General features: G+C 44.7%; 6 protein-coding genes across 14 annotated transcripts in view; 3 read left to right on the forward strand and 3 right to left on the reverse strand.

Annotated features, from left to right (window-relative positions):
* Positions 1–22,078: 22,078 nt before the first annotated feature.
* Positions 22,079–24,702, forward strand: LOC127311976 (cytochrome P450 84A1-like). Its single transcript, XM_051342452.1, has 2 exons — positions 22,079–23,038; positions 23,989–24,702. The coding sequence occupies exons 1-2, from the start codon at positions 22,115–22,117 to the stop codon at positions 24,619–24,621; spliced, it is 1,557 nt and encodes a 518-aa protein (XP_051198412.1). The 5' UTR covers positions 22,079–22,114; the 3' UTR covers positions 24,622–24,702.
* A 3,612-nt stretch (positions 24,703–28,314) lies between these two features.
* On the reverse strand, positions 28,315–31,296 carry LOC127313496 (cytochrome P450 84A1-like). Its single transcript, XM_051343989.2, has 2 exons — positions 29,528–31,296; positions 28,315–28,977 (listed from the first exon to the last, which is right to left on the reverse strand). Exons 1-2 carry the CDS (start codon positions 30,440–30,442, stop codon positions 28,345–28,347), a joined length of 1,548 nt encoding a protein of 515 aa, XP_051199949.1. The 5' UTR covers positions 30,443–31,296; the 3' UTR covers positions 28,315–28,344.
* Positions 31,297–31,493: 197 nt separating this feature from the next.
* On the reverse strand, positions 31,494–37,253 carry LOC127313497 (uncharacterized). Of its 4 annotated transcripts, XR_011747933.1 has the most exons (4): positions 36,791–37,253; positions 31,922–32,063; positions 31,780–31,810; positions 31,494–31,743 (listed from the first exon to the last, which is right to left on the reverse strand). XR_011747933.1 is itself a non-coding variant. In XM_051343990.2 (2 exons), the coding sequence occupies exons 1-2, from the start codon at positions 37,032–37,034 to the stop codon at positions 33,857–33,859; spliced, it is 249 nt and encodes an 82-aa protein (XP_051199950.1). In that variant the 5' UTR covers positions 37,035–37,239; the 3' UTR covers positions 33,614–33,856. The 4 variants fall into 4 exon arrangements, 1 of the variants encoding a protein (XP_051199950.1); XR_011747932.1 differs by having other exon boundaries at positions 31,496–31,810; positions 36,791–37,252; XR_011747934.1 differs by having other exon boundaries at positions 31,499–31,810; positions 31,922–32,057; positions 36,791–37,249.
* Positions 37,254–55,614: 18,361 nt separating this feature from the next.
* LOC127313498 (protein OVEREXPRESSOR OF CATIONIC PEROXIDASE 3) lies at positions 55,615–57,509 on the forward strand. The gene is made up of 4 exons (XM_051343991.1): positions 55,615–55,818; positions 56,153–56,530; positions 56,662–56,973; positions 57,095–57,509. Exons 1-4 carry the CDS (start codon positions 55,657–55,659, stop codon positions 57,239–57,241), a joined length of 999 nt encoding a protein of 332 aa, XP_051199951.1. The 5' UTR covers positions 55,615–55,656; the 3' UTR covers positions 57,242–57,509.
* Positions 57,510–58,680: 1,171 nt separating this feature from the next.
* LOC127313499 (uncharacterized protein At1g15400-like) lies at positions 58,681–60,081 on the forward strand. The gene has a single exon (XM_051343992.2). It carries the CDS (start codon positions 59,261–59,263, stop codon positions 59,669–59,671), a length of 411 nt encoding a protein of 136 aa, XP_051199952.1. The 5' UTR covers positions 58,681–59,260; the 3' UTR covers positions 59,672–60,081.
* A 10,621-nt stretch (positions 60,082–70,702) lies between these two features.
* LOC127313500 (uncharacterized) overlaps positions 70,703–71,533 on the reverse strand; it is a 4,381-nt gene continuing 3,550 nt past the window's right edge. For all 6 annotated transcript variants that reach the window (XR_011749041.1, XR_011749040.1, XR_007859031.2 and 3 more), the window contains one exon: positions 70,703–71,533. This exon is cut by the window's right edge. The gene's annotated coding sequence lies outside the window, so the exon portion shown is untranslated.

Below are 71,533 nucleotides of genomic sequence, written 5' to 3' on the forward strand. Positions count from 1 at the left end.
GCATCACTCCGAGCCACCGAACTCACCCGGCGGTGCCTCTCTGTTTCAAAGCCAGACAAAATCCCCTGCTCCTCTTCTTCCACATCTCCTCTTCCCTCCCCCAGTTTGTCTTCCTCGCTCGGGATGGAGGCGGCGACCATGGCTTTGACGGCGGGGTCTACTGCGCTGGGCCTGGTGTATTGGTTTGTGTAGGTGATGGGCGCGGCGGAGGTGAAGGGCAAGCGCGGAGTGGGTCTCAAGATGGGATCCATCACGGACGAGTACACGCAGTAAAAAAACACCGCACACCGCGGCAGACCACCGCCGCCCACTTCCCCGACCGCCTCCGGTCTGCTGCTGCTGCTGCCGCCCACGCGAGCTCCGACCACTGACCCTCAGCCTCGCTGCGCGCGGGAGCCCCGCCAAACCGAGCAGCGTCGTCGCTGTCCTCTCCTCCGCTGGTGAGATCTCGCGGCTCCCCGCCCCGCCTCCCTCCGAATTACGCCTCTCTCGCGGCCCTCACTGACGCCCTCGTGTGCCGCGCCGCTAGATCTGCGGAGCTCGGGATGGGTCTTCCTTCACCTCGCTTGCTCTTCCGCGTGCCCAAGGAGACGGCCTCTACCGTCGCCGACCGGGAGAAGGTGCCTGCCTTCATCGACACCTTCTACAACCGCAATGCCAGCCTCAACGCCCCGCAGCCCGGCTCCTCCCATGCCCCCGTACCTCCTCACCCGCAGCGCAAGGACGAGAGTGCTCGTCTTGCCGGTGGCGGCGTGATTCGACACAAGGGAGACAAAGAATACTTGAAAGACTTAACAGCGGAGTTGTCAATTCAGCTGCACCTGGAAACAGACTTGCTCGCAAGAGTTTATCAGTAGTAACAGTTTTATAGCAGAAGCAGTAGTGAAATATCAGCAGCAATGTAACAAAGACAGCAGTAGTGATTATAGTAAACAGTAGGATTAAAATGCTGTAGGCACAGGGATGGATAACGGGCATTGCATGGATGAGAGAAACTCATGTAATAATCAAAGTAGGGCATTTGCAGATAGTAATAAAACGGTATCCAAGTACTAAGCAATCCATAGGCATGTGTTCCATATTTAGTCGTACGTGCTCGCAATGAGAAACTTGCACAACCTCTTTTGTCCTACCAGCCGGTGGCAGCCGGGCCTCTAGGGAATCTACTGGAAATTAAGGTACTCCTTTTAATAGAGCACGGGAGCAAAGCATTAACACTCCGTGAACACATGTGATCCTCACATCACCGCCTTCCCCTTCGGTTGTCCCAATTTCTGTCACTTTGGGGCCTCGGGTTCCGGACAGCGACATGTGTATACAACTTGCAGGTAAGATCATAAAACAATGAATATCATCATGAAACAATAACATGTTCAGATCTGAGATCATGACACTCGGGCCCTAGTGACAAGCATTAAGCATAACAAGTTGCAACAATATCATCAAAGTACCAATTACGGACACTAGGCACTATGCCCTAACAATCTTATGCTATTACATGACCAATCTCATCCAATCCCTACCATCCCCTTCAGCCTACAGCGGGGGAATTACTCACACATGGATGGGGGAAACATGGCTGGTCGATGGAGAGGCGTCGGTGGTGATGATGGCGATGATCTCCTCCAATTCCCCGTCCCGGCGGAGTGCCAGAACGGAGTTTCTGGTCCCGAGACGGAGTTTTGCGATGGTGGCGGCGTTCTGGATGGTTTCTGGCGACTTCGACTTCTCGTCTCGCGTTTTTAGATCGAAACCCTTAAATAGTCCAGAAGGGGCGTCAGAGGCTGGCCGAGGCGGCCACACAGTAGGGCGGCGCGCCCCCCTCTAGGCCGCGCCGGCCTAGTGTGTGGAGGCCCTGGGCCTCCCCCAGGCCTGCCCTTCTGGCTTCGTGAATCTTCTGGAAAAATAAGCCCTTCGACATAAATTCCGGGGATTTTCCTGAAAGTTGAATTTCTGCACAAAAACGAGACACCGGAGCAATTCTGCTGAAAACAGCGTTAGTCCGTGTTAGTTGTATCCAAAATACACAAATTAGAGGCAAAACCATAGCAAAAGTGTTCGGGAAAGTAGATACGTTTTGGACGTATCAACTCCCCCCAAGCTTAGCTTATTGCTTGTCCTCAAGCAATTTAGTTAACAACTGAGTGCGATAAAAGAACTTTCACGAACACATTTGTTCATATGATGTAAATATTCTCATGATATGGACAAGTACTTAGGCAATTCATAATAAGATACATGCAAATAAGATCATCTAATAGCTATGTAAATCATGGAAAGGTACCAACAAATTAATAATAAGCATCATGAATCATGTCTATCAGCAGGATTGCAATGTTCATAAAAGGATATGATAAAGTGGTATCTCGCTTGCCCGTATTTGTACAGCAAAACATAAATGCTCGGGCACCTCTGAAGTTCATGGAAAGACTAGAAGTAGAGATTGTCAAAGATAAAAGCATCAAAGTTATACCACAGTCAATCGCATTTTGGGACAAGCATATTATACTAAGAATAACAGTTGTGCTCTCAAGAAAGTGCTCAAAGAAAGGATGGTGACTCAACATAAAAGTAAAAGATTGACCCTTCGTAGAGGGAAGCAGGGATTAACATGCGCTAGAGCTTTTCATTTTTAAAACAGGAGTAAAATTATTTTGAGAGGTGTTTGTTGTTGTCAACGAATGGTAATGGGTACTCCAACTACCTCGCCAACCAGACTTTCAAGAGCGGCTCCCATGAAGGACGTTATTTCTACCAGCAAGGTAGATCATCCCCCTTCTCTTTTGTTTACACATGTATTTTAGTTTTATTATGGGTGACACTCCCCCAACCTTTGCTTACACAAGCCATGGATAACCGAATCCTCGGGTGCCTTGCATCAATCTCATACCATGGAGTAGTGTCTATTTGCAAAATTAAGTTGCTTACTAATGAATCAGGGCAAAACATGTGAAGAGAATTAAGTTTGATTAATTGGGGCTGGGAACCCCGTTGCCAGCTCTTATTATGAAAATCTGTCAAAAGTAAATGACAAGGTTGAAAGATAAACACCACATACTTCCTCATGAGCTATAAAACATTGACACAAATTGAGAAGCATTTTGAAGGTTTAAAGGTAGCGCATGAGAATTTACTTGGAATGGTTTGAAATGCCATGCATAGGTATTTATGGTGGACACTTTGGAATAACTTGGTTTTTAGGGGTTTGGAAGCACGAGCAGCGTTCCCGCTCAGTAAAAGTGAAGGCTAGCAATAGACTGGGGAGCGACAATTAAGAGAGCAGTCACTGTCATAATCATGCTTGCGGCAAAATAAATTAACGGAGGCGTAAAAGTGATACAAGAACTCTGAGGCAAAGTAAATCATCGAGGCTTAATTGACTTTTATTCAGTCATATGCATGCGTGAGCATGTGCCAAGTCGATTCAAATGAATTGTTCAGAGGAGGATACCACAATGTCATACCTATTTATGAATAAAACAATGCAAGCAAACATCCATGGCATGCTACTCATATTAATAAACTGGAGCTAAACATGAGAGATCATGAACTACTAGACTTTCTTAAATGACATATACCTCACATGAACCAACTAAGCATGCTCACATGGATGAGTATATGTACAAAAATGAAAACAAATAGAGTTCATACCAGCCTCTCACCACAGTCGAATTGTCGTAGATCGTCATTATTGCCTTTCACTTGTGTAGCTTGAATAATATGAAATGAAAACCACGCTCCAGCCACCGAAGACCATTGAACTCCAAAATGAAATTTTCAAAACCAAATAAGAACAGCAAATATTTTTGGTGTTTTCGAATTGGAAACAAGAACAAAAGGAAACAAGCAAACAAAGCAAAATCGTTTTGGATTTTCTTATAGCAAACCAACGATAGCAAACAAAGCAAAATAAAAGCAAGAAACCAAAATAAGAAAATGGTGAAGAGAAACAACAGAAATATTTTTGGTCTTTTTGTGTTTTAGGAAAGAAACAAACCAAAAAACAAGAAAATGAAAACTAGAAGAGTCACATAAACACAAAGCAGCAGGAATTCATCAAACTTGACAGCAGTACAGTAATTGATTTTTAAGAAATTATTCTGCCGCTCAGCTCGAAAAGTGTTCAACTAATGAAAGTTAGATAACAACCTGGGGAACATGCACAAAAATTGGCTTCGCAAAATAACGTTCTGGCTGTTTTTGACAATTTGTTTGGTATCAGTCCAGAATCTGTTTTCAGGCAGCACTTCCCCAAATATCATCTCCCTCTTATTAGAAAACCACTTTAAGAAACTAAACAAATATATAAAAGTATCCAGCAACTATAATATGCAGAGAATGAGTGATGCCGGTATACCTCCCCCCAAGCTTAGGCTTTTGGCCTAAGTGGAGATCAATCCCATGGCGCCCATGAAGTAGCACCTCCGTAGTACGACGAAGATGGATCCTGTTCCGGGTATGTGCTGGAAGAAGCACCAGGATACGTGATGGTGTAGTCGTAGGAGGGCTCGGCATCCTCGGAGTCATGCTGCTGGTGGAAGCCATGTATCTTCAGTTGCTCATCCACCTCCTCCTTAGAGCGCGACCACGGTTTCTTCTGAATACTGAACAAATCTGGCTGCGGCAAAGGGATTTCCCTCTCATCCCCGTCAGTAAACAACATTCTATAGACCATATTATCTAAACTAGAGTCAGTTGTAACAAATTGATGACTCTTCATAGCAGCAATATCAAGCCTTATAGGAGTTAGTTTCACATCAGTAGGGTCAAGAGGAAGATCTAGATATGCTAAAATGTGTGATGCAATAATTCCTCCAAAAATAGGCCCCTTGTTAGACAAACGGCGAGCAACAAGAGCACCAAGATGATAAGGTATTTCTCCAATAAGTGCAGCAATTAAGAAAGCAAGATGATAACTAGAAATATTGCTAGTGTTCTCCCTACCAAGAATGCTAGTAGCAAGATAATAAGCAAAATATCTAATGGCAGGGAGTTGAATGTTTCTTATCTTGCCGCGCTGAATGGTGCGGCTATCATCATTGGTGATATCTCAATAGAGCACCAGCAAAGCCTTGGGATTGTCCTCGATCTTCTTCGCTGTACCTACAGGAGCAATATCCAATGCAGTACAAAAATCCTTCAACTTCATAGTAATAGGATTACCATTGATCCTGAATGCAACTGACGATTGATAGTGCTTGTTGTTGAATTGAAAGCTCTCAACAAAGATTTTAGTTAGCATGTGGTATTGATCCCTCTCATCTCCCATATAGGTGGTTAAGCCCACATTACCGACGAGGACCAAGAAATCATCCAGCAACCCTGCATTACTCAAAAAGTTATAACATGGAAAATATGAAGCGTTAGGGACTCCATTGTCCTCTTCGGCTTCGAAGCTCGGTGCGATGACGTCCTCATTATAGGATCGCCTGAATCGAGTGGCGGTCCTAGAGGGCCTTCCCGTGCTTGTCGTCTCCCTTTCAAACACTTCTCCAAAGTTATAATTATCCATCTTCCTTTTCTGAAATTTTTCAACAAACATTATAAAATTTGATTTGGTGACATATAGTTGAGGGAAACTACTATAGGAACTTGCTAGAGTGCTAAACATGCATCAAAACTAGTTTCTACAACTTAGAACAAGCATGCAAGCTCACTAAACATGTTACCTACAGCAACAAAATATTCAAGATATACTCAACCAAACAAAATTCTACTTGGATAATCGGAGGAGTCACATACCGGAGAGCAAATGTGCCAAATTTCAGACAGAAATCTAGGCTGAGCAAAGAGATCGAGAAATCTTGAGCTCTTGAGCAGAAACGCGAGTGAGAGAAAGCTGGTGCGAGTTTTTTCGGGAGAGAGAATGAGATGGGAGAAAAATATGAAGTAGTGGGGCAAGGAGGGGCCCACACCACAGGGTGGCGCGCCCCCTCCTTGGCCGCGCCGGTTGGTGGGGTGCCACCCTGGGGTGCCCCACTGGTCATCCCCAGGTGCTCCCAGGTGCCTCTTCGAAAAATAAGACCAATGGTATAATTTTTGTGAATTTTTGAAAACTTTGAAAAATGCACATTTCTGGGTATTAAATTTATTATTACTGGGCAGAAAAAGATTTTGAAATCTCTAATCGACTAAAGAACTTTGCAAAACAAAAAGTGCTACAGCAAGTAGAACAAGTGGAGGAAGAAAGAAATGTTGTTTAGCTCCTCTATGCATATAAAATGTATTTGTTAACAAGGTTGATCAAGTCTTGCCACCAAATAAATTTTACATAGCATAAGAAGAAATAAACCTCAAATCAATCATGTTACCTTGAATTGTATTGATATGGATCCAATCATAATATTTTGATATCCTTCTTTAGGTTCATATATAGGATAATCAATAGCTCCCACTTTGATAGTTCTCACATTAGAAATTGTATTAACTCCACATACTTTATCAATCCTCTTGGGAAAATAAATGGTATGCTCCTTGTCATCAACATTGAAAGTAACTTTTCCTTTATTGCAATCAATAACAGCCCCTGCGGTGTTAAGAAAAGGTCTCCCAAGAATAATAGACATATTATCATCTTCAGGCATTTCCAACACAACAAAATCAGTTAATATCAAGCAGTTATTAGCAACTTGAATAGGAACATCCTCACATATACCAACAGGAATAGCAGTAGATTTATCAGCCATTTGCAAAGATATATCAGTCGGTATCAACTTATCTAAATAAAGTCTCTTATAAAGAGAAAAAGGCATAACACTAACACCTGCTCCCAAATCACATAGAGCAGTTCTAACATAATTATTCTTTGATAGAACAGGGAATGGTTGGTATACCTGGGTCGCCCAACTTCTTTGGAACTTTGCCATTGAAAGAGTAATTAGCAAGCATAGTGAAAATTTCCTCATTAGGAATTTTCCTTTTTGTTAGAGACAATATCTTTCATATACTTTGAATAAGGAGGCAATTTAATAGCATCAGTCAAAGGGATTTGCAAGAATAAAGGTTTCATCCAATCCCAAAATTTATTATAGTGTTCTTCTTCCTTTGATTTTAGTTTCTTAGCAGGAAAAGGCATTTGCTTTTGTACCCAAGGTTCTCTTTAATTGCCATGTTTCTTAGCAATAAAGTCTTCTTTAGTATACTTTTTATTTTTAGCATGCTTCTTAGGTTCATCTTCAACTTCTTCTTTATCAGAAGCATCATTCTTATTATTATCTTTATCATGTTCATTACCACTTTCAGTTTCAGCATCAGAAACAGAAATACTATTAGGATCGTTAACAGGTTCAGAGGATTCTACAACATTTTTATGTTTCTTTTTCTTTTTCTTAGAAGGAGCACTAGGTTCAATTCGTTGAGAATCTTTTTCAACTCTTTTGGGATGCCCCTCAGGATATAGAGGATCCTGAGTGAAAACACCGCCTCTAGTTGTTACTTCATAAGCATGTTTCTCTTTAGAACTATTTTTTAACAAGTCATTTTGCACTTTAGTGAGTTGATCAATTTGAGTTTGAACCATATGAAAATGTTTAACAAGCATCTTAACATCATTGGAGGTTCTCTCCACAATATCATGCAAATTACTAATAGCTTGAGAATTTTCCACTAAATGATTCTCTACTCTCATATTAAAATTTTCTTGCTTAACAATATAATTATCAAACTCATCTAAGCATTGAGCAGGAGGTTTTGAATACGGAATATCTTCCCTAGTAAAGCGTTGAAGAGAGTTTACCTCAATCATGGATGAAGGGGGAATTATCTTACATAAATCTTCTATGGGAGGTAAATTCTTCACATCTTCAGATTTAATACCTTTCTCCTTAAGAGATTTCTTGGCTTCCCTCATATCTTCATCATTTAATTTAATTAAACCCCTCTTCTTCAATATTGGCGTCGGAGTTGGTTCAGGTGTAGTCCAATCATCATGATTCCGGCCTATTTTAGCCAATAATTCTTCAGCTTCGTCTGGAGTTCTTTTCCTGAAAACACAACCAGCACAACTATCCAAATATTCTCTAGATTCAACGGTTAGTCCACTATAAAATATATCAAGTAAATCATGCTTTTCCAAATCATGTCCATGTCGAGCTCTGATAAGAGAGCAAAATCTTGCCCATGCTTCAGGCAATTTCTCTCCATCTTCCTGGTCAAAACTATAAATTTTCTGCAAAGCAATATGTTGAGAACTAGCAGGAAAGTATTTCCGAAAGAAAACATCAAGCAAATCACTTGGACTATCAATAGAACCAGGAGGCAAACTATTATACCAAGTTTTAGCATCATCCTTTAATGAGAAAGGAAAAATTTTAGCAACAAAATAAGTACGCAACTTGACATCATCAGAAAACAAGCTACTCAAAGTACAAAGTTCATTCATGTGTTCTACAGCACTTTCTTTTTCAGTACCACAAAAGGGTGTTTTCTCAACAATAGCTATATGAGATAGATCAAGAGAAAAATCATAATCCTTATCCTTAATGTTTATAGGAGATGTGGCAAATTTAGGATCAGGAGATAGCTTATATCTAACAGTATGTTGTGCAAGGAACTTTTTATTTTTTCTTGCATCAGTAGTAGCATTGCATCTATCAATAAAATCATCATCAAGTTCCACATAATCTTCATCAGGATCATCACTAGAGTATTCAACAGACTCAGGTGAATAAACAGGTGTAGCAGTATTTTCATTAGGAGTTTTAGTATTTTCAATTTGTCTAGACCTAGAAATTGTAGCATCTAGAAAAGATCCCAATGAACCACTATCATCAAGCACAGCAGAAGCATCATCAAAATTATAAGAGTTTTCAGATTCAGCAGAAGTACCAGCAAGTGAAGCTTGTGGTGGTGAAACAAGTTGACTTATCACAGATGGTGAATCAAGAGCAGCAGAGGTACTCAGAGTTGTACCTTTTCTTGTAGTGGATGGTAATATGGCGACTTTAGGATCGCGAGATTTACCCATGATGGAGAATTTGCAGCGAACAATATCAATCCAAGTGAACTTCCAAATAAAGCTATGCTCCCTGGCAACGGCGCCAGAAAATAGTCTTGATGACCCACAAGTACAGGGGATCGCAACAGTCTTCGCGGGAAGTAAAACCCAATCTATTGATTCGACACAAGGGGAGACAAAGAATACTTGAAAGCCTTAACAGCGGAGTTGTCAATTCAGCTGCACCTGGAAATAGACTTGCTCGCAAGAGTTTATCAGTAGTAACAGTTTTATAGCAGAAGCAGTAGTGAAATATCAGCAGCAGTGTAACAAAGACAGCAGTAATGATTATAGTAAACAGCAGGATTAAAATACTGTAGGCACAGGGATGGATAACGGGCGTTGCATGGATGAGAGGAACTCATGTAATAATCAAAGTAGGGCATTTGCAGATAGTAATAAAACGGTATCCAAGTACTAAGCAATCCATAGGCATGTGTTCCATATTTAGTCGTACATGCTCGCGATGAGAAACTTGCACAACATCTTTTGTCCTACCAGCCGGTGGCAGCCGGGCCTCTAGGGAATCTACTGGAAATTAAGGTACTCCTTTTAATAGAGCACCGGAGCAAAGCATTAACACTCCGTGAACACATGTGATCCTCACATCACCGCCTTCCCCTTCGGTTGTCCCAATTTCTGTCACTTTGGGGCCTCGGGTTCCGGACAGCTACATGTGTATACAACTTGCAGGTAAGATCATAAAACAATGAATATCATCATGAAACAATAACATGTTCAGATCTAAGATCATGGCACTCGGGCCCTAGTGACAAGCATTAAGCATAACAAGTTGCAACAATATCATCAAAGTACCAATTACGGACACTAGGCACTATGCCCTAACAATCTTATACTATTACATGACAAATCTCATCCAATCCCTACCATCCCCTTCAGCCTACAGCGGGGGAATTACTCACACATGGATGGGGGAAACATGGCTGGTCGATGGAGAGGCATCGGTGGTGATGATGGCGATGATCTCCTCCAATTCCCCGTCCCGGCGGAGTGCCAGAACGGAGTTTCTGGTCCCGAGACGGAGTTTCGCGATGGTGGCGGCGTTCTGGATGGTTTCTGGCGACTTCGACTTCTCGTCTTGCGTTTTTAGATCGAAACCCTTAAATAGTCCAGAGGGGGCATCAGAGGCTAGCCGAGGCGGCCACACAGTAGGGCGGCGCGCCCCCCTCCAGGCCGCGCCGGCCTAATGTGTGGGGGCCCTGGGCCTCCCCCAGGCCTGCCCTTCTGGCTCCGTGAATCTTCTGGAAAAATAAGCCCTTCGACATAAATTCCGGGGATTTTCATGAAAGTTGAATTTCTGCACAAAAATGAGACACCAGAGCAATTCTGCTGAAAACAGCGTTAGTCCGTGTTAGTTGTATCCAAAATACACAAATTAGAGGCAAAACAATAGCAAAAGTGTTCGGGAAAGTAGATACGTTTTGGACGTATCACGGCGCCGCCGTGGAGCTGGACCGGGAACACATGTGCGACCGTGAGGAGGAAGAGGAGGTCCGTGGCCTGCGCCTAGCGGCCGGGCAGCACCGCGAGGAGCACGTCGACGAAGCAGGCAGTGGCAGGGACGAGCGTCACGGCCGGGCGGTGACGCGGTTCCCTTGGGACTTGATTGCTTTTTCAATTTTTTTAGGGTGTTTTCTGTAAATATTTGTTGTAAATTTGTTTAACTGCTCTGTAAATAAATTAAGGGATTGGTGTAATTTTATTACCAGGACGATCTGACCTGCATTTTTTTTGTTTCCAGCCATGGTTAACACTGGCGCACCGGAATGCTAGTGGTGGCGCACTTGCCTCTTTTTTTGTTTCCATACTACTGTTAGTTGTGGCGCACTGCTAAAAGCAATAGTGGCGCATGTGTACTATTAGCAGTGGCGCACTACCTAGTGCGCCACTAGTATTTGGACTACCAATGGCGCACCAGTAGTGCGCCACTACTAACAAGTTAGCGGTGGCGTGATAATAGTGGCGCACTAGTAGTGCGCCACTGATAGCCAAAACCAGTGCGCCACTAATAAGCTGTTTTCTAGTAGTGATTGAAATCAGGAAGTGCAAGCAACGGTGCAGAAGTTAACAATCTCTTCAGTTCATCAAAAGCATTATCTTGGGCTGCGCCCCACTCAAATATTACACCCTTTTTAGTTAAGTCATTCAAAGATGCAGCAATAGTACTAAAGTTAGGCACAAATCTTCTATAAAACCCAGCTAGACCATGAAAACTTCTAACTTGACTCACATTCATAGGAGTAGGCCAATTTTGAATAGCTTCAATTTTAGACAAATCTACTTCTACTCCATGCTGAGAGACAACATAACCCAGAAATATGACCGTATCTTTGCAAAATGTGCACTTCTCAAGATTACCATAGAGTTTATTATCACGCAACACTTGCAAAACATGTCGAATATGTATAGTACGATCAGATTCATTGCGGCTGTAGATTAATATGTCATCAAAGTACACAACCACAAACTTGCCAATAAAATCTCGCAAAACATGGTTCATCAGTCTCATGAAAGTGCTAGGTGCATTAGTTAAACCAAAAGGCATTACTAACCACTCATATAAACCAAATTTTGTTTTGAAGGTTGTTTTCCTTTCATCCCCTTCTTTCATCCTAATTTGATGATAACCACTACGCAAATCAATTTTAAAGAACATAGCAGCACCACTCAATTCATCTAGCATATCCTCTAAACGGGGAATAGGATGACGATATCGAATAGTAATGTTATTTATAGCTCTACAATCTACGCACATACGCCATGTACCATCTTTCTTAGGAACAAGAATAACAGGAACAACACAAGGACTAAGGCTTATGCGGATATAACCTTTGTCGAGTAGAGCTTTTACTTGCTTCTGTATCTCCTTTGTTTCTTCGGGGTTCGTTCTATATGGTGCCCGATTGGGTAGCGAAGCTCCGGGAATCAAGTCGATTTGATGCTCAATACCTCGCAATGGTGGTAGTCCTGCGGGTACCTCATCCGGAAACACATCGCCAAATTCCTGCAAAACATTAGAAACACCAAGAAGAAGAGGAGTCATGTCGTTAGAAACCAAAACTGTACCCATGTACAAGAGCACAAGAGGCATGGCTGTAGGATCCTCACTAAATTCTCTCATGTCTTCTTTGGTGGCTAATGAGACTAAGGAATTCACTCTCTCACTTTTCGTTATATCACTCACAACATTACAATTCTCTCGCCTATCTAAAGAAGCATCCTCCAAGTTTACTTCAACTTTCTGACGAGATTCATTGACAATTTGCTGTGGTGTCATAGGATGTAAGTTGATTTTCTTGCCCTTGAACTCCAAGTGATATGTATTGGCACGGCCATTGTGTTGCACAGAACGATCATATAGCCAAGGCCGACCCAATAGTAGGTGACACACCGTCATAGGAACCACATCAAAATCAATGCAATCCTTATACGGTCCAATAGCAAATTCAACACGCACCATGTGGTTTACCTTCATCTCACCATTGTCACTTAACCACTGAATATAGTATGGATGCGGGTGCGGTAGATACTTCAACTTCAGCTTAGTACACAATTCCTTGCTTGCTAAATTGCGGCAACTTCCGCCATCAATAATGACCTTGCAAGCCTTGTCAGGACCAACTAAAGCCTTTATTTGGAACGAATTGCAGCGCTGAGTAGATGCACTAGGCAACACATTAAGAGCATGCTGCGAAACAACAATGGTGCGAGCATCAGACGGATATGCATCTTCACCATCAGTGTCATAGTCATCATCTTCTGGAGCATTAGGATCAACATCATCTCCAGTCTCGTACTCATTGTCCTCATTGATAATCATGACTTTGCGGTTAGGACAATCTCTCTTGAAGTGACCTTTTCCACCACATGTGTGACAAGCCATATCACGGTTACGCGCAGTAGACATGTTAGAGCCACTCGTACTTGCAGCAGATTCGGACTTCTTTGTGTTAGACACATTGGAGACTGTCTTGCTAGGCAGAGTAGAGTAAGGTGCGGAGCGCGTCGATGGCGCCGGCGCCGTAGGTGGGGCCGCGCGGGGTGTGAAGCGCCCAGCTCCTGAAGCTCGACCTTTAATCTTTGCTTCGTCAGCCAACTATGATTCAGCTTCTCTTGCATGATGTAGCAACTCATTCGTAGTGGTGTAACTGTAATGACGAACAAATCCTTTGATGTCATACTTCAAACCATTGAGAAAATGAGTCATTGTCATCTCAAGGGATTGTTTTACACGGCCACGCTGCATGAGCATCTCCATCTCCATGTAGTATTCATCAACAGTCTTCACACCTTGTCTCAATAGGGTCAACTTATCAAATATACTGCGCAAATAATTTGTGGGCACAAAACGCTCAGTCATTGCCGCCTTCATAGCACGCCATGTGATAATAGGTTGTTCACCATCTTCTTCACGAGCACGAACAAATCGATCCCACCAACGCAAAGCATAACCATCAAATTCGGAAGAAGCAAGCTTTATCTTCCTATCTTCAGTATAATGTGGATGTAAACTCCATAACTTCTCAATCTTGAGCTCCCAAGTGAGGTATTCTTCAACATCAGCTCCTCCTTCAAACTTGGGTATAGAAAACTTGGGCTTACCCAATCCATCTTCCTCGTCATGTCCACGACCATTGCGACCAAGTGGAGCCCAACCTCGAGGACGATCACCACGACCAGGGGCTTCATCAGCATCTTCATTTTGTTGTCGCTGTTGATTTGTAAGATTCTCAACAGACATTGTCAAAGTTCGAAGACTGCGTTGGATATCCGTTACTTGATCAGCCATTGCGGTGACGGTCTCATTAGTAGCATCCAGCTTTTGGTTGATCTCTTGGACCTCTCTCCTAAACACATCATCCTGAGTGCGGAATTCAGGTCGCATCTCATTACGAAGAGCCGCAAACTCCCTCCATGTAATCAAATCCGTGGAGTTCTTGTTCTCCTGGTTAACAATTTTCTCATCACTAGCAGACATGATTAGTAGGTTAGTGCACTAAATCAAAAATATATGGTGGTACTCTCACAACTCACTCAAAACTGATAAGAAAAGGAAATCTTACCGCTCCAAAGTGAATTAGTATTGCTTACCACTTGTAGTTACAACTAGTGCACGGATGTAGCGAAGCGAATATCAAGGATATAAGAACAAATCACACGGCAAAGCAGGATATATGTGGGGCTGTAGGTGGGCTACCTATTTGCACCAGTAACAAGCTCTAGCGCTGATCGTAGACAACCAATGATACTCACACAAGGTGATAAAGGTGGCAATGCAACTATATGGAAGAAAGGTTGCAATGCACTAGAGAGACGCTAGCAAAGCTCAACGAGACAGGCACAAGATTGCTCAACTACGGGTGCAGTAAAGTAAACTTAGGCCTTCACTTGATTCTTCTAGCACTTCACTTTTCTTTTGGGATTTTTCTATTGTAAAACGCAGCTATGTAGCTCTTTTTGCTTCTTTTCAAATTTTCTGTTTTTTTATGACACAACTCCTTGATAACACGGCCAACTAGATATGTAAAGCACCAAAATCCTAATGAGCAGCCTGTCGAGCGGTAAAACTAGTCTCTTCTGGGAAAGTTCCTAGTCACTTTATATCGATAGGCTGTGTCTATGGTTGAGAACAAGCACACCGTACGCTATGTGGACTCGGAGTAATAAAAACTGAAACTAGATGGAATAGAGACTCAAACCCTAACAATACTAGATGCAAGAAAAAGATACGCAAAAACAACTACGAAAAGCAACTAAAACTCGAAATTAGTGCAATCTAAGGCTATGGCAAACCCTAAACCTAATTTTTTTTTGGCTTTTCTGGATAGGAAACACTCACAACTCAACTATGGGGTCGATTGTGGATGGCTTACCGAGGGAACCCGAGAATCTGATACCAAGATGATAAGGGGTGGCCCGATCTTCTCAGTAAGCAACGGTGGTTATGATGATCACGGGGTGATTGCAGCGGAGGTAACTTGATGAAGTGGATGATAACTTGTATGATGCAACGAGATCTCTCGATTGGTCCCTGTTGCCAATGCAACAGCTCTCAACCCTGCAAGATATTCGTAACTCCACACACTTGCGCACGTAGCCGCCGACCACGAAGCGGTAAGTTGCAACCTTCTAATTCCCAATGGAACAACAAATCACACAAGAGTTTTCAGATCTACACAATATCAAGCAATATGGTGTAGGGAATTCAATAGTTTTGCAGAGCAAACAACTAAGAACTAGGGTTTATCTTAAACGTGGTCTCCAGCAGCTAGGGGGCGTCCTGGGCACTTATATAGGCGTCCGGGACGACCTCAGGTCGAAAAAGTACGAAAATAACCGACCCAGAATAGATCTGGTCGAGACAGACTCGGACACGGCCGGTCAGGGGGCCGGTCGACCGGGCCTAGGACCGGGCTGGCCGGTTCAAACCGGGTCAGGGACCGGGTTGCAACCGTGCGTGGAAATTGTCGCGCAGTAACGCTCCCAGTTGGCATCAGCGTGGCGCCCGGTTAGCGCCGGGGTGGATGCGGCCTGCCGCCCGGTTGGACCGGGCCAGGGACCGGGCGCGCCGGCGTGGTGGCCGGTCTGACCGGGTGCTGGGCCGGCCTGGACTTCGTCTTCTCCTCTCGCGCATGTCTCCCGCTCCTCCCTCGCGCGTCCATGAGATATCTTCATGTCCAGCTCCTTGTCCAGCTTCACGTCCATCTTCACGTCCAGCTGCTCCTCTCCTCCTCGTGTGATGCTTGTCTCCTCTTCATACCTGATGATACATAAGTAATACGACTTAGGTAGTATAAAATTCTGATCAATCAAAGTATCATTTAGGAACAAGTTCACCTGTTGTTTAAGTAGCTTCGCACGAGCCCTTGTAATAGGTCCAATCAGAACTTCATTGGACTTGAGCTTCACAGCAGGTTCATCTTCATTTGGTAATGACGGAGGTGGTAGTGTGGTAGGGATGTACTCATCAAGGTTGGACCCAGAAACAGGGAAGTGTATTTATAATAAAGAACATCTAAAGAACCCTTGTGATGCCCTTATAGCTGCACATAGAGACGTGCGGGAGGGGAGGTTCCATCCAGAAAGAAAAAACGATGAGCTGACACACGCCCTTGGGAACAAAGAACATGACGGACGAACACGAGACACAGAAGGCTCCGTTCCGTGGAAGTATGGCTTTCCCGCGGAAAGGAAGAGATTTCCTGATAAAAGCCATGCGAGGAGAAAGGCAAAGGAAGCAGACCGCATAGCATCCTTGGAGGATTCTGTGAGCGTCCTGAAAGCCCAAGTTGCCCAAGTTAACAAAGTACTTTCAATCCAGCGGTCTCAGGGGCGGCATGTAGATCATGCATTCGATGCTATCAACCCGCAGCAATCTTAGCACCGGAAAAGCAGTGTGGCTTCCACTCAGCTCGATAATAATGAACATGTGATGGAGCCTCCTTGCTACCCCGTGGATGATCTCACAGAGGGCCGTCCGTGTGAGCTGCATGTCAAATTTGTCAACATATCCAAGAAGGCGGCGGTAAAATATGTCTTACCTACAACAACTTACCATTGCCATCCGGTCCAAGATGGCTATGATGTTGTGCTGGTGGATGAAGTCACGGGAGGATATGACCCGTTGACACTTGACCACCCTGCAGGTGAAGATGGGGAGTTCACTGAACTCGGAGAAGCCCTTAGAACCATGGTTCAGTGGCGGAAGGAGCTCATTGTGTTTCCAGGTTTGAAGCCAAGCATGCCACCTCTAGCTCATTCTCCACCACCTCCGCAGTCTCCTCCGCGTGATGATTCTCCTATGTGTGATGACTCTCTTCTGCGTGATGATTCTCCTCCGCGTGAGTGGTCTCCTCTCCGTGAGAATCCTCTGTCGCCTCCTACTCGTCAGGAGACTCCGCCGAGTCTGCAACCTAAGCAAAAGAGGAAGAGTTCCGCGGCAAGTACTCAAGCTCCAAAGAGATCATCAGCTCCGAATAGGTCTAAGACTCCAGATATGTTGCCATATGAGCGGACTGGTGAGCAGAAGGACGCAATCGCAGACGCCCAGCTGAAGGAGTTTCTTGCGCTGAAGAAGCCTCCACCAAAGGTGTATATAGAACCGAATACAATGAAGCACTTTACCGAGACGAGACAAAAGAAATCTGAGTTGGCATGTGATTATGACCGCTCTCTTGGACAGTCCTCTAGAGCGTGAAAGGCGAAAAAATTGCCCAGCTCGGACAACAGGAAAATCAATCGCTACCCCCCTTCGTCATGCACTCCAATGATGATCCGGAGACGACATCGATGATCAAACGGATGGCTAGAGATCTTGGAGCAGATGTTCGGTATGATGATTACAATCCAACGGCTGAAGTCAGAAACAAGTATCAATACGGAAAGGATCTCGTCAAACCTGGCGAGCTCGCGCGTCTAGGGACTCAGATGCGAAGGTTGCATGCATGGTACCTGCAAGCCTGTCGGAACACGGATCGCTACCTCACGGTGGGAGTTAGAGATGAGCATTACTTCCGGGGGAAGGAGGAGATAAACCTTGAGTATGAAGAACTATTTCAGTTATTCAATCAAGACGCACTCGACAAATCTGTCATCAGTTGTTGTTGTTTGTAAGTGATTTATTTATGTAATTAAGTCTGTAGCTTACTCATTTATTTGCACTAACAACTATCCTCACTATATTATTTTTGTACGCTATATATTATGCAGAATGAAGATGCTCGAATGCAAAAGAGGCGGGCTCTATGGCATCAGATTCATTAACCCAAACACCGTTCATGAAGTTACGATTCGACAGTAAGCCAAGGACACAGAGGAAAACTTGCTAATGTTTTTACTGAAGCAAGCAAACAAAGAGGAAATATTCTTTCCTTCCAACTTCAAGCGAGTGTTATAACTGTCTTACATACATTCGATTTCACTTACTCGATGTGAATTCTAAATAATCCGGCGGGTTATGCATGTGCAGCTTCTACTATATTCTCCTAATCATTGAGCTTAACAAATGAGTAGTACTTGGGGGACTCAAAATGTAAAGACCATGGGGAATGGGCGAACATGGCTGCCCTGCCCCAGAGGTAATTTCAATCAAAATATCGTATCGGCATCTTCATCTGTTCTCATTCGATGATATCATCTACTAATCAATAACTCATTTACTTATTTCTTCTTTGACGGGCAGGGCTTGGAAACGGTTCATCAATATTGTTCCGGGTAAATGGAAACCAGAGCATACATTTAAACATCACCCTGTAAGTAATACTATATATATAGCTATCTCCGCGAATCTCTTTGATGTTTTGTTTCAATACCATGCTTGATTATTAATTTGATCGAACTATTTTTTCGTAAAGTGTTTGAAGCAGGAACCCGGAATAACTTATGAGGATACTACTTCCGCGAGTTCATTCGCGAGATGACCTGTCACAGGGACCCGGACGAGGCTATACAAGCCATTCGTGTATGTGAACAATTTTTTACAATTAATCTTATTTTATTACCATCAATTGTATTGAGTTCCATTCATATATATTGATCTCCTTTTTAATTTAGCGGGAACGCTTACGGGCTCTCTCCTAACGAAGGATCTCATACAGGCAATTCAAGAGGAAATTACGGGATTCTTTCTTAGAGAGGTCATAGTTCGAACTGGAGAATACCAACGAGAGTTCATATACAACGTTAGGCATATGAGATAGATATAGTAAAGAGGTCCGACTTTATATATATTGTAAACATGCATTACTTGTACTGTATTTCGTGACGATGTCTATATATACATGACGATGTTTGTGGTTTCTTGAATGATGTATGCATTGCAGAATTGAATGGATAATATAAAACCCTGAAACTCTACCGCGGCAGAGAAACGGCCAATTTCTCTGTCGTGGCAGAGAAACGCTGCTCCACCCTCAACCTCTGCCGCATCAGAGAAACGGCCATTTTCTCTGCCGCGGCAGAGACCCTCCGGTCCCAGTTCGTATCACGAACCGGGACCAAAAGTCCTCCACCACGAACTCCCTGGCCGCACCACGTGGCGGGGCCTTTGGTCCCAGTGTATATTTGAACCGGAACTAAAGAGTTGAACCTTTAGTCCCGATTGTTTGGTCCCGGTTTAAAAACCGGGACTTAAGGCCCAAATGCACTGTGACTGCAAATCCATTTTTACTAGTGGACGGAAAGGGGAGCCGGCGGAGAGAAAACGACTCTCAAAGTACTATTCACGCACTAGAGCTGGAGAGGGGGGGGGGGGGGGGGAATGATCGATAAGTTCATGCTAGTTTCATCAAGTAACCAAATTCCAGCGTGTATCCTTTGAAAATTTAGTTACGTCGCTACAGATAAAATGGCCCTTGTACAAACAGTTCCATTAACCAGGATGCTAGACCATACCATATGACTATGACTAGCGGAAGCATGAATCATCAGGCGATTTTTTTTAAAATAATACGAACTTATCATTTATTTCACGGAAGTAGCACGTGTTTTCAAAAAAAATCAGTTTTATAACTTGATCGGTCAGCTGTTGACCGATCGGTCGGACGTGGACCGACAGGGTGTCGGCTGCTGCCCGGTAGGCTACCGCTAGCTTATTAGCACCAGGCTAAGAGCATATGCATCTCCATCGACACCTCCGATAGCGGTCCCGATAGCGATTTGAGTGCCGGGAGCGAAAATAGATTCGTACCGGCGCTCTCCAAACGGCCCCACCCAATTTTCGAGCCCAATAGAATCGCCGGTAACCCCGTGTCGGCCCCATCGCCAAGGGCGCGAATCAGGCGCGCCGGCGCCTCGCGGAACGACGATTTTCGCGGGTGGGGGCGCCTTGTCAGCGAGAGGATGCGGCGGTTTGCATCGAAAACGACGCGGGGAGGTTGTTCATCGGTGTTAATAGCCTCCCGCGTGGAAACCCAAACTGCGAGGTTGGCGACTGGCCACGCGGCGTCCACCTAACTTACCAACGCGCCTCCAATGCGTGTCTGCCACCTCTGTTAAAACCCCACCGGCGCGCCACCGCCAGGACCACAGACGCGAGCCCTCGCCAGGGAACGGTGGGCCGAGATGACGCCGGAGGAGAGGAACCTACGGGAGAACGCCCTCGAAAGCCCGTCCTGGGCAGGGCTCTTCGAACACGAGCGCGCGGTCGAGGTCGCGCGGACGGACAACCTCTCGGGCGGCCGCTTCAACAACGACGTCCGATGTGCCTGGTGGTACGGCCGCTCCATCGACGACACGCTCCGCCAGTACGGCTTCCGTCCATGCGTCCGTGGGCAACGGGAGCCGGTATACTTCCCCCAGGCAGCCTGCATGGCGCCGGCAACTACCCTGCAGAGGCCGTCGGAGAGGACCGCGGCGTCCGGAAGCTCACGCACTGGATCGTCGACTGCCGTCGCGCGCACGTGCTTGGCCGCGCCTCCTTCCAGAGGCGTCGTCATTTTGCGATGAGGCGAGGCGCGCGTCCTCTGCTCCGGATCATCGGACGACGGCGTCGGGCCGCCACTCCAGCGTCAAGGAGGAGGACTCCTCGCCACCACTTCCGTCGGCGAAGAAGAAATGGTGGGAGAAGCAGGCCGAGGCGCAGGCGGCCCTCCGTGTCGACGGTGACGAGGAGGAGTTCCCTGCCCTACAGTACATTGTCGGCCGCTCCGTCGGAAGACTACCGGCATATCGCGATCAACCCGCGGCAGGCGGCGGTGTGGTCCGCCAGGGACCACGGCTCCAACTACGTCGACCTCGTCGGACCATCGGAGCTGCCGACGCCAAAGGAGGAGAAGGCCGACGAGGAGGAGGCCGACAACGTCGACAGCTGGTCCTTCGGGTCGTCTAGGGGCGATGACCTGGACTTCAGCGCCTTCGACTTCCAGCACCGCTAGATGTTTTTTAGTTTTTAGTTTGAATTCGCGTTAAATTTGTACAAATTTCGTTCGAACTTTCATATGAACATCGTTTTCAATATTTAAATTTGAGTTTCTAAATATATTGGGGCCATCGGTTTGGGGGCACCGATGTGGGAGCAGCGTCCCTAAATAGAAAATGTTGTCTGCGTCCTCCATACGACAGTGCCAACGCCACTGCTGAGGCCTATTTGAAGATCACTGGTGGAGATGCTCTAATTAGCACACATGCACCGGGGTGCATGCTCCGGCTAATTAGCACCAGCATGGACGAGTGCATGACCCCGGCTGATTAGCACGATAACTACCCTATCGGCCACTAGCGGACCGATCGGCTAGTATGTGACCGATCGGCCTCTAGCTGAGAGTCACAAAATTAGAATTTTTTGAAAACGCATGCTACTTTTGAAAATAAATAATAATTTCGTATTATTTAAAAAAAATCGCTGAATCATCATAGAGCACTCGTGAAGGAACAGAGTTGGGGGCCGGCTGAATATAATACATAGTAGAGTACGAGCTCGCTTGAGGCGGCACGTGTGTCAACGAGGAGTGGGATCTAGGACGGCCGTTGAAGGTGCATGTATGTCCAGGAGGATGGGTTGTCTATTAACCCTTTGTACATCATGATATGTATCATGCAAAACTGATTTACTCAAAATAGTTTGACTTTCCAAGTTGCGAAGGACATAAACGATCAATTTTGTTTGACAGGACATTGCAAGTGTGCGTGTTGCTGAAACGTTCACATACGTCACTACTTCGATTAATCGAGTGAGTTGAACCCACCAATTCTTAATACTTTGGTGTCTCATAAAAGGGAAATATACTTCAGTGAAAAGTGATGTTCCTGTTAATAGCAAGACGCACGTGATGACTTCGTCGATCTCAAGACTCTCCAAATCAATTTCGTGAACTCAGTCTCGCGGGGATGCTAATAGGATAGGGTATACGGGCAGGCAACCATATAAAAGGTTATGTATGTATTTGTAAGATGTACTATGTTTTGAGAAAAAAAATTAATTGAGTGAGGAGTAGAGAGGACGGCTGCCAAAAGCCCAAAACGCCGAAGCAATGACACTATATCAAGACTGCACCTCGAGAGCATGCTCACGGACAACGGCAAGTCTCTTCTCTAAAGGAATTAGTACTAGTGTCGTACGTCGTACGTGCGACTGACTTCCTAAGTTGCTGACTGTCGTCAATGGCGGCCTTTGCAAAGCTCGCCATGGAGTGCCTCCAGGACCCAGTCATCTGGCTCTTCTTCGCCTCGCTCGCGTTCCTCCTCCTCCAAAAGCGGAGCCACGACAACCCGCCGCTGCCTCCGGGCCCCAAGCCGCTGCCGATCATCGGCAACATGCTGATGGGGGACCAGTTCACCCATCGCGGCCTCGCCACGCTCGCGAAGAATTATGGCGAGCTGCTGCACCTCCGCGTCGGCTCGCTCCGCATTTTCGTGGTATCGACGCCAGAGCTCGCGCGCCAGGTGCTCCACACGCAGGACGCCGACTTCGCGCACCGTCCGGCCACCGCCGCCGTCCGCTTCCTCACCTATGGCCGCTCCGACCTGGCCTTCGCGCACAGCGGCAGCGCATACTGGCGCCAGATGCGCAAGCTCTGCGCCACCAAGCTCTTCAGCCGCCGCCGCCCCGAGACGTGGCTCGCCGTGCGCGACGGGTACGGCGCGCTGGCCCGCGCCGTCGGAGAGTCCAGCGGCCAGGCCGTCAACCTCGGCGACCTCATCTTCAGACACACCGTGCGTGTCATCTTCCACGCCGCCTTCAGCACCGTCTACGACGATGAAAGACTGGAGGACTTCATCTCCATGTTCCCTGAGTTCTCCAAGCTCTTGGAAGCATTCCACATCGGTGACTTCTTCCCGTGGCTCAGCTGGATGGGCCGGCGGGGCTTCGAACGCCGCCTCCGTACGGCACGCGACGCTCTCGGTGAGTTTTTGGACAAGATCATTGACGACCACGTGAGGAGGGGCAAAACCCCCGAGGATGCCGACGCTGACATGGTGGATGGCCTATTGGGGTTTATCGCCCAAGCGAACCAAGCAGGAGGCGGGAAGGACGGTGAGGACGGGCCCAGCTTCACCCGCGACAACGTCAAGGCTGTCATGATGGTACGTTACTACAATGGCCCCAATTACTACTTACTAATCCTTCTGTCTCAAAATATAAGGCGTATGAATTGAAAATGGTGACAAATTGAGATTTACCGATATTTTTGTCTTCTATGAGGTACGATTTATGAATAAATAATTAAAGGTGGATGTCGGCCACATGAAAATAAAAATGTTTTAGTCGGCATATAATAGACTAACCTAATTAATTTGCTAGCATCATCGCGGTTGATTCTTGATTACAAGACACAAAAAAAGAAGAATAGAGATGCAAAACATGTTACACCAGTCAACATATACGAAAGATGAAAAATAGTTCTCCTAATATATGTTCTTACCTTAATGTATCATGGAAGTTGGCATGCAGACGACTAGGAAAGCATGCATGTTATATATTTTCCTTAAGAGAGGCTAATATATGTACACATATCAAACAAACATATTACAAAATGTTTACAGTTATCTAGGATATATATCCCCTAAATGGATAAATGGCAGACTCCATTTGCGTGTGGTTTGCACAGACGAATAGTCAACAACAAGTATAAGAGCAACCAGAGATGGTCAACTGTAGCCCACATCCATTTGGTTGCATTATCGTTTTGGAATCATTAATTTTTTTCTCTTTAAAAGGTTCCAAATATGCCACATTAAACTGTTACACACATATTTCTTATACAGTAGGTTGTTGTTTTTCGGTTGACTAGTAGTGTAATCTGGCCTGCAGTTCCAACAGAAAATTAGTGTACAAATGTACAATCAGACATGTGTCACATATGCAGACCTAGCCAGAGTTATATATGTTATTTACTACTAGCTACTTGACCATTAGATTTATATTAAACATTTCTAATTGGCCATTTAGAAATACTAGAACTTTCTCTTGTGTTCTCATATTAGATGCAGAAACTGACAAGGTGGCTGTCTATGTGCATTGTTTATGAACACAGGACATGTTGTTTGGAGGGCCGGACACAATAGGGGCTACAATTGAGTGGGCGATGGCAGAGATGATTCGGAGCCCTGAAATCCTTCTACGGTTGCAGCAGGAGCTCGCCGATGTCGTGGGGCTCGGCCGGACTGTGGATGAATCGGACCTCTACAAGCTCCCCTTCCTCAAATGCGTCGTCAAGGAGACGTTCCGCACGCACCCGCCCATCCCGATGCACCTCCACGGGACAACCAAAGACTGCATCCTCGACGGCTACTTGGTGCCCAGCGGCTCCCGCGTCTTGATCAACGCCTGGGCCCTCGGCCGCGACGGCGAGGCGTGGAACGATGCCGACGCATTCCGGCCGTCGAGGTTCATGCCCGGCGAGGGAGAGGCCACCCGGCTGGATCTCAAGGGTGGCTGCTATGAGTTCCTGCCATTTGGCGCGGGACGACGCTCGTGCCCCGCGCAGGGTCTTGGCCCGTACACGGTGGAGTTTGCCGTCGCAACGCTCGCTCACGGGTTCGAATGGGAGCTACCAGATGGCATGAATCCTAAGGAGCTCGACATGGCCGACTTATTCGGCGTCACCGTGTCACGTGCAAAACGTCTCTATGCCGTACCCAAGCCACGGCTCACCTGCTCCTTGTAGTATTCACCACGGTTCCTCTCAGTGAACTGTGCAATGTGGTTCAGAATGTGCAAGCTCTTTCAAGCTTAACCATGTGCATTATGCACATACACGGCAAGAAAAATAGTAAACCAATGGAAATTCATCAGAACAAAAAAAGTATAGCCGCATAGACAAAGTTCATGTATCTTCAGTCAAATACACAGAAGTTCAAATTTGAAGGTCTCCTCTACAGAGGATATTATTAAGGGCAAGCAACCTATGCTAGCAAGTATGTATCAGATGCCAGGGTCGCCCTGACCTAAGGAACCACCTGATAAGAAATGGACAAAACCCTCAGCCGGATGGGTAAAACTGAATTGTGATGGTTCAGTCAAAGTTGAGGATGAATCCGCAGGAGCGGGTATGGTGCTTAGAGATAAGAACAGTGACACTATCTTTTCGGGCTGTCGGAAACAGCTAAACTGCCTCGGCCCTCTTGTTGCTGAACCGAGGGCATGTGAGGAAGAATTGTTGTTGACCATGCCATGGAGTGACAAACCAGTGGTTCTGGAACTTGACTGCAAAGTACTCACCGACGGTATAAAAGAGAAGAACCAGGGCCGTTCGCCATTCGCTCATATGATTTCTTTTATTAGAGATTTGTGTAATAGTACTAGAACTATTTATACTGTAAAAGTGGATTGATCTCAGAATAGGATGAGTTACTGTCTCGTAAATCTTGAGAGGACAGAGAGACAAGCTGATATTTGGATTCGCTCAGGAGCTGAGAGCTTCTCTCAAGTGTATGACCAAGACATTCTTGTAAGCCCTATCATTTAATATATCCTGTTTTACCCGCAAAAAAAATACACAGAAGTTCATACCCATATGAAATAAGCACAAAGCTAACATACATCCATATATACAAGCTCACGGCCACATGAGCACCGAGTCTGTATGGGCACTAACCATTAAGTTCACAACCACATGAGCTAGCAGCTGACAACAAAATTAGTTCTCAGTCGAGTAGTACACCATCAGATTTAAATTGTGATTCATGCATTTGAGTTATAAGTTGGGTTGTAACTAAGATTTTATTTTCAGTTGTAAGTTGGGTTGCAACTGATTTTTTTATTTTATTTTTTAGTTGCGAGTGAGATTGCAACAAAGAAAAATGCCTCTAAACGAATAGATTTGCTTTGTAATTCATGTTAATCATGAGTTGCAACTTGTAACTTTAAGCATCTTAAAACAATCAATGGTGGGAATTTTTTTAGTGTGGTTAGGTATATATAATCACTTTTCTTAATAGGTGTCTTGTTGTTTTGTAATTGGGACACAATCACTTTTTGAACCGTCCGATCTCTATCCTCATTTCCGAATCTCAGTGCACCTGTTGTCTCTTTTTTCACCGCCTTTGTAATTGGGTCAACATATTTATTTTATTTCCCTTTTCATTTTAGTTCGATGTTCTCTATCTCTTTCATCTTGGCTCGTAGAGAGGTGGCGAAAAGGGTCTGCGGTGACACTGCAACACGCTAGGCTGGTGCCAGAAGGAGTGGGGGTGAGCCGGGGAGACCGCCAACAAGAGACCAGGGAACCAACAGCTGGGGATAGCAGCAACGTAAAGAGTTGTGGGTTGTGTTCCTCCTTGACCTACGGTGGCGAGATCGGAGATTTGAGAGCATGGGAGGCATGCACCCTGCCGAGGATATGGGTGCACCTCAGATTGTTCCTTTGTTCGATTTAGTCTCTTATTTCGTTCAGTTTCGAGCTTGTATGTGTGACGGGTTTTGGCGGGGCTGTATCGCCGTAGCGTTCTCGCCGCAAGATTTGAGAAATTAATTTTCTTAAATGGTCATATTATTGCAGATATTCCATAGATCCAAGCATTGGACTGTGAAATTATACCATACTAATATAAGAAAGGACCCTTTTATACCATAAGAGATAGAGAGGAATTCCCCTGCCACTGTAGGGTTCCAATCGCAGTCAAGGATCTCCCTCACCCCAGCCCACATGAATTTTGCAAGATGGCATGCAAAGAAAATGTGGTTGCAATCTTCAACTTCCCAGCAGAGCGAGCAGAGCCCATTCGACAGTCCCTGTCTCTTGTCTACCTATTCAATGCTATGCAGTCTGCATCTAATAAGCTGCCAAAGAAATATCTTAATCTTTAGTGTTACTCTGGTTTTCCACACCTCCTTGAAGTGGGTGACTGATGCCCCTTGTGATAGATTAAGGTAGATTGAATTCGTGGATAAGCCACCCAAGGCTTCCAAAGACTAAGATATCGCATCTTCTTGGTCCGATGGGGTACAAAATTGGAGTTCCCTACTTAAGTTTTCTGATTCCATAGCTTCGGCAGGTCTAAACGGTTGCCGGAAGAAAAGGTGCCAGCAATCTTCGTGGTCGTGAGCGCTCCTCACATTAATGACGGGTTCGACGAACAATTGAAAAGCCAAGGGTGCCGTTCCCCAAGAGGGGACGTCCCCACCCATCAATCCAGCTAGAAGAAGGTATGGTGCCCCATTATGTACCTTACGCTTAACTCCCATTTTGAAGTACCACTTTATCATTTGAATTGATTTCCCAAACTAGGAGCTCTGGGTCGACACCTCCGGAGCAAACATGTCAATATCTCCCAAGTACTTAGCTGTCATGAGGTCTGCCCATAGACCTTATGTGTTTTGGTACGGTTTCAAAATCCACTTGAGCATGAGGGCAATGTTCATGTTCTTGGTGTTAAGAATTCTCAAACCCCCAACCTCCCGAGGTTTGCATACCGTTGCCCAAACAATCATATGGTATTTCATCTTGGCATTCACTCTATTCTAAAAAAACTTAATATATCATCAATTTCCCTCCTATCTTAGATATATGGATTAGCTTTGATGCTTTTCTCATAGCGATTTGTTAGTTCTCAGCTAGGTGAGAACTAACTTCGTGCTCAGTCAAGTTCTACACCGTTTGATTTGCATCGTGATTCGTCCTAGTCATAAGTGGTAATATGAGTTACAATTGAGATTTGATAACATCATCTACATCTAACGAGAACGAGTTCGAAATAGTCACACCCTTTCTCATAAAACAACCCGTATCTAGGATAGTAGACCCGTAATCTCTTACTCCCTCCGCTTAATAATATAAGACGTTTTAGAACGGAAATTCAATTTGGCTCCCGGGTGCGTATGCTCCCTCTACCAAAAAAGCATATTTTGAAACGTCAAAAAAAATGGATAATAAATTCTACATGTACATCTCCATAATGTATGTGCATTCACCAAGTTTCACGAAAAAAACAATGTTTTTTGTGGTCTATGTAAAAAGGATAAACTTTATCTTGTGAAAAGCATTATTTTTAGCACTGAATTTTATCTTTTTTACATACGTCACATGATAAGTCAATTTTTTATGAAACAACTTTGTGAGCGCCTAGCACGTCAAGATGTACGTACGAATTTTTTGTTTCAATTTTTTTTAAATTTGAAATGTAAGTAAGATGCATTTCAAAATATAGGAAGCATATGCACCCATGTTCCAATACACCACTCCCGTTTTAGAAAGCCAATTTAACTTGCCCGCGTTATGTTACTAGAGAAAAAGTTCTCTAGAAAAAAAAGGTTGAATGGCAATCTGTTAGTTATGTTATACAGTATATATTTTGATGATAATGTTTTTTTATTGATAGAAGAACCCTTATAAACAAAAGACTACCAACGACACACGATATGTCTCGGTGAGCAAGTGATTGTGCAATAATCACAAGGGACAGGTAAGACGGGGTGTGGGCACAGCGTATAGCCGAGTGGCACGCGGCGTGGTGAGGCCGAAGATGTCGCTCATGTCGAGCTCCGCCGGCTTCATGCCGTCGGGAAGCTCCCAGCTGAACCCGTGGGCGAGCTGCGCAACGGCAAACTCCACAGCGTGCTGGCCGAGCCCCTGCGCAGGACACGAGCGGCGGCCGGACCCAAATGGAACAAACTCATAGCAGCCGCCCTTGAGGTCCAGCCCTGCGGCCTCCCCCTCGTCGGGCATGAACCGCGACGGACGGAAGGTATCAGCGTCCTTCCAGGCGTTGCAGTCGCGATTGATCGCCCAGGCATTGACCAAGACGCGGGAGCCTCTTGGCACAGAGTAGCCGCCGACGACGCAATCTTTGGCGGCCTCGTGGAGGAGCACTGGGATGGGTGGGTGCATGCGGAGCGCCTCCTTGACGACGCACTTTAGGAAGGGGAGCCTGGTGAGGTCGGATTCGTCCACCGTCCGATCGAGCCCCACCACGTCGGCGAGCTCCTGCTGCAGCCGCCGAAGCTCGGATGGACTATGCATCATCTCCGCCATTGCCCACTCAGTTGTGGACCCCACTGTCTCCGGCCCGCCAAATAACATGTCCTGCATTCATCATCCCATGCAGGCAAATTAAACATCAACATCACCACATAGGGTAGCAAACAAGTAAATACGGGTGTTTCTAGTTCTCAATCAAGTGAGAACTAACTTCTATTTTCAATAAAATGATGTCAATAAATCTAAGTTGCAAGCTATGTTGCAACTTATGACTAGCACGAACCACGAAGCACATCTAACGGTTGAGCATTTTTCTTAGTTGCATTCCTACATTCAGCTACAGCAGAGAGAAATCTCACTTGCAACCCCAATTGTAACTTGAAAAAAAAAAATCAACTACTGCCTTACTCAATCACGATGCAATTGAATGGTGTAGAACTAAACAGAGCACGAACCTACTTTGCTGAGTACTAGTGCCTAATTATCTCTTGTCTTGTTCTCGTTTTATAGACACTTTTCTAGACGATCGAAAGGATTTTGTTAATTAGCTATATAGATGTACTCTCTTTTAATCCTGAACTGGAACCATAGACTTATTGCCGGACACTGGAATAACGTGGCATGTCTCTAAGCGAAGTGAGTGTAGAGTACTTACCATGATCATGGCCTTGACGTTATGGCGGGTGAAGCGGATGGCGCCCTCTCTGTTCTTCCCGCTGGCCGGGTCCGCGTCGGCGAGGAACGCGAGCAGGCCATCTACCAAGTCGGCATCGGGGTCGGCTGCGTTCTTGCCCCTCCTCGCGTGCTCGTCCACGATCTTGTCGATAAACCTGTCGAGAGCGCCGCGCGCCATGCGGAGGCGGCGGTCGAAGCCCCGCCGGCCCACCCAGCTGAGCCACGGGAAGAAGTCGCCGACGTGGAACAGCCCCATGAGTCTTGAGAACTCCTGGAGGATTACGACGAACTCGTCCAGCCCTTCTTCGTCGCGCGCGCTGAAGGCGGCGCGGAAGATGACGCTGACGGTGAGGTTGAAGATGAGCTCGCCGAGGTTGACGGCCTCGCCGCTGCGCCTGCCCACGGCGCGTGCCAGCGCGCCGTACCCGTCGCGCACGGCCAGCCACGTCTCGGCGCGGCGGCGGCTGAACACCTTCGTGACGCAGAGCTTGCGCATCTGCCGCCAGTAGGCCCCGTTGTGCGCGAACGCCATGTCCGACCGTCCGTAGGTGAGGTAGTGGACGGCCATGGTAGCCGGGCGGTTCGAGAAGGCGCCGTCCTGTGCGTGCAGCACCTCCCTCGCGTACTCCGGCGTCGACACGGCGAAGACGTGGAGCCAGCCGAAGCGAAGATGCAGCAGCCCGCCGTACTGCTTCGCCAGCGCCCCCAGGCCACGGTGGGTCAGCTGGTCCACCAGCGCCATGTTGCCGATGATCGGCAGCGGCTTCGGGCCTGGAGGAAACGGCGAGCGGCCCAGCCGTCGTGTTTGGAGGATGACGAAAACAAGTGAGGCGACGAACAGCCACAACAGTGGATCATGCACGCACTCCATAGCGATCTTTGCGAGGACCGCCATTGACGATAGTCTCACGAGTCACCGATGATATACTGCTGTAATGCACTGCGTTCAAAGAAGAAGCTGGCTATACTAGCTGCTATCCACCTATCCATGCATGGGGCAGCTGCATATATACTCGGCGCTTGTGCGCCCAGGCCTCACACATATTCTATTGTGGATTTCAGAAAATAAATCCAACTTGCATATGCTAAAATATTCAAGACCAGCCACGGTGTTTTGCAGATTCTATGAACAAAAATCCCCGGTTAAGTAAACAGTCTCCAGTGTTTAGTAAACATATGTGCGACCCCAACGCTACGTATAAACTGGTTGTGACTTTGATGGTGATGGTTGGCAATTGTTCTCTATGGCTTTTTCTTGTTTTTTCACTTGAAGCTTTTCGTTGGTATAATGGTCGTCTGCAGTTTCAATTTTGTGTGATCATGGTGTTGAGTAGGTCTATGCAACAACATGATCACCAAATTGTATATAGTAGTCCCGTCAGTGTAGGATCTAATGCTCTAAGCTGTGCAAAACATGCCTAATAGTTGTGAGAAGTTCTAAAACTGAATATTGCAATACACAGACATAATACATCACACTGAAACTTCAAATCTGAATTTGATTCATAACTTGATAAACCAACTAGGGATATCCGAGTGTGAATAATATCAAATTCAAATCTAAACTGAATAGCAAATCATTGGCTTGTTTAGAAATGGATTTATTTTAATTTTTAAGTTGTGTGCTGAGGTGAGTCTAGAAATTTGATACAATTTAATATAAATGTTTTGTTAGCATTATACAGGATTAGATCATTGCAGAAAGTAGATGAGGGATGAAGTTTGGTAAAGTGGTTCAACCATCAATGTCTACATCCGCGGGCATGCTTAACCGGCGCTCCTCCCCATGTACTAATCATAGTACCATCATCGACAAGTCCGTCAAGGTATACATATACATCAGATCTTTAAATGCCAAACCTGTCCAACAGGCCCTGCCACGCATGTCTGACCATCCTCAAAAACGATCTTCTATCTTTTTTTCGAAAATGGGCACTTTATTACTTTAAGCAAAAAAAAAAAGATCTTCCATCTGACCTACAACCCACATCTTTAGTCTAATTTGGCTACATAGGTTAGTTTGACACCAACCGGGAGCCTACCCATATAATCCAAATCCAATTGTAGCATATACATATAATCAACGCAACTTCAACGGTCACTATTTTTCAGAAATTCTCCCAACTCACTATAATGCTGAACGAGTCCTAGTACACTAGTGCATCTCAAGGTGCTAGTGCACATGGTACACCACTTAAAAAATAGTCCCAGCCAATCGAAGTTTGCCTTGCAAGGGCACGTGTGTATCAGACAAGGAGCATATCTGCATGCAATAGGTTATAGGTGAACGATTGATCTAGCGGAGTTTGCACCATAATCGTGATGTGATCAAAAGGCACGGTTCTTTAGATGAGAAGAATGGAACAACACTTGCCTGTCTGCGATGCTCACTATCTTCCTCCTTCCTCTTCAACTAACTTTCGGTGCTCTTTGACATGCTGTATACTTCTGGTTCGTTCAGCATCGACACGATAGCTTCTGGGTGATAATGTCGCACTTTACAAGAGCAGCTGCAGCTTTGATAACATGGGATGAAATGATACAGAAATATTATTCAGAGAGGCAAAAAGCAACATTCTATATTGTTTTGAAATCTTAAATCTGCAAATACTTATCAATCATGACTGTTTGTTTCTTGGTTCAACCATTTCTCCCCACCCCCTTTTTGTTCAGTTATACCCAACTTGGGAGGGCTTGACATGGGATGGCAGGGAATACAAGTTAATTCCCTGTCAATACCTCCCAATCCATGTCAATCTCAATCAAACCAAACAGACCCTTAACATAAGAATCATGAGTTAATCTGAGCAGCTATAACAGTTTCAGTAAGCAAATGGTCAAAAAAAATCTCCAAGACATTTTATAATTTTGTCGATAATGCAGATAGAGATTATAGCTACGCTTTAAGGAATATTGCAAGAGTGTGACCGATTCAACCATATTTAGACAATCAAAAATATCACCAAGTTAAGATCAACTCAAGTCAGATTACAGAAAATGTTTCTACCGTATCTTGTCGATTTGGATGATCGGATGGAGGCACCGAAGAGGTGCAGGCAAAATTTTGTTTTTTCTCACTTGTATTCAGTTCTGATGCCTTTGTCATGAACAATCGTAACCAGAATTTGGGACAAACTTAGGAAAAGAAAATGTTCCTATCTCATGGAAATTGGCAAGGGTCAGATATGAACATTTAACAGACTTCTTGATTGTGCATTTTGCTGTGAAGATGAATCTTTGCACCACATGTTTGTTTGTATTGCATCAGAAAACAGGAATTTTTTTTTCAGATCGGGTTTTCCTTTACTTATATGGCTGAAAAGCTGCAGGCACCTTTGCAAATAGGATGACAAGAATAGATGAGTATTCAGGTGCCTAACTAGTCAATGTCTACAGATCCTTGGGAAGTGAACGATACCTTGGCCAAGCACAAGGGGAGCTGCGAAGAGATGAAGACTCTCAAAGAGAACACATATTGCTGATGCGCAAGATTCTGATGATGACTTACTGACGAGAAGGACGTCAAACTAATGTTACTCCCTCCGGTTCATATTAATTGACTCAACTTTGTCTAGACATAGATGTATCTAGTCAACAAACACGTCTATATACATCTATATCTAGACAAAGTTGAGTCAATTAATTTGAATCGAAGGATGTATCAGAATGTACTAAACCTTCTCTATGCCATGGGTTTATTTCTTTTAAACAGAAGCAGGGAAGGGTACCTAAAATTTCCTTTTGAAAACAACCAAATAATAACACATATATTCACTTGTATCCACTGTGCTTCTGCAAAAACAGAAATGGAGCAAGCAGATAGCAACCCTGAAGATACACTACACACATGTTGCTGATGCCCAAGATTCTGACGATGAATTACTGACGCCAAGGACGTATACCAAAATGTACTAAACCTGCTCTATGTCACGGGGTTTGTTCCTGTTATTAAACAGAACCGGAGAAGGCCAGAAGGGTATCTGATTTTCCTTTTGATAATAACCAAATGGTGATTTGGCTGAGCTAGCTATCCTATATTCACTTGTATTGAGCGTGTTTCTGTGAATACGAATACACCAGAACATGTATAAAACAATATCATAGTATATGTACATGTTTTGTGCTGGAAAAGAATTGTGTATACAAATTGTAATGGTGGGCCAAATCACACCAACTCCAATCTGGAGTGAAAAGAATATCCAGATATACCCCCTTGGTAGGTGCACTACGTGATCATTTCTTATCTACTTCAATGTACTTTTTGCGGAACTCTGGAAACCAGATTTTGGATCCACTTGCCATATCCTCATCAGTCTGTATACACAAGTAAAGTTCTGATCAGAAATCATTTTGCCGGCAAAACAGAGAAAACACACTATTAAAAAGATATATCAGGGACTCCGGGTTAAATTAGAAACTCCATTGCTGGATGCAAGATCAACACAGCATAATATCTATCAGGGACTCAGGGTCAATAAAGTGCATGACAGAAGTTGGGAGATTGGAAAATTCCAAAAAAAAATCAAGCACATGGATGGGATCACATCTTTTCAACCTACTCCGTTACAAATTGACAGCTAAATCAATTGATGATCTAACCCATTGCAAAGTATATAGAGCTGGAAGGAGATTCCCAATGACACTCAAAACAACAAAGGTTTCTCTGCTAATTCGCTCACTCTATCCTGACAGGGATTAACAATAATGTGATACAGTATTGCAGTTTTTCAGTGAGACAAGATTGCTCTAGGAGGAAGTGAATCCCATTATCCCCTGGTGGGCTGATGAAGTCTACCACCAGGGAGGCAGGGACTACACCCTGCCGCTGTAAAGCAAGATGAAAACTGGTGGAACCTCACACATCCTGACAGAAGCATCAAACGGTTTAAATAGACAATAGACACAACAACAAAAATTGGTGGCTGAATGCAGGAAACAGGACAACTTGCCTGCTGCAAGGAGGACTGGCACTAGCCTGAACCCAAAAGCTTTGCAGGATTATGGTACAGAAAGGGATGGCGGTTCGACGCAAACTGATCGATTTGTCCGCGGGAACGCAAAGACGACCCAAATTTATGTTAAGAATGCATCTTCGCGGACGCTGCAGCGCACACATCCGCCTCGTTGCCCTTCGGGCCCGCCTGCCAGCAACCGAGTGTTTTTCGTCTCCCGCGTGTGAGAAATGGCTCCGACGATGGTTGGGTTGCCAGTTCAAGGCGGCGCCCGGCTTTTAGAAGAGGACCAGTCTGCCCGCACCTCGCCTACATCCAACCGCCACCGACATCACCATGGGAAAGGGATGGCCGTTCCGCAAAACGAAGCACGACAGCGAGCCGGCTCCTGTCACGCCAAGAAGAAGAACACCATGCGCAACCGCCCGTACGTGCCGGTGGAACTAGCCCACCGGCTGTTCAAGGAGAACCGGCCATTCCCTTGGCGGGATGCGGGCCTGCCGAGCGGTGGCTAGTACCTCAACCATCGTCATGTCCCAGTGCCTCCGGTGCTGCACGAGGGACGGCAACAGCAGTACGAAATCCGCCATGGTCGATTCATCCCCCGTCGGATCTACGCGGGGACCCGCCCTTCTCCTTGGACTCCTACAGCTGGTACACTTTCGGGACCTGGGAGTTCGACCTGCGCCGCGGCGCAGGTTACCTAGGCGTCGTGGACTTCTTCAACTGGGAGCGCCGCCCCCACTTCGACGACGACGAGGAGGACAAGGAGGGCACGGACGAGGAGGAGGACGAACTCCAACCGCCGAATCTCACAGAGGACGAGGCCATGGAGATGGCCATCGGCAATAGAAAGCTCGACAACCACACTCAGTGTGATGGCCTCGCCGTCCAATTGTGAGCCTCGCGCTGGCCCAAGGGGGGGCACCGACCACTCCGCTGCCTCCTCCCGCACCAGCACCGACCACTGGCCCAAGAATTTCTGAGGTCACACATAGGCCTTACATACAAGCAACGGGAGCTTACTCATTTCAGTAACTTACAGATGTATTCCTTCAATAGATATTCTAAAAAAATATTTTGCTCAATACCTCACGTGCTATCCTGCACAAAATTGTCATCTCTTCATCGAGTTGAGATGAAAACTACCAGATATGAAGGGCTCAAACACGCTAGGATGGACAGCTAAAGCACTATTCACCAGTTTAGACGCATTGCAAACTTGCAGATTGCAAGACTAAAGTGTTGCCGTCGAAACAGGATGTTCTATTGTTATCTTCGATTTCCGCAGGGACACGCGCGGAGGGTCAGAGAGGTGCTCCACGTACAGGCGCACATGCAGATGATCCAAGTGTTCAACACTCGTAGTGTTTATCAGGGACTCGCGGTCAATCAAATGCATGACAGAAGTTGGACAAGAAAATTCATGACAGCAAAGCAAATCGATGATTTGGCCAATTGCAGAATGCTTTGAGCTGCAGACAGATTCCCAAAGCAACTGAATCAACCAAGGTCTTTCTGAAAATTGGCTCACTAGTCCTGACACGGCGAATAACAAGATTGTTCAAAGAGCAAGAGCATTCCATCCCCTGGTAGGCTGATGTACTAGACTACCAGGGAAGGGAGGCATATTTCTGCCGCTATAAAGCAAGATGCAGACAAGAGGAATCTCAACGCGTCCTGATGGAAGCAAAGCATCAAACAGTTTCAGTGCGCACAAGACGCAAGAACCAAAGTTGGCGCCTGGATGCCGAAACAGGGGAGCTTACCCGCTGCAAAAACGACTGGTACTGGCCTGAACCGAGAAGATTTGGCTACCATATTGCTATGGGGGTGCTTATGCCACGGCATTTCCTCCTGTGATGTGCTGCCAACTACATATGGCATTGTCTTCGTTTGCGGAAGTTTTGCAGGATTATGGTGGAGACAACCTAGCAGGAATTGCTCAAGGCTAACATATGCCTCACATACAAGCAACGGGAGCATAATCATTTGCGATTCATTTAACAGATATCCTAAGAACAAGTTGCACTTCACGCAGTATCCTGGACAAAATTGCCATCTCGTGATCGGATTGAGATGGAAACCAACAGATCTGAAGTGCTAAGACAAGCCGCGATTGAAGCGCTACTGCACTATTCACAGGCTTCGGCGTGTTGCAAACTTGCACATTGCAACACACGCGCGGAGGGTCCGAGGCGTGCTATTCACGTACAGGCGGAGCGTAACCAAGGAGACGAATCACGCATGGATCGAGCAGAGGGGGAGAGCTGGCGCGCAGGTTTTCTTACCGATGTGGACCGGGGAGGTGGAGGCGAGCCAGAGCACGAGGACGCAGAAGAGCAGCAGGACCGGGATGCAGTGCACGGCGCGCCCCAGCGACCGCGTCCGCGCGGCCTCCCGCCGCCCCGCCGCCGACTGCGGGTCGAACGTCGGCAGCGCCGCGTCGTCGCCGTGGTGGCCCGCCGCCGCCGCCGATGACGAGGCCGCGTCCCCTCCCTCCGACACGCGGGCGCCGCTCGACGACCGCCGCATCTCTCCGCCTCCGGCCGAACCCGCGCGGCCGCCCGGCGGGGTCCTAGCAGCGAGATGGGCGATGCGGTGGCCGCCGGCGTGGGGGGCTGGCCTTGAAGTTGAAGGCGCGCTGTGACGCGGTGGTGTCGTGCTGCCTTGTCGGGATTTGGAAGGCGGGTTTGTGCTTTGCCTTGTGGTTGGTGGGAATCGGATTTTGACTGGTTTGCTTCCCTTCCCTCCACCACGACTCCACCTTCACGGCTCCCGAGCTGTCAACATTTTTCTATGATGATCTGATCGATTTTGACGAGGGTGTGTTTGTTCTCTGCACAATTTCCAGCGACAGCATTTTTTTCGAGAAAGAGTATATATATATATATGCGTGAAGATACCAATTACACTCAGCCTCTGCAACAATGTATTGCCCTAGCGGCACTACGGATGCACACAACCAAGAAAGAAAGAAAGAAAAAGAATTACAAAAAAAAAAGCCCTGCCACAGTGATTCATTCATTGAAACAGACACCACCAAGACAACACCTGAAGTCCAGCTTCTTCAAAAGCGACGCCTTCAAGAAGGTAACAGTGCACAAGCACCGTCATTGCCCGATAATAAATCTTAGGTTTTCAACCTGAAGAAAGTCCTCGCTCTCAAAACAATGCCTCCAACAAGACCATTGTCAGACACAACCAACTAAGGCCAGACCTTGGGATTTCACCCGGAGTGGTAGGATTCTGACCTACTCTTGTTCACTCGCCCCCGCTTGCATGCCGCTGCTCCAAATCACAAATCACCAAGCCAATTCCTCATAACCACCAAGACTCGAGCCACCATTGCTAGACCCCAGATCTCGGCTTCCATGTCATTCTTCGCCAGCATCACGGAACGAGAACATGCTCCATGTCATTCCAGCCACAGCATAGGTGTGGAACATGTTAGGGCAGCTCTAACTAAAAATAGGTCTGCACTATAGCCCATCGCTCCGACGCAAGCTGATCGGTATGTCCGTGGGAATGCAAACACGGTACAAATTTGCGTCAAGATTGCGTCTTCGCGGACGCTGCGCACGCGTCCGCCTTGTTGCCCTTTGGGCCGGCCTGACAGCGATTGAGTGTGTTCCTTCTTCCGCGTGGCTCCGAGAACGGTTCGGTTCCTCGCGCCGCGTCAATGGTGTGGTCCCACCTCCACGCGCACCAGTGTTGGCACGGGAGGCGCTTGGCCGTCCCGCCAGTTCAAGGCAGCGCCTAACCTTTAAAAGAGGGCGAGTATGCCCGCACCTCGCCTACATCCAACTACCACCGACATCACCATGGGAAAGGGATGGTTGTTAAGCAAGACGAAGCACGACAGCGAGCCGAGTACTCACGTGCTGGTTGAACTCGCCCACTGGTTGTTCAAGGAGAACCGGCCGGTCCCTTGGCGGGACGCGGGTCTGCCGAGCGGTGGCTGGTTCCTCAACCACCGTCGTGTCACGATGTCTCCGGTGCCGCACGAGGAACGACAACAGCAGTATGAAATCCGCCGTCGTTGATTCATCCCCCGTCGGATCTACCCGAGGATCCACCCTTCGCCTTGGACTCCTACAACTGGTCCACCTTCGGGGCCTGGGAGTTCGACGACCCGCGCCGCCGCGCGGGATACGTAGGTGACATGGACTTCTTCAACCGGGAGCGTCGCGTGCACTTCGACGAGGAGGAGGGTGTGGACGAGGAGGAGGACGACGAACTCCAACCGCCAAACCTCACGGAGGACGAGGCCATGGAGATGGCCATTGGCAATAGCGAGCTCGACGACCTCACTCAGTGGGATGGTCTCGCTGTCCAACTACGGGCCACGGTGTTGGCCCAACGGAGGCCAACGACCCCTCCGTCGCCTCATCATGCACGAGCACCGGCTCTAGCGCCTCAACAGCCTCTGCATTGGACGTGGACTTGGACGCCTTCGGTTTTTATCAACCTTGTCGACGACGACAACTAGGCAGCCATGGCGGGCGCCAATCTTAGCTAGGGATATTTTCTTGCCATTTTTACTTTATTTTTTGCACTATGTAATGTGTTATACCAATAAAAATGAAAAATGGCAACAAAATGCATCGGGCCACTGGGCTACCCGGCTCAAACAGAGAAATGACCCAAGAAGAATAAATTGGTGTCCGTGGCCCGACCGAAATGGACACGGACGGTCAAAGCGCACAATGCCTTTGACCATTGGAGATGCCCTTAGAACATGTGGACATGCCTAATTTCCGACAAGGATCATCCTGATCTTTTTTTGAGGGGGCGTTGTGACAATACTAATCAACATTTTTCTATGATCTGGTCGACTTGTCACACCAAAAGTAATTAGGGTTTATCATTCGAAAACGCGATGAGGAAGGGAGAGTGGGGACGATGAAGGAAGAAGAGGTGGTCATCTGTGATATCGATGGCGGTGGCGACTTGGAGAGACGACAACCACGGACAACAGCGAGGTGGCGGTGGCGCCATGGTGAGGCTATCACTAGGGAGTAGTACGGACGATGGCGACACGGTGGCCGTGGCGGTGTGGAGAGGTGGGACTACGGTCGAGGGCGACATCGAGCAAATCGAAAGGATCAAACTGGCGGCAGTGAGGTAGGGGACACATGGCAATTACCAGGATCTTTCTTGGTGAAGAGGTTAGAACTAGCTTTTTTTTTTTAGAGAAAGGTTAGAACTAGCTAGGCCTAGCCTTCATTCATCTAGGCAGGCCCAAATGTGATCTTTTCCTTTTGCGTATCCCCGCTCCCGGAAAGTGTAAACGGTGTTTGGGCTACCTTTATTTTAAAAATGCTATTCTGAAACCATAAGAAATTCTAAAAAAAAGTTGTAGATGTGCATCATTTTTATTTTATTTGTAATAATTGATTCATTTTTTATAAAGAAATATCAACATGTAGATGTAAGGCCTTCTCTAATTGTATGCTAAGATGAAATTTTTTAGGACTAGTTAATTTGTTTGAAAAAAATCTATATTCGAATGTAATTCTATGTATCATGTATGCGGAGGTCCATAAAATAATGTTCGGCATGCACATGTCCGGCAGTACAGGGTACCGCGCCGCGTATAGCTCCCATGCCTCCGCAGCGGTGAGGCTGCCGCGTCCGAATTCGTTAGCGGTGAGAATGCTTCGGCGGCTTCTAGACATGGCTGAGGTGGGCACAATCTAGGATTGGAGGTGGGTGTGATCTAGGGGACGGCAAGGAAGGGGAGCGGCACGAATAGTGTGGAATCGCTAAGAAGATGTGTTCACCTTTTATACAACGACGGAAGGCGAAGCGATAGGCCGGGCGGTATGGCGCCATAACGTCGACGCGCAGGGCCACGTGGCCATGCATGACGTGATGCTTCGATGCGCCTCCTAGGAAAACTATGTAGCTCGCTACAAAATTTGTGTGGCCATTACACCACTTGACCAGAGGTAGGCGACGGGTTTAAACCCCATGACCATACCTCTGCGCCGCTGACAAAGTGGGCCCTCCACTCGCGATGCATCTCCGCGTTGCGTATGGCGCCCCCGCATCATCACTTGTGTAGCTGAGATGGTCTACGGGCTCTAGACAGCGTATTGGGCAACGCAGGACCGAAAAGAGCTTTGGGGCACGTGGCCGGGAGCGGTCAAACGTCTGATACGCCCCAAATCTCATTAGAAAATAGTTTGGGGGACGCGATTGGAGAGGCACCCCTATTCCCCCTTTCACATGAAGGTGGGGACACGAAAGAAGGGTTTCATGGACTCGATGATGGATTCGTATTTGATCTTGAAGGCGTGGCTACCATCACAAGCTCGAGAACAGAGGGGATAGCGGCACAAACCCCGTCAATCAGGTATGTGTGTGGTTCGTGAAAGGATATGGATGCCACCTAGAGGGGGGTGATACGTCCAATTTGCATCACTATTTTATATCATAATTTGCTGTTATTCATTGATATATTTCATATTGGGACACAATACTTATGTTATTTCATCTATTTTGCATGTTTCATCATTGTTGGAGGATCAAGCACCGGAGCCAGGATTCTGCTGGAAAAAGCACCGTCAGAACGCAATATTTCGGAAGATCAACTGTGGAAGGAAATTATACCAAAAATCCTATTTTTCAAGATGACGAAGGAAGCCAGAAGGAGGAGCCAGCTGGACCCAGGGTGGGCCCACACCATAGGGCGGCGCGGCCCATGGCCTGGCCGCGCCACCATGTGGTGTGGGGGCCCCACAGCCCCTTTCGCCTCCTTTTCTTCGCGAAATCCTTCGTCCCGAAAACCTAAGACACAGAGGGTACCTCGCGAAGAGTTACAGCCGCCTCTGCGGGGCGGAGAACACCAGAGAGAAAAGAGCTCTCCGGCGGGCAGGAATCCGCCGGGGAAATTCCCTCCGGGAGGGGGAAATCGACGCCATCGTCACCGTCATCGAGCTGGACATCATCTCCATCACCATCATCATCATCTCCACCATCATCACCGCCGTCTCCACCGCTGGACACCGTCACCGCCGTAGCAATTTGGGTTTGATCTTGATTGTTTGATAGGGGAAACTCTCCCGGTATCGATCTCTACTTGTTGTTGATGCTATTGAGTGAAACCATTGAACCAAGTTTATGTTCAGATTGTTATTCATCATCATATCACCTCTGATCATGTTCAATATGATGTCTTGTGAGTAGTTCGTTTAGTTCTTGAGGACATGGGTGAAGTCTAAATGTTAGTAGTGAACTATGGTTGAGTAATATTCAATGGTATGATATTTAAGTTATGGTGTTATTCTTCTAGTGGTGTCATGTGAACGTCGACTACATGACACTTCACCATTTATGGGCCTAGGGGAATGCATCTTGTATTCATTTACCAATTGCGGGGTTGCCGGAGTGACAGAAACCTAAACCCCCGTTGGTATATCGATGCAGGAGGGATAGCAGGATCTCAGAGTTTAAGGCTGTGGTTAGATTTATTCTTAATTACTTTCTTGTAGTTGCGGATGCTTGCAAGGGGTATAATCACAAGTATGTATTAGTCCTAGGAAGGGCGGTACATTAGCATAGGTTCACCCACACAACACTTATCATAACAATGAAGATTATTTAGCCGTATGTAGCGAAAGCACTAGACTAAAATCCCGTGTGTCCTCGAGAACGCTTGGTCATTATAAGTAAACAAACCGGCTTGTCCTTTGTGCTAAAAAGGATTGGGCCACTCGCTGCAATTGTTACTCTCGCACTTTATTTACTCGTACTTTATTCAACTGTTACATCAAAACCCCCTGAATACTTATCTGTGAGCATTTACAGTGAATCCTTCATCGAAACTGCTTGTCAACACCTTCTGCTCCTCGTTGGGATCGACATTCTTACTTATCGAAAATACTACGATACACCCCCTATACTTGTGGGTCATCAAGACTATTTTCTGGCGCCGTTGCCGGGGAGTGAAGCGCTATTGGTAAGTGGAATTGGTAAGGAAAACCTTTCTTGTTTGTGCTGATTTTATTTACTGCCTTGCTATAAGTCATTATGGAGAGATCTTCTCTTCAATTTTTATTTGGGAAATCTACTACTACTGCAACGGTAGTGGATGAGGCGCCAGGTGAGGAAGTGATACCATATAAAATACCTATGAAAATTATTGAACGTGTTATGGATAACCGCTATGAAGGGGATGGAACTGTCCACCCTGGAGATCATTTATTGTTCTTACATGAATTATGCGGTTTATTCAACTGTGCAGGTATTGCTATGGATGAAGTGAGGAAGAAACTATTCTCTTTATCGCTGTCTGGTAAAGCGGCGCATTGGTATAAATTACTGGATAATGGGGATTCTCTTGAATGGAATGATATTGTGCCCCGGTTTTATTCTAAGTTCTATCCTCCAAGTGAAATTCACAAGGATCGGAATCGCATATATAATTTTTGGCCTCATGATGGAGGGAGTATTGCCCAAGCTTGGGGGAGATTGAAGTCTTTAATGCTCAAATGCCCCATTCATGAGCTTCCTGGTAATGTTATTATTGATAATTTCTATGCAAGACTTTCTTTTCAAGACAAGACCTTGCTGGATACTTCTTGTTCTGGATCATTTACACGCAACAAAGAAGAGTTTGAAAGGGACCTTCTCGATCGGATCCAAGAAAATACTGAAGGTTGGGAGAACGACAAGGATAGAGAATCATGTATAATTTATGATTATAAATGCATTGAAGCTTTTATGGATACTGATAAATTTCGTAATATGAGTGCTACATATGGTCTTGATTCTCAAGTTGCTGCAAATCTTTATAAAGCTTTTGCCTCTCATTATGAATTGCCAAAGAAGAATTTTGATAAGTATCATGAACCGTATAAAGATAAAATTGATTCATCTATTAATAAATGTGTTGTAGTTGAAACTGCTGATCATGTTATTCCAGAAGCTTAGATTGAAAAAACACCTTTCCCTGCTAAAATGAAGGAGTACACTGTTATAAATAGTGCGGGTCATACAAGTGAAAAGAAACGTGTAGAACCCGAAGAACAAATAAAAGTTGAACCTCTTTGTTGCAATAGTTAAAGATCTTGTGACTGAAAATGTGGAGGATGGTCATATTATTTTCTGTGAAGATGCTTCTAATATTGTTTCACATCCTAATAAACCCAAACAAGCTAGTGTTCCTATGCTATCTGTTAGAATTGGTGATCATTGTTATTATGGATTATGTGATATTGGTGCAAGCGTTAGTGCTATTCCTTATGAGCTTTACACGGAGATTATGCATGAAATTGATTCTTGTGAACTTGAAGATATTGATGTGGTTATTCAGCTGGCTAATAGAGAAACTATTTCTCCAATTGGTATTGTTCGAGATGTGGAAGTTTTATGCGGTAAGATTAAATATCCTGCTGACTTTTTGGTACTTGGTTCTCATTGCTAGTGATTATTGTCCTATTATTTTTGGTAGACCTTTTCTAAATACTTGTGGAGCTATTATAGATTGCAAGAAAGAGAAAATTTTGACTAAATTTGCTGGTGAATCTTATGAGTTTAACTTCTCTAAATTTACCAAAACTCCTTATAAAGCTGATTTGCCTAGTGATGATTTTAAAATGGAACAGTGTGCATCTATTGTTCTTGTTCCTAACAATCCTTTGCAGCAACATTTGGAGGATAGCGAGAGTGAAGTTTTTAGGAAAGAAAGAGATGAGCTTGAGGAAATTTTTCTCCGCCAACCTATTCTGAAGCATGATTTACCGGTGGAAGATTTGGGTACAACACCGCCACCAAAGGAAGATCCTGTTTTTGATTTAAAGCCTTTGCCTGATAATCTTAAATATGCTCATATTGATGATAAGAAAATATATCCTGTTATTATTAGTTCTAAGCTTTCAGAGATTGAGGAAGAAAGGTTTTTGGAAATATTGAAGAAACACCGAGGAGCTATTGGCTACACTCTTGATGATTTGAAAGGGATTTCTCCTTCTATTTGCCAACATGCTATTAATATGGAAGATGATGCAAAGCCTGTTGTTGAACATCAGCGTCGTCTAATTCTGAAGATGAAGGAAGTGGTAAGGAATGAGGTATTAAGACTTCTTGAAGCTGGTATTATATATCCTATTGCTGATAGTAGATGGGTTAGTCCTGTGCATTGTGTTCCCAAGAAAGGAGGAATGACTGTTGTGCCTAATGATAATGATGAGCTCATCCCTCAAAGAGTAGTTGTAGGGTATAGAATGTGCATTGATTTTCGAAAAGTTAATAAAGTTACTAAGAAAGATCATTACCCTTTACCATTTATTGATCAAATGCTAGAAAGATTGTCTAAAAATACTCATTTTTGTTTTCTTGATGGTTATTCAGGTTTTCACAAATTCTTTGTTAAAGCTAAAGATCAAGAGAAAACCACTTTCACTTGTCCCTATGGAACTTATGCTTATAGACGTATGCCTTTTGGTTTATGTAATGCTCCTGCTACTTTTCAAAGATGCATGTCTGCTATTTTTCATGGTTTTTGTGAGAGTATTGTAGAGGTATTCATGGATGATTTTTCCGTCTATGGGAATTCTTTTGATAGTTGCTTGTGAAACCTTGATAAAGTTTTGCAGAGATGTGAAGAAACTAACCTTGTTCTTAATTGGGAGAAATGCCACTTTATGGTTAATGAAGGAATTGTATTGGGACATAAAATTTCTGAGAGAGGTATTGAAGTTGATAGAGCTAAAGTTGAAGCAATTGAGAAGATCCCCTATCCTAGGGATGTTAAAGGTATTCGTAGTATTCTTGGTCATGCTGGGTTTTATAGGAGATTTATTAAAGATTTCTCCAAGATTTCAAAACCTCTTACTGATCTTCTTCAAAAAGATGTACCATTTGTTTTTGATGATGATTGTAAGGAAGCTTTTGAAACTCTAAAGAAAGCCTTAACAACTGCTCCTATAGTTGAACCTCCTGATTGGAACTTACCCTTTGAGATTATATGTGATGCTAGTGATTTTGCTGTAGGCGCTATTCTTGGACAGCGAGTAGATAAAAAACTGAATGTTATTCATTATGCTAGTAAAACTCTTGATGCTGCTCAAAGAAATTATGCTACAACTGAAAAAGAATTATTAGCTGTAGTCTTTGCTTGCGATAAATTTAGATCTTATATTGTTGATTCAAAAGTTACTATTCATACTGATCATCTTGCAATTAGATACCTTATGACAAAGAAAGAAGCTAAGACGAGGCTGATTAGATGGGTACTTCTTTTGCAAGAATTTGATTTACATATTGTAGATAGGAAAGGTGCTGATAATCCGATTCTTTGATAATTTGTCTAGATTGGAAAATATTGCTTATGATCCTGTTCCCGTTAATGATAGTTTTCCAAATGAACAATTGGCTGTAATAAAGGTGAGCTCGCGAGACAGTCCTTGGTATGCTGATTATGCTAACTTTATTGTTTCCAAGTACTTGCCTCCAACCTTTTCGGCTCAAGAAGGAGGAAATTCTTTTATGACTTGAGGCATTATTTCTGGGATGACCCACACTTATATAAAGAAGGAGTGGATGGTATTATGCGAAGATGTGTTCCCGAATATGAACAACAAGAGATATTGAGTAAATGTCATGGTAGTGCTTATGGAGGACATCACGCCGGAGAAAGAACCGCGCAAAAGGTTTTACAATCAGGTTTTTATTGGCCAACTCTCTTCAAAGATGCGAGAAAGTTTATTTTATCTTGTGATGAATGCCAAAGGGTTGGTAATATCTCCAGACGTAATGAAATGCCTATGAATTATACTCTTGTTATTGAACCGTTTGATTGTTGGGGATTTGACTTCATGGGACCTTTTCCGTCTTCAGAAGGTAACACTCACATACTTGTTGTTGTTGATTATGTTACTAAATGGGTGGAAGCTATACCTACAAAAAGTGCTGATGGTGAGACCTCTTTAAGAATGCTTTTAGACATTATTTTTCCTAGATTTGGAGTGCCTAGATATATTATGACTGATGGAGGTTCTCATTTTATTCATGGAGGTTTTAGAAAAACTCTTGCTAAGTATGGTATTAATCATAGAATTGCTTCCGCTTATCATCCTCAAACTAGTGGTCAAGTAGAATTATCAAATAGAGAAATTAAATCTATTTTGGGAAAGACTATTAATAAAACTAGAAAGAATTGGGCTAGTAAATTGAAGGATGCACTATGGGCTTATAGAACTGCTTATAAAAATCCCATGGGAATGTCACCTTATAAAATGGTTTATGGGAAAGCCTGTCATTTACCTTTAGAACTAGAGCACAAAGCTTATTGGGCTGTTAGAGAATTAAATAAAGATCCTAAACTTGCCGGTGATAAGAGGTTGTTGCAATTAAGTTCTCTAGATGAATGGAGAAGTGAGGCTTATGAAAATGCTAAACTCTTTAAAGAGAAAGTTAAAAAATGGCATGATAGAAGGATTATCAAAAGAGAATTTAATATTGGGGATAAAGTCCTATTGTATCGGTCTCGTCTCAGATTCTTTGCAGGGAAGTTACTCTCGAAATGGGAAGGACCATATGTTGTCGAGGAGGTGTATCGTTCAGGAGCAATCAAAATTAGCTCTCTCCAAGGCAATGCTACGCAAGTGGTGAATGGACAAAGACTCAAGCATTATATCTCAGGTGATTCCTATAATGTTGATGTTGATATTATTCAAGTGGAAACACCGGAGGCTTTCATCAAAGGGCAAATTGACAGTCCGCCAGAACTCGACTTTGAATAGGTAACAGTACTGGTAATGAAAAGTACGCAATTTACTTTCCGAACAATATTTTTGCTGTTTTTGGAAAATATGAAAAATTACGAGTTCGAAACGGAGTGGAAAGGACGCACGAGGGGGCGCCACCATAGGGCGGCGCGGCCTGACCTGGGCCCGCGCCGACCTATGGTTTGGCCGCCTCGTCGCCCCTTTCCGACTCTGGTTCGATCTGGTACTTTCCTTTTGTCGTGAAAATATTTGCTATATAATCCCCCGGACCCCTGGAGGTTCGTATATCGTTTTCTCGACGTGTTTTGTTTCGAGCTGTTTCTGCCAGGATCTGTTTTCAGTTTAGAAGCACCATGGCCTCCAACAACAAGGGCAAGGGGCTTTCGGAGGAAGAAGTGAAGAAGGTGCCATCGAGACAAGAGCAGCAAGCCGGTGGGAGCAAGCAAATCTTGGTGGGATCTGTTGACACTCGACGTTCTTTTTCTCATAACCTGCAGGGACCTTTACCACCCGCTCTTAGCCTCGACTCCTTCCCTATGTTGGAAGAAGTTCTACGGACTACCGATGAGTTTTGTGATTAATATCGGGCTCTAAGAAGAGAAGTGGAGATACTCCAGGAGGAGAATTGCCGTCTCCGAAGAATGCTGGAATACCACTCGATTCGCATCACAAGGTCATCATCGCCAACTTCAAATAACAATGAATCTCTTCGAGTCTTAGTGCAGAATTGTCAAGCTGAGAAACTGAAGTTGAAGGAGTTCTGTAAGAAGCGCGAGAGGAGTTCATCAACATCATCGCCAAAGGAGTAATTCATCATCGGTATTGGCATCCCCTTGGTTTGTTCCAAGCTTGGGGGAGTGCCGCGGTATCACATCATCACTACCTTTTACTTTTATTGTCAAGTAGTGTCATATCATGAGTAGGGAAGTTATCATATAAGATGGGTTGCAGTTTGGAAGTATCTCTCCTTTAGTTGGTTATCTATGTATCCCTTGGTGTGAGTTATCGTTATGGAATATTAATGAGAAGTCTTATCATTTACATATTGCACATCTTATTCTAGTTTGCAATCTCTATCATATGATTTGCCTTGTTGTTAGTATTGGTATCACTTTGGGAGCATTGAATAAATCTATTTGGTTTTGGCAAACTTAGCATTGGTCAATAGCAACAACACTTTGAGGTTAGTAGAAAAGAGAAATACATGTAGATGTTTCATTGTCTTTCTTTCTTGTTAGCTCATAGCCTATTATTCTGAAGTTAAAATTATTTGTGCTTACAAGGAAGATGCATGATTGTTTCTATCACATGTATATTTGTTTGTTTCCCTCGACTCTTATGCTTGCTAATTAACCTTGCTAGCCAAAGACCTGTACTGAGAGGGAATACTTCTCGTGCATCCAAACCTTAACCCAAACCTATGTCATTTGTGTCCACCATACCTACCTACTACATGGTATTTTCTGCCATTCCAAGTAAATACTTCATGTGCTACCTTTAAACAATTAAAAACTTAGTATCTCTTATTTGTGTCGATGTTTTATAGCTCATGAGGAAGTATGTGGTGTTTTATCTTTCAATCTTGTTGGGCAACTTTCACCAATGGACTAGTGGCTTCATCCGCTTATCCAATAATTTTGCAAAAAGAGCTGGCAATGGGATTCCCAGTCCCAAATTAATTAAACTAAATAGACACTCCTCCATGGTATGTGATTGATGGACGGCACCCGAAGGATTCGGTTAGCCATGGCTTGTGTAAGCAAAGGTTGGGGGGAGTGTCATCATCATAATAAAACTAAAATAAAAAAGGCACTCCTTCATGGCATGAGATTGTTGGCAGGCACCCGAGGATTCGGTTAGCCATGGTTTGTGAAAGAAAGGTTGGAAGGAGTGCCACATACAAAATAAAAATAATATGGGAGCCGCTCTTTGAAGGTTGTCTGGCAAGGGGGTTAGAGTACCCGCTACCAGTCGTTGACAACAACAAACACCTCTCAAAATATTACCTTTATTATCTCTATATGATTTCAAAACTGAAAAAGCTCTAGCACATGATTTAATCCCTGCTTCCCTCTGCGAAGGGCCTGTCTTTTACTTTATGTTGAGTCAGTAAACCTATTTCCCTCCATCTCAAGCAAGCATTTGAGTAGTTGTGATCAAACCATTATATTGTGATTTGCTTCATCATGTCTTTTATTCTTCCTTGTTTAGTACAAGTTTTATCTGAATGAATATAGCTTTGCAAGTTATCAATGATCATGAAGAGACCATTATGATTGAGTATGCAAGTTGTGCCTTATAAATTTTAACATGGGAGCGCTGCTCAATGAGATAAGTATAAACTGTTAATTGTTCTCTGACCAAGAACGAAGTTTGCCATCACCAATTATGATTTCTTATGCACCTTTATTTGTGATTACCTTATACTTGTTTCAAGTTGAGTTATATGAGGAGGTTGTTTACTATAATGTCTTGTGTGAATGAATATGATGCTTCTTGTCCGTATTTTATTTATCGACTCTTCACTCCATAAACATGTGGTCCTGTTTATCGAGCTCAGTTTCGCTTGGGGACAAGCGAAGTATAAGCTTGGGGGGAGTTGATACGTCCAATTTGCATCACTATTTTATATCATAATTTGCTGTTATTCATTGATATATTTCATATTGGGACACAATACTTATGTTATTTCATCTATTTTGCATGTTTCATCATTGTTGGAGGATCAAGCACCGGAGCCAGGATTCTGCTGGAAAAAGCACCGTCAGAACGCAATATTTCGGAAGATCAACTGTGGAAGGAAATTATACCAAAAATCCTATTTTTCAAGATGACGAAGGAAGCCAGAAGGAGGAGCCAGCTGGACCCAGGGTGGGCCCACACCATAGGGCGGCGCGGCCCATGGCCTGGCCGCGCCACCATGTGGTGTGGGGGCCCCACAGCCCCTTTCGCCTCCTTTTCTTCGCGAAATCCTTCGTCCCGAAAACCTAAGACACAGAGGGTACCTCGCGAAGAGTTACAGCCGCCTCTGCGGGGCGGAGAACACCAGAGAGAAAGGAGCTCTCCGGCGGGCAGGGAATCCGCCAGGAAATTCCTCCGGGAGGGGAAATCGACGCCATCGTCACCGTCATCGAGCTGGACATCATCTCCATCACCATCATCATCATCTCCACCATCATCACCGCCGTCTCCACCGCTGGACACCGTCACCGCCGTAGCAATTTGGGTTTGATCTTGATTGTTTGATAGGGGAAACTCTCCCGGTATCGATCTCTACTTGTTGTTGATGCTATTGAGTGAAACCATTGAACCAAGTTTATGTTCAGATTGTTATTCATCATCATATCACCTCTGATCATGTTCAATATGATGTCTTGTGAGTAGTTCGTTTAGTTCTTGAGGACATGGGTGAAGTCTAAATGTTAGTAGTGAACTATGGTTGAGTAATATTCAATGGTATGATATTTAAGTTGTGGTGTTATTCTTCTAGTGGTGTCATGTGAACGTCGACTACATGACACTTCACCATTTATGGGCCTAGGGGAATGCATCTTGTATTCGTTTGCCAATTGCGGGGTTGCCGGAGTGACAGAAACCTAAACCCCTGTTGGTATATCGATGCAGGAGGGATAGCAGGATCTCAGAGTTTAAGGCTGTGGTTAGATTTATTCTTAATTACTTTCTTGTAGTTGCGGATGCTTGCGAGGGGTATAATCACAAGTATGTATTAGTCCTAGGAAGGGCGGTACATTAGCATAGGTTCACCCACACAACACTTATCATAACAATGAAGATTATTTAGCCGTATGTAGCGAAAGCACTAGACTAAAATCCCGTGTGTCCTCGAGAACGCTTGGTCATTATAAGTAAACAAACCGGCTTGTCCTTTGTGCTAAAAAGGATTGGCCCACTCGCTGCAATTGTTACTCTCGCACTTTATTTACTCGTACTTTATTCAACTGTTACATCAAAACCCCCTGAATACTTGTCTGTGAGCATTTACAGTGAATCCTTCATCGAAACTGCTTGTCAACACCTTCTGCTCCTCGTTGGGATCGACATTCTTACTTATCGAAAATACTACGATACACCCCCTATACTTGTGGGTCATCAGGGGTGAATAGGCGGTTTAAAACTTTTTACGAATATGGCTTAACAAATGCGGAATAAAACTAGCGTTTAATTTGTCAAGCACAAAACCTATATAACTAGGGTTCACGTATGTGCACCAACAACTTATGCTAAGCAATTCAAGTAACTATGTGATAGCAAGATATATAACTTCAAGCATGAAGGCTATCACAAAGTAAAGTGCATAAGTAAAGAGCTTGGGTATAGTAATAACCGAAGTGACGTGGAGACAACGATGTATCCCGAAGTTCACACTCTTGCGAGTGCTACTCTCCGTTGGAGCGGTGTGGAGGACAAGTCACTCCAAATGCTCGAAGGCCACCGTATTCTCCTCGAGAATTCCCACCAAAAGGGATGTCCTCGATCCACTATGGAACCTTAGGGTGGTCACCGAACCCGCACAAAGCTTGGGGCTATCTCCACAACTTAATTGGAGGCTCCCAATAAATCGCCACAAAGGCCTTGCCCTTGAAGAATCTCCACAACTTAATTGGAGTCCCCAAGAACACCACAAAGACCACTAAGCCGTCTAGGGTCCAAAGACCCATGATAAAAAAGCTCCGGGAACAAGCTCCCGAAGTGAATATCTCACGAACTTTCACCTCCATGTATCACTGTGGAGAAGTCAAACCGATGCACCAAATGCAATGGCAAGAACACCACAAGATGATCCAATCCTTCACTCTCAAATTTCAACAAAGCTACTAAACCTAATGGGGGAATAAGAGAGGAAGAACAAAGAGGAGAACACAAAATTCTCCAAGATCTAGATCCCAAAGTTTTATTCACAAAGAGATGATTTGGTTTGGTCGAAGTGTGGATCTAGATCTCCTCAATCTTTCTCTCAAATAGATGCAAAAATCATTGGATGGGGAGAAAGATCTCAAGCTCAAAGAAGTCAACAAAAATGGTGGTGAAAAGCTTGAGAGAGAGGAGGAAGAAGCAGTACAAAGAAAGAGAGGAAAAAAAGGCTTAAATAGGGGCATCTCCTTTTCTGCCCGTTGGAGATGGCTGAGCGGTAGTACCGGCCAGGTTGGGCCGGTACTACCGGCCGGTGTCGATGGGCCACGCGAGTGGGAGGCGGCCACGTGGCCAGGCAGGCCAAGGAGCTGCGGGCCGGGAGGGGGAGGCCGGAGCCTCCGGCCGGGGTACCGGGCGAGGTACCGCCGAGCCTCCCTTTCTCCCTAGAAACCTTCTGTGGCGCTTGGCCAATTTCCGGTACCACGGGCGGTACCGAGCCCGGAGGCTCCGGCCATGGGGAGGCCGGTTGTACCGCCCCCTCCTTTCCTTTTCCTTCACCTTTTTTTTTCTTTCTTTTAAACTTAAACTTGAAATGCAAAAACTTGAGATTGGAAAAACCAAATGAGACGAAACCAATTTTGTTGAAAATATGGAAACTAGTGGGGGTGATTTTCTATTAATTTTAGAGGTGCAACACCTCAATACGAGAAATCAAGAAAATCACCAAACTCGAAAACGCAACAAGTGATCTATGCGAAAGCCGTTTTCGATGAACTAGAGCTTGTCATGGAAATAACCACAATCTCTAAAACACCACATGAATAAGATCCAAATAACAACCAAGAAAGATGATGCAAGGATGCAAAGGTTTGACCGTACTCCGAGCGATACGACCGAGTTACTCACTCGAGAGCCCCTTGATAGTACGACCATTATCCTATAAACCGGTCTCCCAACTAAACCACGAGACCGGTAAGAAAGAAACCCTATCAAGAGCAAACCTTAACCTTGCGCCTTCCATTTGTGCTCGATGATGATGATCTTGACCGCAACATGATGAAACACCGTTCTTGATTGTGCTTGCTTGATGAAGATGAGGTCTTGCGGATTGTTCCGCCATACTCCATTATGGATGAGCTTCTTCTTCGGTGAAACCTCACATATCCATGAACATATATGGATGGCAAGCTTCAAGTAGTGAGCTCTTCGAGTTGACTCATCTTGAACTTGCACCTTATTTCTTCATATTGCAACCTTGACGCCAACTTATCGTTCAAGCATGCCTATGGACAACTCCTACACATACAACTCAATGCAACCATTAGTTCATAGGGATTGTCATTAATTACCAAAACCACACATGGGGCTCTATGCACTTTCACTTGGCCCTTCTCTTGTTTCTTTTTATGTGGCTATATATGATAGTTTCTTCACTTCATTTGTTTAGTTGAACCAAGATATACACATGTACCGGGCGCTTTCGGAAGGCAATAGAGGATTTGACTTCCTACATTGCTATAGCAAGCTCAAAACTTACGACAGGTGGAGTTTGACGCCTATCTCGTTGGCGAAGGGCAAAGATAGCCTCATTGATCTAGATGCGCTGCTCGTAGCATCGACAGGGCATCCTACATACAACAAGGCGGCCAAGGCCGCCACGCTTGAAGCAACAGCAACCGACAAGATTTAGTCATCGATCAACAAGTGCCTTGCCGATGTCTCGTCAAACCTGCTCATCAGCGACAAGAAGCAAGAAGAGAAAATGCAGATCAAGAAGGAGCGTGTCGCTGTGAAGAAACGCAGAGATGACTTCATGCTCTTGAGTCTTGACCGCATCGACAGATGGAATGTATCCCCGGGTGCTGGCGGAGCACAACTTCTACAAGGGCATGATCCTCAACAAGATCACCGCTAAAATGGCCGTGTCGGCATCGGCATCAACTCCAGCTCTAGAGACAGTGCCAGCATCAGCATGCGTGTCCGCGACGACATCATCCAGTACTCCTGCATCGACATCGGAGTGTACCCAGCGACGATGTCTGTATCACCAACAGAGCACGATGGGGTCGTCGTGTTGTACGAGCAAGCGACAACTCAAGATGCGTTGTGGACGTCGCCAAACCCATTCTTCTAATTATGTTCAATTTGCACCCCGGTCTGTAATATTGATTGAGTCGACTATGGCGGCTACTTTGATCGCGACGATTATGGCGGGAACAATCCCTTTTGAATGACGACGATCTTTACTTATTTTTTCTACGAAAACATGTTTGGGGCGGCCTTTGGGAGGGGGGTCTGGAAACGGAGGCACCCCCAAAAGCGGCACCTCCTTGTGACATCCCCAAACGCTCAATCCAGACATGGTTTGGGGGGCGCGGCTGGAGATGCTCTAAGGAGGCTCCGCCCATCGCCCTAATGTCTTAGCTAGAGTATTTTTCATACACTTTTTTTTCTTTTCTTAATTTTCTTTAAGTATTTTTTCTTTTCCCTTTTGGTTTTCTGGATTAACTTATAGCTTCGTTATGCTTTCCTTTCAGTTTTTGTTTCTTAGAAATGTTTTTTGTTCTTTTTTTTTTTCAATTGTAACTCTATTTTTGTAAAAAAGAGTTATATTTTTACTACTTTCTCCATCCCACAAAGGACGTCTCAATTTTATCTAAATTTATACAAAGTTGAGACATCTTGTATGAGACAAAGGGAACAGTAAATATGGTAACATATTTTTGAATAATACCGATTTTATTTTGTAACTAAACTTCCACTGCATTGGTAAAAATAATATGTTTCATGGATGGAGAAATATAGTTTGTTTCATATAAAAAAATTATCTTTCAAAACAATCTGTATACCTATAACAAAAGAATATCATATTACATACATAAAAAGTCATAGAGTGAAATTTGTATCAAGAAAAGGTTTGTATACGGAGACTACTTTTGTAGAACAATTTTTTTTTTAGAACCGGAGTTTTTTTTTTCATAGAAGACGGAGCATATGTCAAGAAAATTGCTTTTCACTTAGAAAATTTTCATCGGACGAAACAAAAACTAGGGATGGATTAAACATTCACATATAACAAGATTGTATTTTACTCTCTTTGTATGTAAAAGTGCAAAAAATTCGTGTGTGGTGGAACATATGTCAAAATAATTTACTTTCTTTGAATATTATAGGATACATAATTTTTATTACTATCAAAACTTACAAAAAAACACTTCCTTGTTTAAAAAATTTAACATTCTGCCATTTTACTATAAAGTATAAGAAATTACAAAAATCACAAGCTAGATTTTCTTGAGGGTGAATCACAAGCTAGATTTGTTAAATGTACTGGAACTGTGACTGAGATTGGCCCACCTAGCTTTTCCTATAGGCAGGCCTCCAGCAAAGAGGTCTAGCACTCTAGCAGATAGGAGCTCCCGAGCGGGCCTCCCGTATGGCCGACGGCCCAGCCCACGCAGAAGGGCCCATTTGGATACAGCGATAAACCCACGGGGAGGGTTAGAAGAGAAAGAAAACAGCGAAATATCCGAAACGAGCTCGTGGAAATGGCGACGACGGTGGTGCCGCTCCCCGCGGCCATGGCCGCTGCTCCAAGGGCTCGCGCCCTAGGCGCTCCTGAACCAGCTCCGTTTGTCGGGATCCGCCTTCGGCTCTTCCACTCTCCGCGGGCCGTCGCCTGCGCCCTTCGCCGGCCTTCCAAGTACAAGGTACTTGACCCTACAAGCAGCTCCCGCTCCCCACTGTTTTTTTGCCTAACCTGGTCTATGCGTGTGCTTAGTTATATGGTTGTCCGGGGAAGATATGTGCAGGTAGGTATGTGAGTACATTTTAGGTCGTGGTGCCTGTCAGAAATTTTATGTACCTGCAATCTTGGGGAATTTGTATGAAAACAATTCTGGGTCTCTTTTAAAGAATTTCTGTGACGTTCCTCCACACAATTGCCACGGCATCCTGGCTGTGTGTGTGAATCAGAATGGATTCTAATTATGTGGCCATAAACTGTGACTGAAATGCTTGTGTAAAAAATCTTCTGTATTCCAGACTAAAATTCAGAACGAGGTAGTGGTAGCAAAGGATGACACTGATGGTGATGATGATGATGATGGTGACGATGACGACGAGGGTGGGTTGGAAGCACTATTCAAGCAGCTGGAAGAAGATCTGAAGAACGACGATTTATCTGTTGAGGATGATGATGAGGAGGAAATATCAGAGGAAGATATGGCCAGGTTTGAACAGGTACTCGCTGAAGCCATTGGAGATATCGAAGGCGCTGATGAACCTGCAGTGGATTCTGCGTCAGGCTCCATAGTTGATGGTAGTGATGAGGTAACAGATGCAGTCGAACGGCCAGAGTTGAAAAACTGGCAACTCAAGAGGTTGGCTCGTGCACTGAAAATAGGTCGCCGTAAAACTAGTGTAAGCAGATGAATATCCACTTGAGTTCTGTTTCAAATTGCACATTTTAAATCAGAATGAAGTGCTTGATGTAAATACATGATTCAAAACTGATTTTTTCCTTTGCCTTTCATGAACCGGTTTTCTCGCAGATGAAGAATCTTGCAGGGGAGCTTGGCCTGGATAGGGGTTTGGTCATCGAATTGCTCCGCAATCCACCTCCAAAACTTCTACTCATGTCTGATTCTTTGCCTGATGAAGCCCCTTCTAAACCTGAAATCAAAGAAATGCCTTCTCCAGCAGTTGATGAGGTTGTGGTTGATGATGTTGATGTCACTGAAACCGAGCCAATGACGGACCTTCCGATTCATGTAATGAGCAACGAATGGTCTGCGCAGAAAAGGTTGAAAAAGGTGCAACTGGAGACACTAGAAAGAGTTTACCGCAAATCCAAACGCCCCACTGTAAGTAATATTTACGTAAAGACCATCAATTACATTCACTTTATTTTTGCTGTTACTTATAAATTCTATCTTAATTTTTTGTAATTTATCATCACTTACTTTTGTGTTGTATTTATAACAGAATACCATGATTAGCAGCATAGTTCAAGTTACAAGCCTTCCACGAAAGACCATTATTAAGTGGTTCGAGGATAGAAGGGAGCAAGATGGTGTACCAGACCGCCATGCTGTATACAAGAGATCCATATCTGAGACGATAGCTAGCTGATAACTTAGATCAGCTTGGGTTGCAGTGTTCTCTTTGAAGTCTGAACTACGTAGAAAATGTAAATTCGAACCATGAAGTGCAACTAGTTTCACAAGCCCAACATGGCATATCATTTATTTATAACCATGCCCTGACACCGGCCAATGTGACAGGTAAAACTTCTAACTGCCACCTTGCCATTTTTATTGGCTTCACTGTGGACCACCGTTTTGACTATTGATTTCAGTGGCACTTGGTTTATGGTCAGTTGACCAGATCTTATTTTTTCCTTTGGTAAAGATCATCGGTCCTAACACTTTCTTGTTAGAGGAATATTCTGGTGTGGAAGCATGGCGTTCCACATGATCCTTGTCCTAGTCCGTTTTAAGTGGGGTATGTGGCTAATATTTGTTTTTGGCTATTTTATGCACTTGGTGCAAGATTTCCAACAGTATTAGCTATTTTAGAGTAGTGCTTTAAGATAAAGTTGTCTGACATTTAATTTCACATGTTTGGAGAAGTCGTGGCATTGTATCTAAGACCTGTGCATCAGCAGTGTGAAGTATTTGATTTTTCCCATTTTGATCTGAATCTCTGTAGTCTTGGTAGGTCACTTGTAATAGTCTATCAGCTAGATTGTAGCCATGCATCTTTGCACCTACTATAATCAGAAGGTGTCGATGCCTCCGATGTAAGAGCTTTGCACTGATGAGTCAGCTCAGCTGTTATCACTCTTCACTGGCCATGAGTTCAAGTATCTACAGAGCGCATCTCTTGAGACTTCTGTAAGACTATTATTTTCGATCTTTAGTTCGTTGCAACTCTGATGAACTTTGTTCTGGAGTTTTCACCGTTCATAGCAGGTGTGCTTGTTATCAACGAGCACACACCACATATTGTGTGGACTCTGGAGTTGGGGGGCAGCTGGAGAAATCTAGTAGCTTATCAGTCATCAGAGTGAATCATGCAGAAAGAGATAGAATGGGGAGGTTACAACTGGGGATGATGAGCTTTTTTTTCTGATACAGTAAAGATAATGAGAATGCACAGGAAGAAGAATCTGGAGTTAGTGTGATAGAGAAAGAGAAATACTACCAGGGAGGGAGACATGTGGGGATAGAAAGGCAAATGGGAGGATGAAATTTGGAGAAAACTGTTGCCTGTTGATATCATCTTTTAAGATGATATAGGTAGTGATTGCACATATGTCTAGCTAGTGATTGTACACATCTTTATTGACAATCTTCAGACCCCTTTCCACTCTACCATGTATAATGATGATTGGTTGTTTGCTAATGCTGACTAGAACCAAATACAATTGCCATTTGCCTTTGGTTGCTTTCTGTTGGGCCATTGGGACATCTTATTCAGACGTGCTGTTTCTGCATTAACCGAATTCTGGTAGCGATTATTGATATGTAAGCTTCCTGCCACCCAGTTTTCTCATTTATGTTTTTCATTTCTACGCTGACGCATATCATGTTGTCAACTTGTCATGCATGCATCTTAAATATTTTCCTGTGGGGTCCTGTTATATTTACACATCACTGGTACTTCACATCATGGGTTTGTGCTGGTCGCTCTCTGTGAATTGCGTTGGCTCTCTAGTGGGTTGGGTGATGCTTAGCACTTGGACAGCTGGATTCTTTTCCTACCACATGCCTGTGTGACGGAAAAGTAAAACCAGGGGCATGTCATGTGGATCAAAATAGAAAACTCCATAGTTTATTCTGACAGTTATTGTAGTAATGTTTTACCTGAGCGTAGACTAATCCCTGCACAAGTTGGCCAATTAGTTATTGTGAGACAGGGCCTGGTAGGTTTCAGTAGCACCGGCTGTTGACTGCTCTTCTGTCTGCACGTTAATGGCCGTCTCTTTCCGTTCACATATATACACACACAGGAAGCCTGCGAGGGCAGAGCAACCACCTCAAAGAGACGCATACATACTTCAACTCATCCTCGCCTCTTGTGTTCACCATACCTTGCAGATAAGCTCGTTCCTTCTGCAGAGAGGAGAGGTGGACTAGATAGGTACAGATGGAAGGGTTACAGAGATCATCGTCGACTTTCAGAAGGTCCGGCTCGTCGGGCCTGGTCTGGGACGAGCGGTTCCTGACCGAGGAGGCGGAGGCGCAGGCCGGTGACGCCGGCAAGGATGAGTCCCAGCCTGACCTGCGGCGTTCCCGGAGCGCTGGTGGCCTCGGCATGCTGTCGCGCCGTGCCGGTGGTGGCGACGACAAGAAGCAGCAGGAGAAGAAGAAGAAGCAGGGCCAGAAGGAGGAGGAGCGCGATCCGCAGGTGTTCAAGACCAAGGACGTGGCCCCTGACGTCGACCCTCCGTCGCCCAGGGTGTCTGGCTGCATCCTCTGCTCCATCTTCTCCGGCTCGGGCTCCGGCTCAAAGGCTCGCCGAGGAGGACGCGCCAAGGCGAAGAAGAAGCAACGGTGATGCGATCCTGCAACAGGCTTGAGCCATGGTGGACATGAGCGTGTTTATACTGGACGTCGTCTGTAATGGAGTGATATATATACTGATGTTGGTTTGTACTCTGCTCTACGTAGCCTATACTACATATCAGGTTAGTCTAGTTCCTGTTTTGGTGGTCAGTTCATCGGTTCAGATCCATGGGCAGCAGCTGCTGAGATCTGGTGTGTGTTCTTGATCTAGTGGAATTCTTTTTTCCTCTTTTCTCTCTGGAGCCCCTGCTGGGCCTTGGATCGGTCGGTGATCTGTCTATCTCTTGATTGCTTTGCATGTGAGTGTGAGGTGTTGGTACTGTACTGTTGTTGCATGTATGGTATGGAGTGTCTCTGCCTGGGAGTTGCAACCATAAACAATTGGAGGTGTGATTAAGCAAAGCATATGGTTGTGAGTTTGAGAGTTAGCGGTGGGATTGGTCCCCTTGTGCCGCGGGGGATGCTCATGAATAGATGGTTGCTGCTGAAGCTATGGTGAATGTCTCTAAACCCAAATTTGGAATCTGTCCAACGCATGAGCTTATTTCCTATTCGGGGAATTTTGAGGCTGGTAAGCTTTGTATAGTTTATCTACTAAGCTAGAAATATAACGGAACTGCTAGTGCTTAGCAGGACTTCTGCAACACTTGAGTTGCAAGTTTGGTTGTAAATGAAAAAATTCCAGTTGTTTTTTAGTTGCAAGTGAGGTTGCAACTACGGAAAAATGTCTTTAAACCGTTAGATTTGCTTCATAATTTGTGCTAATGGTAAGTTGCAACATTGGTTGAAGCTGAGATTCGATCATCTCATTCTACTGTGAACCGAGTTAGTTCTAGGTAAACTGAGAACTAGTCGAAATATAAATATTCAGAAACATCGAAATAGTCTCCGAGATACAATTTTGACTTCCAGCTTTTGTGCAATCATCACGTATTACATATTATGCAAGTATTGTTCTACCGTGAATTTGATGATATCAAACTGACTTTTCGATGGTACTAATTTTTCTGTTTATTCGGGCTCAAGTAGTTTGACTAGTACAAATTCTACAGAGACGGAATCGGATGTTAGCATTATTTTTGTAGCCAACAGAGGAGTTCTCAGTCTTCCTCTCAGCATCGTCGATGCATACTCTTTCCCGGTGACCGGAACTTGTGCTGTGTGCCTGTCTACTACTAGAAACTTATCCCGGTGGCTGAAGATCCATGGGATGATGGGAAACGGCGTGCTTCCTCATGGTGACCGGAACAAACACGAAGAAACAGGGATCATGGTATTTTTCTTGCAACGGCAATACGGCATGCTTCCTCAGGAGAAGAACCCAGTAGCATTGATACAGTCCATCATTGCGTAGAAGTAGAGGCAAGGCATGCACATGACGGTGTAGTTAACAACCAGCAGGCTATTGAAACATCACATGGCTAACATGATGATCTTGGTATCATAATCCTGTCACCGGCCCCCCATGCTCGTAGACTCCGACAGGGACCGTCACCCCTGCCTTCCTGCCATCCATGCCGACATTGACATGAAATGAATGTATCTCTGAATTCCTGGATTCATACAGCCGACACTGCTGTCGAAGTGTCTAGCGTCGCGACTTTTGTTTTACCGTATCAAACTTGTCTTTCTATCCGTTATCCCTGTCTCGCTTTGGACTCATATTTGTTCGTACGAAACTTACATCGTTCGTCACCACGGAGGCTCTTGGGTTCTTGGTTCGAACCAATCAAGCTCATGCTCGCTCGCTAAACATTGATTTTTTTTTTTGTTTTGAACACAGTACAACGCAGACGCTCATAAATACGCACGTACAAACACCCCTATGAACACACGCACATCCTACCCCTATGAGCACCTCCGAGGGACTGGGCCGACATATCTTGAGGTTGACGAAGTCACTACTGCTGCCTCGCTGTTGACGGCCACGTCACCTAACACTGAAAGCATAGCGCCGGTTAAATCCTGGTAAATGCAAACACCCATACCAAATCTAGGATTTGAATCTGGGTGGGCTGGTAAACATTGATTTTATCTCGCAAAGTGAAGGAAAAAGGTCTTGTTTGGGTTGGTAAACCGCAAACATTTGGTGATCGATGTCGAGCTATTTTGAAATACAACCCACGCCAGTCATATTGATGGTTTGGTCGTTCAATTGTGACGGCGTTTCTGGTCAACGCATGTGTACGAATTCGTCCATGCTCAAACACATATGGATTGCCTAGCTAGTATTTTTTTGACCGCAAAACTCCTCAAAGTTTATCCACCTTTTTCTGTCTTAACACATGTTCATGATGACGAACTGTTTGCTAACAGAAAAATGATGAAATGACCACGACCTTTATTTGTAGATAGATTATGGTATAGACCAGTCACCTAATGTTTGTCTCAGTCCTTGTTGGGCTATGGCTGATGTTGGTAGCCCTGGCAAAGCTACAAAACCTTGTGTTGTTCGTGCGTGTCATGGGTGTAAATTATCAGTCTTTTTTAGCTTTGCTTTCTTCTTAAAACCTTTGTAAAACTGTGGGTGGTTTTTTTAATGGAAATTGACGGGAGGAGCCCGTTTGGTCCAAAAACAAAGGCATGTCACCTAAATTGTTTGTAATCAGCCACTAAACCTACCAAAAATTTCTATGGTATACGTATTTGTGTAGCCTTTAAAAAATGCAGTACTGAAAATGAAGATAAGGACCGGTCAGCGCACGTGGCGAGACCATGGTCCATGGGAGCTCCTCTACACCGCCCATTGCGGTGCGGGACATTTCGTTTCTTCCCTGCTTTCCTGTAACCTGATTTATTCGACTCTACATCTGTATGTTTTTTTATTTTTGACAAAAAGTTTTGTTTTTCAGTCTGCCTTTTGGTATTTAAAATATTTCCAAACATGTTCGATTTTTTTAAAAAAATTGAACTTTTCCAAATCAAAACATATTTTGAAATCTAAAAAATTGATTTTTTTAATTTTAAATATTCCAATATCTTGACATTTTAGAAATTGAACTTCTTAAAATTTAGAAATTTTCAAAATCTGAACATTTTTCATATCTGAAACAAATTTTATATTTGAATTTTTTAAACAACTAAACACTTACCAAAAAATTAATGTCTAGAAATTTTCAAATTTTGAGTATTTTAATCTAACTTTTTTTTTAGAAAACTGAACACAATTAAAAAACTTTACATTTAAAAATCTAGACACATAAAGAAAGAAGAAAACAACAAAGAACAATTGAACAAAAAAAAAGCAACCAACGGGCAGACCCATATACGAGTCGCAAGCTTAATCAAAAATATGTTGAATTAAAAAATGCTAGTGAATTAGAAAAAGGTTCGTGGATTTTAAAAATGTGCATGGTCTTGTGCTCATGAATGTTAGAAAATGTTTATTAATTTAAGAAATGTTTAGGAATAAGAAAACGGTTAGGGTATTTTAAAAATGTGCACAAACATGAAAGAATTGTTTTGTGAACTTTAAAATATTCATACTAGTATCTTCCTAAGGCTGGTGCCAACGCGGGCTGTAGTGGGGGCGCTATCGCCGGCGACGGGGCGAGAGAGGGGCGAGACGATAGCGCGGGGCGGTGGCGCGGGCGCCCGGCGCCACCGCCCGCTACCGGCCAGCTACCGCCCGCGCTCGGGGGCGAAGGGAGGCGAGAGGCGGGCTAGAGTGGGGCGGCAGCGCTGGCGGGGCGGGGCGAGAGCGCTGGGGGCGAGAGGGTGGCGAGAGGCGGGCGAGAGAGAGGCGACTGGCGGGCGAGATGCGGGCGAGAGGCGGGCGAGAGAGTGTAACGGCTAGCTGACGTGGCGCGATCTGATTCGTCCACGTCAGCTAGCCGTTGGGTTTCAAAAACAGCAAAATTTCATCCCCACCCCCTATAAATACCCCCCATATGGTTTCACTCATTCCACACCTCACTTCATCAGCTCCACTCTCCATTTCCACTCCTCTCAACGCCATGTCTTCGTCTAGCAGCAGTTCGAGCGACAGAATGGAGGGTGATATGATCGAGCAGTTCCAGGCGGAGTATGAGGAGGAGATGCTCAACGAGGAGGCGGTGCCAAGACGGCGACGCCGCCGAGAGTTCATCAGGCGTGATCATCTTGGTGCCCACGATCGGCTCTTCGAGGACTACTTCGCGACGACTGCAATTATCCTCCGAGCTACTTTCGGCGAAGGTATCGGGTGAGGCGATCCCTTTTTCTGCGCATTGTGGATAGATTGGGTGAATACTCTCCGTATTTCACCCAAAGAGTTGATGCTCTCAACCGTGCTGGTTTTTCTCCCCTACAAAAGTGTACTGCGGCTTTGCGTCTGTTAGCTTATGGAGCCGCTGCAGATACGATAGATGAGTGGCTTAAGTTAGCTAGACAAACTTCATCAGATTGTCTAGATAGATTCTGTGAAGGCATCATTGAGTGTTACGGGGAGACGTTTTGTCGTCGCCCAAATGTGGAGGATACTCAGCGTCTGTTAGCGAAAGCCGAGGAGCGTGGCTTTCCGGGTATGTTAGGGAGCATCGATTGCATGCATTGGTAGTGGAGGAACTGCCCAGTGGCTCATGCTGGTCAATTCACAAGGGGAGACATCAAACACCCTACCATAATCTTAGAAGCCGTTGCGTCGTATGATCGTTGGATCTGGCATGCCTTTTTTGGAGTGGCCGGGTCCAACAACGACATCAATGTACTCAACCAGACGTCGTTGTTCACTGATGTGCTTAGGGGAGAAGCACCCATAGTGAACTTCACGGTGAATGGACACGAGTACCACTATGGTTACTACCTTGTCGACGGCATCTACCCCTCCTGGCTGGTGTTCATGAAAGGTGTTACTCTTCCACAAAGTGAAAAGCATCGAGTGTTCACTGCTGCTCAATCAGCTTGGCGCAAAGATGTCGAGTATGCCTTTGGAGTGCTGAAGGCTAGGTTCAACATTCTAGCAGTTCCGGGACGCTCCTACTCGAGGCGTACTCTTGGTTTGATCATGCGTGCAAGTGTCATTCTGCACAACATGATCATCGACGATGAGCGTGGTACAAATTTGGACAACATCTATGAGACAGTTGATTCAAATGTCGGCCCTGCAATACACCACCATGCACCACCAAGCCTAGCAGCCAGGATTCAGATGGACAACGAAATGAGGGAGTCACCGATGTATACACAACTCCAGCATGATTTGATTGAGCATGTGTGGGCTAATGCCTAGATTATGTAATTTTTTCAAATTTTTATGTAATCTTTTCAAATTTTTATGTAATTTTTTTATGATGTAATCGGTAACAATTTTAGTTCAATAAAATAATTTCCTTGCATTATTTATATTGTTGTAATCTGAAAAAGAAATGTTGATGTCGAGCAGAGAGAAAAGCTCACGCGAAGGAAAGAGAAGTGAGAGCTGGCACTATAGCCTGTGCATTGACACCGTGGGATGAGAGTGGGGTGAGAGTGAGGAAAAAAACTGACGTGGCAGGCTAGAGTGGAGTGGTGCATTCTGCATTGGCACCAGCCTAAGACGGTTATCCTATATGGGCCAGCCCAATTCACCCTGCACCTTGCGTCCGTGCGCTAATAGACACGTTTCCTGTTCGGGTTTCTAGTGGTTTTCTAGTTCAGATTTCTGTTTTTCTTTATCTGCTATTTCTTTTTTATTATTCAAAACTATTATAATTATTTTTAATTTTTTTTTAGAATGTTTATATTTCAAAAAATGTTCAGATTCAAAAAATATTTTAGAAATAAAACTTTTAAAAAAATATTTTCAAAAAATTGTTCAGGTTTCAAATTTCTAAAATGTTCAATTTTTTCTTTTTAAAAACTTATAGAAATTAAAATGTTGGAATTCAAAATATGATCAGATCTAAAAAGGTCAAACTTTAATAAATTTCAGATTTTTAAAAACGCCAAAAAGAAACATAAAAAGGAAAATATAAACGAATTCAGAAACAAAATTGGAAAAGATAAACGAATAAAGAAATAAAAAAATACCTGCCTGGGGTATAATGTTTGGGTTTCCGACCGCACAGGTCGGCATATAGGCGGCCCGGAAATCCTCTCGCACAGGTCGGATTCGTATTCCCACGAGAGCATCCATGGGCTTTTCCAAGTTCATCCAGCTTACCCTACCGCACATGGAGATGAGCTGCTTCTATTTCTACTCCAAGGGCCGAGATAGTGAGGGAGCGCCGTGGGTTGGCCAGAAATGCTACGTGGGTTCTGACTTTTTTTTTCCTTCTCAACTACAAAAAAAAATCCCTAGAAAAACTGGATAAAATCCTTAAATATTGATTTAGCAGAATTGTGCAGAAAATATAGTATTCAGAACATCACCTAAAATCAAATAATATAGGCATCTCTACAGTGTGGGCTCTTATGCTGCCTTTCGCTTAGGCCTCAAGGTACTATGTCGTTGTCTTGCCATTCTTTGTGGTCATTTCAAGCTAGGTGGTCGCCGCGTGGCCGACAACCACCGAGAGGACCCACAAGGCCATTGTGAGGCCGCCAAATCCCATTGTCATGCAGCGGCCCGACAGGTTATGCGCTCATGTTCACCTTCAATGTCCCCTCTGCCACTTGCATGACCTCTGTTGTCACGTTATCGATACATATCAGAGGTGAGATCGATGCACATGAGATTCTTGATGAAATACCTAGAGATAGTTTTTCTAGGGATTTGGACATCAATCTTAAATTTGGACGTCAAAGTATGATTAATATGAAAGGTGAAAAGTTGTGTAGTTTTTCCTACGCAATGCAAACTAGTGTTAGATTTTAACATCAAACTAGTGTTAAATTTGGACATCAAAGTATGATTAATATGAAAGGTGAAAAGTTGTGTAGTTTTTCCTACGCAATGCAAACTAGTGTTAGATTTTAACATCAAACTAGGATTAAGATTGATGGTGAACAATTGTGTACATGAGCTGGCTTGATGACGATTCATCACATAATTCACCTTTTGGGGAGGATTAGGAATGCGATGGAGTTGATTATATTTTTAACAATGCAAAATATTTCTCTTTTATGCAGGTTATCCTGTTCGCTTCACATTGGATCCATATGTGTCCCTATCTACAACCAACGGAAAGGCACATAGGCACAACATATGGTTATTTTGTGCAACCGGCTACATAGGTCACACAGGATTTATACAGTCGGCGCAACTGACCGTTTTGATCTTCGATAAACATGTTGATGTCCTATGTTGTCTTTTCTTCTTAGATGGCGCTTACATATCTCAATTTTATGTGACCCATGAGGTCAACCCTCTTGTAATAATCACTTTTCAACAAGACAATAAAAAAAACTACATGCATCAATCGATGCATAGGCTAGGGATGCACCCGCATTTCGAAAAAAATTCATTTTTTTGGTAAGCTTCTTGAAAAGAGCACCAAAGTTTTTCTAAAAATATCCTCTCTTCTACTCCGGGCATCCCAAAATGTAAGGCGTCGTAGATTTCAGTTAGCCTACAACTTGGAATTAGACCATGATTTGTAAACTAGTTTTTAAATTTGAGGCATTTGTGGCATGTCATTTGGTTGAATCAAGGGGCGTTTGGTAGGTTACATGCCCTTGGGCCCGCATCTGGGGTGACTAAAATGGGTTGATTGGTTGCCCGAGCGACCCCGCGTTGTGGCCCACATTGTTCTTAAACACCTATGGACCATGCTTGAGAAAAACGACCGAATCGGCCGTTTCCAGCGAGCCACCCTCGTCTCGCCAAAAATCAAGAGCATGGCATCCCCATAGAGCCACCGACGGAGATGGTGCGAGCTCACGGAAGGGTAAAAGAGCGGTGGGACGAATTCATTCACCATCCGCGAAATTTTTTCCACTGTATTTAGGGTGGCAACCTTCCCGCCAAATACAAATATCCCATTTCCCCCACTTATAGTTCCTCCACCCTTCGAAATCTACCGACATGGTGGGAGATTCCTCACCGAATAGGTCTAAGAGTTTGGCGATGGCGGTTGTGGCGGCGGTGACCAGCCATGGCTTGTCGGCTCCTTCCTCTGCCCCAAATATTTTGGTGGTTGTAAGCATCTCAGAGGTTGTTCCATCTCAGATCTGTGGTAGATGGGGTGGATCTAATGGCTTAGATTACAAGTTGTCTCTTCTTCCTCGAGCATGGCGACGCTTTGTCCTAGCAGGTTCTATATTGAGCACTGTGATGCTGGTCCTGCTAGGTTCTTCCGTCGCAGTCTCCTTCCTCGACCTTTGTGCTACACGTTGTTCCTCTCATTGTAAGAAACATCTGCTCTTTCATGTTTCTAGCTAAGATCTGTATGATTTTGGTAGAGATTGTTCGTTAGTGTAAAATGCTTAACAATGTTCTTCGTAATGTACTGCAGGCGCGATCAACCCTGTTAGATCCCTTGATCCGTCATCTCCTTATGTAAAAAATAATGGCATGTCCTCGAATGAGCCCCCCTTTATGTACATGATTGATGAATCACTATATTCACACAAACCTTCAATGGTTTGGGATTCATCTCCATCCAAGTTCATCCTTAACCATTTGGCTGAGCTCGTGAATAGCAGGATATGGATATGCTTCACCCACGGCTTCAAAGAGGTCCAGACGAAGAAGGTTGCCAATTATATTCTTGACTTCATTGGCATCGGTGTAAGCACTCTTTAACTGTAGAACCACACCACAGAAAGTGGAGGAACATGTGGAGCCTATAAGCAAGTTAAAAATGGAAGGGAAGCTCAAATGGAATGATGACAACACTTGCTTTGCGGTTGATGATGACTAGCAGCTGAGGCAACACTTGAGGTAATATAGATTGGTCCTTTATTTTCCATTAAATTTGTTCATATGTACATTTTGGAAGGTGGTATCATATCCCTCTATAATCTAGGATTTGATTGAGCTTAATCCTCGGTATGTAATATAATAAACTTGTTCGAGGTGGTATATACTAATCCCTCGTATATTGAACAACGGATGCATCACGATCTATAGTTGCTTAACTCGTGATGCATCGTCTATTAGGGTTACTGTGCGATGTGTATTACCAAACTCTTTGGATGACCTGAATATTGGAATGTGCTCTTATTCATTCAACAATGCTGGAGACTTATGTGTGCAACCAAACAAGAGATGCTTTGCAGAAAATTGAAAGACATGTGTGCAACCTACCAAACAAGGGGCAGAGTTGCCTCTCATGTGTAGAAGCTAGCTTCTTGAGCAATCAAACGAAATGCCAAATCTAGTCCAAAACTTGTTTGCAACGGGCTAAGACCTATATAGTCTGCCAAAGTGAGCCCCAATATCAGCTAAAGCTACCAAACGCGCCCCAATTAAAACATCCAAAATAAATCTTTGGGCCCTGTTTCGCTTAGTAAGTAACCTCTGCTTCTTTTCCTTTAGGATACATTTTTTTTTGAAAAGAGAGGGGTCTGGAAGACCCCAGAGAAGCTTCATTCAACACGTGGTGGGTACATTTTACACAGAGGTCCTTTAACAACACTCGTACAGATAAACCAGTAATTTGAAGAAAGGACCTCAGAAATAACAAGAAACACCCTGGAGCAAAAGAAGAAAAAGCAATCAGGCCCCTGGGCACCACCGCCACCAACCGCCGACGATCTCAAGACGTTTCCGTCGAGATTCAGTACAGAAATGCCCAGCAGCAGGCTTCCGGTGAAGCTTAGCATCCGCCGGCCACCTCTCCTCCTCCGGGGACGAACCACTTGTCGGTGAAGAGGCGTTGAGCTCCGGCGAACGAAGCAGAGGAGGGCCTCCGTCTTGGAGGTTGCGGAAGGGCCGCTTTGCCGGCCAAAGATTACGGCGTCGCTGGAGGACGCCGCGTGTTTCGCTCGAAGGAGCCCTTGTCCAGAAGCTCCGTAGCACCCTGCAGGCAGAAGCCGGCGAGCAAGGGCCGCCAGTGCATCGCCACCGCTCCTCTTCTAGCCACCATGGTAAGGAAGAAGAAGTTGCAGGCTAGCAACCACCAGCCGCACGCCACATCGACGGAGAGGACAGGATCCTCCATCTCGATCCAAAATCAGCACGCCACACTTCTGCTCCTCCCGCCACCAAGGCCGGCCAGGAGAGAAACATCAACGTACTTTGCAGCTCCAAGAAGGATCCCCAACTCGCCTCCACGGCCGGCCTGGGGAGCTTCGTCTTCAGTGCCGACAAGTGATGGAGAAGAACCTGCCTCCGCGGACTTCTTTAAGAAGACGACGTCGCTTGCCGCCTCACCTCCCTCCGACCACCGGAGCAGAGAAAGCGCCAGCAGCAACCCTAGCCTGGCCAGGATCCGGCGGCGAGGATCCAGACCACCGCCTCCTCTACGGGGCATCCGTCCAAAACGGCGGAAAACAGCCACAAACGAATAGAAACCTAGAGATCTACACCTAGACTACACCGGCAACCAACCTAGACCAACTCCAGCCAGCTATTCCGGCGGAGTGGCCGTCGACGGCCTGGTCAAAGGAGGGGGAAAGACAAGGTTACTGTGGAGACTTGAGAGCTAGGGAGGGGGAAAAGAGACCTTTTTTTTGGTCCAACCGTGGTTAGGGAGTTGCACGTCGCATTTTAGGATCAATTATATATTCGCAGCTAAGGGATTGATCCTACGTGCAAAACTTAGAGCTTGGACAAGCAAGTTGCTAATTTATCGATACTAGTTGAATGCCCGTGCGTTGCTACGGATATATAAATTTATTGAACATGGTTTTATTTAACCACCTTTCACCTTATCTCTCCCTTTTTACTCCAGCAAGATTGTCTTCCTTCTCTACCCGATTTGCGATGGCATGTATGTTGTAGTTTGATTTAAAAAACAAATTATGCAAACAAGTCACATGACACATCTATTTCCACTCAAATCAAGCAGCTACAACAATATGGATGCATGGAATACTTAGTTTGCTCACTAAGCTCCATATAATTGCAATGATTATGATGATCTAACATGGAAACTAAATCATTATACGGTCGACAATGGGTTAATATTTAATGAAATACCCAAAACAATCAGATATGGCAAGATCATATCAAGTTTTCCTAAAAAAATCATATCAAGTCAGCCTCAAGAACCTGAGAAAAAACAACTTCACGAATTCACCTCAGTGAAAACTGTAAAAATAAATTTGAGCCGACAAGCCTCATCGATTGTCATTAAAGAAACCATAAAATAAAGCTCTTGCAAACGGAAAGAAACAAAAATAAGTGTACAAGTTATTAGAGCCTAGGAAAGCAAAAAAAAAAAAAACCCGGTTCATTCATCGGTATATCTAAAGCATTACCAAACTTTTTCTGAAACTTGACTTCATCCTGATCAGTCCAAGGTCTTTCCATCTAGTGACCATCCATGTCTTCATGTGCATGCCTCCCTAATCACCTTCTTGAGCATGATGACCCCCCTCTCAAGTCTTTTTTTGGTTTTCCTCCTTCTACATTCTGAAGATATGTCTAGAATACTACTCAAGCATGATGAAATCATTATCTTTAGAAAAATTCCCCTGCTATGGAAATTTCATTAGCTTTAGATAAAAACAGCAGCAACTTCAGCACACTGGGAATACCAGCTTCGTTGCAAATATCGAACCTCTAAATTTTACAATCCATATAATTCACTTGTAGAACAAAACTTTGACATCAAACTATAAATGCTCCAACCATAACCAAAACTTGAAGGGAGCTATCCAATATTACTGGATTACTATCCAGATCATTGTGATCATGTGCTGAGATGGGGACCAAGAGAAATGCAACATGTAAGACGTGGCAACATAACGAATTGAACATGAACATGTTGATGGGAAGCTTGCGATGTTCCAGACAAGATGCGGATAGATGACAGTATGGCAAGGTGGGGGAATCAACAACTATTAT

This window comes from Lolium perenne, chromosome 7, assembly GCF_019359855.2.
Source record: "Lolium perenne isolate Kyuss_39 chromosome 7, Kyuss_2.0, whole genome shotgun sequence".
NCBI lineage: Eukaryota > Viridiplantae > Streptophyta > Magnoliopsida > Poales > Poaceae > Lolium > Lolium perenne.

Coding starts and splice junctions, on each gene's coding strand:
- LOC127313497 (XM_051343990.2), bottom strand. CDS start 37,034: ATGCGGCGGTCGTCGAGCGGCGCCCGCGTGTCGGAGGGAGGGGACGCG.
- LOC127313499 (XM_051343992.2), top strand. CDS start 59,261: ATGGAAGGGTTACAGAGATCATCGTCGACTTTCAGAAGGTCCGGCTCG.
- LOC127313496 (XM_051343989.2), bottom strand. CDS start 30,442: ATGGCGGTCCTCGCAAAGATCGCTATGGAGTGCGTGCATGATCCACTG. Junction 28,978..29,527: donor ACGTCAAGGCCATGATCATG/GTAAGTACTCTA, acceptor TGATGAATGCAG/GACATGTTATTTGGCGGGCC.
- LOC127313498 (XM_051343991.1), top strand. CDS start 55,657: ATGGCGACGACGGTGGTGCCGCTCCCCGCGGCCATGGCCGCTGCTCCA. Junction 56,531..56,661: donor TAGGTCGCCGTAAAACTAGT/GTAAGCAGATGA, acceptor GTTTTCTCGCAG/ATGAAGAATCTTGCAGGGGA. Junction 56,974..57,094: donor GCAAATCCAAACGCCCCACT/GTAAGTAATATT, acceptor TATTTATAACAG/AATACCATGATTAGCAGCAT.
- LOC127311976 (XM_051342452.1), top strand. CDS start 22,115: ATGGCGGCCTTTGCAAAGCTCGCCATGGAGTGCCTCCAGGACCCAGTC. Junction 23,039..23,988: donor ACGTCAAGGCTGTCATGATG/GTACGTTACTAC, acceptor TTATGAACACAG/GACATGTTGTTTGGAGGGCC.